Source organism: Pteronotus mesoamericanus, unplaced genomic scaffold, assembly GCF_021234165.1.
Source record: "Pteronotus mesoamericanus isolate MK-2021 breed Mesoamerican mustached bat unplaced genomic scaffold, CSHL_Meso_final scaffold_21, whole genome shotgun sequence".
NCBI lineage: Eukaryota > Metazoa > Chordata > Mammalia > Chiroptera > Mormoopidae > Pteronotus > Pteronotus mesoamericanus.
In genome coordinates, this window is record NW_026555310.1 from 31,649,471 (window position 1) to 31,705,667 (window position 56,197).

General features: G+C 36.7%; 2 protein-coding genes across 2 annotated transcripts; both read left to right on the forward strand.

The window, feature by feature from the left end:
• Positions 1-3,338: 3,338 nt before the first annotated feature.
• LOC129084768 (C-type lectin domain family 6 member A-like) lies at positions 3,339-20,570 on the forward strand. The gene is made up of 6 exons (XM_054590967.1): positions 3,339-3,455; positions 3,978-4,070; positions 5,587-5,685; positions 13,068-13,219; positions 18,988-19,103; positions 20,169-20,570. The coding sequence occupies exons 1-6, from the start codon at positions 3,431-3,433 to the stop codon at positions 20,311-20,313; spliced, it is 630 nt and encodes a 209-aa protein (XP_054446942.1). The 5' UTR covers positions 3,339-3,430; the 3' UTR covers positions 20,314-20,570.
• Positions 20,571-42,764: 22,194 nt separating this feature from the next.
• Positions 42,765-52,996, forward strand: CLEC4D (C-type lectin domain family 4 member D). The gene is made up of 6 exons (XM_054590968.1): positions 42,765-42,920; positions 44,497-44,586; positions 48,632-48,736; positions 49,455-49,606; positions 50,676-50,791; positions 51,079-52,996. Exons 1-6 carry the CDS (start codon positions 42,893-42,895, stop codon positions 51,224-51,226), a joined length of 639 nt encoding a protein of 212 aa, XP_054446943.1. The 5' UTR covers positions 42,765-42,892; the 3' UTR covers positions 51,227-52,996.
• The last annotated feature ends 3,201 nt before the right edge of the window (positions 52,997-56,197 follow it).

The window sequence follows — 56,197 nt, forward strand, 5'->3', positions numbered from 1 at the left end:
CAATGAGATTCCCCATGATATTTAATTTTATTTCAATATTATTGACTGTAGTCCCTATATCTCTGTGACTATTTAATAACAACAAATTTCACCTCTTCACCTTTTTCATAAGTCTCCTAACCCCTCTCTGCTGGCAACCATCAGTTTAATCTCTCTGTTTTTCTGCCAGTACCATGCTGGTTTGATTACTATAGCCTTGTAGTATATTTTGATATGAGGTAGCATGATACCTCCAACTTTGTTTTTCTTTCTCAAGAATGCTGTGGCTATTCAAGGTCTTTGGGGCCCCAGAAAAATGTTTGAATTATTTGTTCCAGTCCTGTGAAACTGCCTTTGTTATTTTGGTAGAAATTACATTGAATTTAAAGATTTCTTTGGGTAGTATAGACATTTTAATGATGTTAATTTTTTCTAGCAATTAATCTGTATCTTCTTTAATTTCTTCATTGTTTTATAATTTTTCAAGTAGGCTTAATTTCCCTCTTTGCTTAAAATTTTTTCTTAGGTATTTTATTTTTTTGAGGCAATTGTAAATGAGATTGCTTTTTTAGTTTCCTTTTCTGGTAGTTCATTATTGATGTATAAAAATGCAACTGAGTTCTGGATATTTATTTTGTATCCTGCTACTTTACCAAATTCATTGATGAATTCTAGTAGTTTCTTGGTGGAATCTTTAGTGTTTTTTACATACAGTATTTTGTCATCTATAAATAATGACAGTTTTACTTCATCATTTCCAATTTGGGTGGCTTTTATTTCCTTTTCTTTTCAGATTGCTGTGGCTAACACTTCCAGTACTATGTTGAATGCGTGGTGAAAGTGAATATTCTGTCTTGTTCCTGATCATAAGGGAAAGACTTTTTGCTTTTCCTCAATGACTATGATGTTGGCTGTGGGTACGTCATATATGGTCTTTATTATATTGAAGTCTGTTCCCTCTACTACCACTTTGCTGAGAGTTATTTTATGGTAAAAATAAATGGGTGCTGGATTTTGACAAATATTTTTTTCTGCGATGGGATTTTTATCCTTCATCTTTTTTATGCGGTGTATCACATTAATTGATTTGTGGATATTGTACCAACTTTGCATCCCAGGAATGAATCTCATTTGTTCATGGTGTATAATCTCTTTACTATATTACTGAATTTAGTTTGCTAATATTTTGTTGAGGATTTTTGTGTCTATGTTCATCAGGGATATAAGACTATACTTTTCTTTTTCTTTGTAGAGTCTTTATCTGGTTTTAGAATTAGGATAATGCTGGTTTTGTAAAATGAGCTTGGGGTCTTCCCTTTGCTTCAATCTTTTATAATAGTTAGAGAAAGGTGGATAGGTATCAGTTCTTCTTTGAATGTTTGGTAAAACTCACCATGAAGCCATCCAGTCCAGAACTTCTGTTTGTTGGGAGTTTTTTGATTACTACTTCAATTTTGTTAGTTGTAACTGGTCAGTTCAGATTTTCTGTTTCTTCTTGATTTAGTTTTGAGAGTTTGTATGGCATATTTCTAGAATTTATCCATTTCTTCCAGATTGTCCACTTTGTTGGCATATTATTGCTTGTACAAACACTAATTTTAAAAGGGTAACCCAATGCTGTTTTTTGGAAAAGGATTTGGTTCAAATTGCTGAATCACAAGTTATGTCCCCTTTAAAAGATTTTAAGCCAAAATAAAAGAATATTTACTTTGGTTCTGTCTAATAGTATGTGATTTTTGTATTAAATCAATGTTAGTTTTTCTGAGTCCCCTGCAAGACTCATGTATCTTAAATTTTTGTTGCACATCTGACCTGAACCTATCCACCAGTTGGCTTTTGTTCCAATTTTCCATTCTTATTATCAATTTTTGCTTTATTTTATTTGATATTTTTTATTTTGGTGTATTGTTCCTTTCTGACTTTGCTACTACCATCCAAAGTTTTGCCTGTAGCAATCTAGAAATGTATATAGAACAAAGGAATGGAAAAAAGCAAAGAGAATGGAGCACAGGGTTGCCAGTGGTCATGATCTTTATGTGATTGGGAGAGCTTATATTGGACATGAGCAAGGACACAAAGAGGTCTTTAAATTGCTTTTCCTGTATATAGCTAAGGAGATGATTTTCTTTTCCTGGACCAACAAGTGACTTAATCCTTGGGTTGTGCTTCGTCATTTTTGAGGGGAACTGGAAACAGATGATAATATTTCATAACCACTTTTCCTTCTCCCCTTAGGAAAGACCTGTTGCATTTCAAACCAATCCTAAGGATAATTTTTGGGGGGTTTTAATTCTGTCCTCATTGTCTATTTCATCATTAGCTACAGCGATCTATTTAAAAAGCTTTGTTGAGTTCACTATTCATTTTTCCATGGTAGGTATTTTTCATGTATTCAAGACTCTCATTTGAGAATGTGGAGATGTTTTTGATGTTAATAAAAAAGGTCTACATTCTGGAGACTTCATGTTAAGAAGGATTCTCAAGCCCCTGAGTAATGACAAGGAATTTATAAAGCCTGCCAGTGATGTTATACTACTTGGAGCTTTCTCTGACCTAATCAGGTAGATTATAAGATATTACTAATTTCTATTCAATACTTGTCTTGATGCCTTAAGAATGTTTAATTACTTTTGCCGATAAATTTCAGAACCTTCCATTTTGCAATCAAATTTCTGAACAATATCCATGGATCTTTAAGTAATTTACTATATTAATATACTATATAAGCCATATCTAGTCAATCAGACTTTTGGTCACTCCTAAAACACTGTTCAACACATGGATTAAGCCTTACATAAATCCAATGTAAAGATTGACTAGGGAGTCCTGGCTGGTGTGGCTCAGTGTATTGAGTGCCAGCCTGTAAACCAAAGGGTTGCTGGTTCAATTCCCAGTCAGGGCACGTGCCTGGATTGTGGGCCAGGTCCCCAGTATGGGGTGTGTGAGACAACCACATATTGATTTTTTTTCCGTCTCTTTGTCACTCCCTTCCCTTTCTCTAAAAATAAATAAATAAAATCTTAAGAAAAAAAGATTGGCTAGGGAGCACTTAAATTAATTAAGGTCTACAAGTACATTTCTTTTAAGGTACATAAAATTTTCTATTTTGCATAGGGTGACTAGGAATTAGAGAAATTTCATGTCAGAAACTGAACAAATAATCTGAACAATCTCATCAAGGTTTTCATGAACTGTTTTGGATATGTTTCTCAATTTCCTTTTTTATTTTCCCTGATATTTAAAAAATAATGACTGGAAACTTTAGTTTAAACCTCAACTTCTTCTTTCGAAATACACTTTTTGTTGGAAGTCTCTTAGCCTCATTATCATGTTTAGCTCTTCGTCTCTGATCTCTGACCTATTTGCATGAGGCCAAGGCTCTGGGTAACATCTTCAGAGAAAGAGAGACACGAGAGACTACAGGGCCTTCTGAACACAGGGAGCCCACATAATGGTGCAAGAAAGGCATCCTCAAGGTACGGATGAACACTTTTCTTAATTCCAGAGGGAAAGGTAGAAGTGTATGATGAGATGATGAGCTATCAGGAAAGAAGGGGTTAGACAATGGAGAGATTGAAGGGATAAAGATTGGACCACCATGGCAGTTATGAGAAGTTAGGAGAAAAAATAATTCCTCAGAGCTAGAAGTTCTTGACAGAATAAGAAACCAAATATTAATACAGTGGTATGGGAAGTAGGAGACAAAAGTGATGTTTTGAGAAAGATGGAGAATCCATGGGTAAATGTAATATTTAGAAGAAAGAAAAAGGAAGTAGAAATTACAGTTGATGGAGGATTGAGATTGAGATTTACCCAGATTGTTTAGGACTTCAGAACTACTACCTGGTCATTTGTTCTGAGGGATGTTCTAAACTCTCTTGTCTTAGGTTTTTAATTAATCTGAAATTCTTCACCTAGTTGCTTCATTGCTCTAGGCTTCTTTGGAGCTTTAGCTTCCTGGCCCTTTTTTAATTGCATTTGTCTTGCCTCTCTGACAGAGAAAGCGGTATGGCGATACCAAGTGAAACTCTGGTTTGTTGCTGTGATTTTTATAGCACTCCTCAGTGCTTGTTTCATTGTGAGTTGTGTGGGTGAGTTCTTCATTAAACTGCCACTCTCTTGATTTTTTTTCCCCTATCATGTTCTAAAGATTCTTTAAGGTGTGTACTCCTTTGCACCATTAATATGTTAGCTGTTACTTGGAATGCCATGCTTTTTTTGATTTCTCTCACTGCTCCTCATCCTCCTTTTATTTCTCCTCTACCTCTTCCTCCTCCTCTCTCTCCCTCTCTTTTCTTCCCTTCCTCCATCTTTTGACAGTTGACTCTGCTTCCGGATATATAGTTCACCTGGTTTTATTAGTACATCCCTGATCATGACCTCATATATTGATGTATGTTAAATGTAGTCATCCTCTAAGACACCATTTTCCACTACATGGTTCACTAGTGATCACATATTCTCTAGTCACAAAAGCCCTCTATTGAAAATGGAACTGTAATTGCTCTTATAATCATAATACCTTAGGATAGAAACTTTTATATTTTTTGTGGGAGTCTTTTCTAATATAAGGAGAAAAAAATATTCAGATGAAATATTGGAGATGTTAGGGAATACTTCTTTACTGTTCCACTTGCTTCCAAATAAATATTTTAAGTATGTTTTGTGAGAAATCACAAAGATCCTTTTCTCTCTAATCTATAATTTTGTTTGTTGTTCATTAATAAGATGATTAAAAATAGTTATTAAGTAGTCTGGAAGGAAGTAAAAATGACTTTGTATGTCAAATGGGCTATGTCTGAAGTGCCCTTGAGAGATAAATAAATCTCTTGGTCTTTACTAAAACACAAATAATTATCACCAAAGTTAGAATCTGCTTCAATTTTCATGGTCAAATGCAAGAAAGAAGAGGGTTTAAGAATAGTTATTTTATTAATGAAGGGGAAGCAGATATTCAGGACCCTGAAGCACAGGCTAAGAGAAAAGAAGAACGGTTTGACAGTGTTGAGCTTCAGCAGCAGAGGGCCAACAGAGAAATGAGTGAAGAATCAATTAAGGACCCAAGAGAGAACAGGCCTTGCTCAACATGCCCACAAGTGAACATAAAAGTTAATATTTGAGACTTTTAAAAAAATCTCTAAATGTTTAAAGGTTTCCCTTGGTTTCTCTTTATTATAGATATTTAGCTGTAGCTATCAACAGTCAGAAATTTTAGAAAATATAAAAATAATCCACATGCTTCTCTCACAGTTATGAAAATTAAGGAGAAGCAGACAGCCAGTGGGTCAATAGATATGTATAGATTATTTTGTGACAATCACTATTCTAGGTGTTTGTGATTAACTGATGTAGAAAAGAGATAGAATCTCTGCCCTAGAATATGGAACTTAGATAAATGTCCATAGAAAAAGAGAAAAAAGTGAAGGCTTATAAACACACAAGAAAAGTGAACACAGACAAGCAGTGATTGAACATGGTCTTTATTGAGTTTGAATGGAGGTAAAAAATGGTGGTAACTGGAGAAAGCCTGCTTGGCACAGGTTTCTAGAGCATAAGGCTTTATACCAAGAGAATGGGTGGATACTAAATCTTCTCCCTCTTCCACAGTGACTTATTTTACATATGGCAAAACTGACAAAAAGCTGTCTGCACTACATACGTATCATTCAAGTCTCACCTGTTTCAGTGAAGGGACAAAGGTGACAGGTAAGGTGTTGCAATTCTTAACCAAACTTTCTCTTTTCTCAAAGAGAGTTCAGGGTTGAGCTCCTTTGGTTTGTTATATTTTTTTATATAGCATTTGCTTAGACAACTTTAAGATATCTCTAAATTTATATGCTTATATCTGGTTCTAGATTTTCCCTCAAAAAAATTCCTCCTCAAAACTTCTTGAGATCAGTAAGTTCTATCAACATAGATCATACAGTTTGCTTAAACTAATCCAGGAAATTCTTCATAAAAGTTTTGATTTTAAGTTATCATCACCCTTATCATTAGGTAAAATTTTTTTTTAATCTAAGTTTCTTAGTTAATAATTCCCATCATCATTCCAAGGATCAGCTAGCTTTATTACTAGTCAATTTGGCTGTTGAAACATGCCTCCGGAAGAGACTGTCCTCACTTTAAAATGTGGTGCTTGTACCTTCATATATGGAGAGTAAAGAAAGTGGAATTCAGAATCATGGTCTACCTCGCACTGTCTAGTGATAAATGCCAAAAAAGGGCAAAATGCATCTTCTAGTGGTCTTTATGGCCTTACTCTTTCCAACTAAGAAATATAAATAGATATTAGACTCTTGGTATTTCAAGAGCTAAATAATTCATTCTTCTGCTTCTGTGAAAAAATCTATGAGAATAGAGAGAGGATGAAAGTTTCTATTTCTATGAGATGTTGGAATTTTTCCTTTTTTTGTATTTGGTAAGAATATGGTGCATGGGGTAGTGAGGAATGATTTCTTTACTCTCTTTGCCATAGGGTTTGTTTTTTTTTTTTGTTACATTGAGGCTTTTGGCCGAACAATTATGGAGCTGGCATTTTTGGGGAGAAAAACAACATAATTGCATCAGTATCATCTTCCTCCCACCATTTGGAGGAACTCTCGTAACAACAACTGGAGTTTTGAAGTCTGCCTCCTGGAAGCAGCGACGGGTACTTCAGCCTTTGCCTTCAGAATGCCCTGAATACTCTGAAATGAATGAGGCCGAGATGGAGATTACGGAAACTAACTGCACATCCATCTGGCATAAGAGACTACAAATTTACTCCTTAAACATATCCAAGTTGATATTAAAATCCTTCAAGTTGTTCAGTACATATAATTCAAGGTACAGATAAACTTATATAAAAATTACTTTATATAATACCATGTCAACAAATGAAAGTGCTCAGAATTTAAGAATATCCTTTCAAACTATTATTACAATGAAAAGTTAGAAGTCCAAACACAAAATTTTCATTTTGATTACAAGTGAAACATAACTGAAATGCACATGTATGCACATGTGTTTTTTCCAATTTGTTTCCCACTCAGTCCCTGTCGGAGTGTTGAGACATTTAAAAGCAAGAGTAAAGTCACAGTTTCTCCAATAAGCTTATGCTCTGCCTACACCTGTGCTCTTTGAACTCTTGCTTGTTAAACCCCCAGAAAGATTTTGAAAAATTATGTACCCCTTTATACAATTTAATTTGACATCTAAAATTTTTCATCATGTATTAGAAGCAAAAGCTTTATTTTCTGGAATATTATAATTATGAACATTTAAAAATAACACTGTTACAGGTGTTTTTAAAGTGTATGTACTGGTGTATTAATACCTTCACAAATTGTAACCCCCACCTCTCATCGTGCATATATAAAAAAGAAGAAAAAACATGTACGATATTATTTAACCATCATGTGTCTTCTTTTTCCTCCTTGAACTAATATTTACACAGCACTTTTTCATCTGCCAAGATATGTAAATAAGAATGTGTCTAATATTTTTATTTCTTATGAAACATAAAGCTTTAATTGTTATAAAATTTCTTTTGGTTAACTCATTACAGTTATTATCAGAATACAACATTTAAAACATTATAAATTTATTAAAATTTTTGATAAATTATACTAATAAAACTGTTGGAAGCCAATCTTTTAATGAGACAAATGGACTTTTTAAAAAATGCAATCAGATGTACCTACTGTTGAAATATATTATTACTAGAATGAGGTAGAATTGAATATCAATTCTATTCTCATTTATCACTTTAGCAACACAATCTAATAAATCTTACTTATCTAAATAAATTCACAGAATATAAAGTGCTCTGTGAGTATGTCATACAATTTTTTTGTTGTTTGCCAAAAAAATTCAATGATCTAGTGTCAAAAATTATTTGTAATAATCTATTCACTGAGAATTTGATTAGGCAATAATTCTTTTTTATTGAATATAAAGAATGATAAATAGAATAATTTACAAAAGCTTTGTTATTTCTCAGCTAATAGTCAAGTGCTTTCTCCACTTTGAAGAATTACACCAAAGAAGGATTTTATAAGTCTTATCAAATGACTATTAATTACACTTCTTTCTATACTTACAAAGCAACTTGATCTGCTCATTCAGAGCACAGTTGGGAAAATAAAACATTATTAATGTCAGTATACATTTTTGACAAATTCTTCTGTTCATCACAGCTTTCAATAGTTTTGCAAGCTTGAGTCTGAAGATTTAGTATATTCAACATATGAAAAGTGTTTGCCATGCATAACAAACAAAGCCAATCCCTACCATCAAAACTGTCAGTGAGCCCTGGCTGATGTGGCTCAGTGGATTGAGTGCCAGCCTGTGAACCAAAGAGTCGCTGGTTTGATTCCCAGTCAGGGCACATGCCTGGGTTGTGGGCCAGGTTCCCAGTAGGAGGCACATTAGAGGCAACTACACATTGATGTTTCCCTCTCTTTCTCTCTCCTTCCCACTTTGTCTAAAATAAATAAATAAAATATTTTAAAAAACCAGCCAAATTAGACTTTTTAAATTAAAATATGTTAATATACACTTAAGGATTATTATGAAAAGCAATCTTTAATAATGAATGGAGTGCATAATTAAGATAAATTTCTAAAAGTGGTCAATAGTAAAATGACATAGATATGGCCTATTTTATTCATATTATAATATTGTAAAAGGAAGAATAATTTATATGTTATTCTCATCATTTAATCACCGCACTGTTGTCCATGTGCATGGGTTCTTTTTCCTTTCTGCTCGATCCCTGCAATGCTTAACCCCTCCACCCCCAGAGCTGCCAGCCTGCTCTCTATCTATGAGTTTGTCTCTGTTTTGCTTGTTAGTTTAGTTTGTTTATTAGATTCCACATATGAGTGAAATCATATGGTATTTGTCTTTCTCTGACTGGCTTATTTCGTTTAACATAGTGTTCTCTAGGTCCATCCATGCTGTTGCAAAGGGTAAAATTTCCTTTTCTTTCCCTTTTTACTGCCAAATAATATTTCACTGTGTAAATGTACCAAAGATGTTTTATCTACTCATCTACTGATGGACACTTGGGCTGCTTCCATAACTTGGTGACTGTAAATAACATTGCAGTGAATATAGGGGTGCTTATGTTCTTCTAAATTAGTGTTTTGTATTTCTTCAGATAAATTCTCAGAAGTGGAATTGCTGGTTCATAAGGCAGTCTCATTTTTAATTTTTTGAGGTATCTCCATACTGCTTTTCACAGTGGCAGCACCGATTTGCATTCCCACTAACAGTACAAAACGTTCCCCTTCCTCCACACCCTTGCCAGCACTTGTTGTTTGTTTATTTATTGATGATAGCCATTTTGACTGGGAAGAGGGGGAGGGGAATATAAGGGGGACAAATAGTAATGGAATAAAAATAAATTTAAAATTATATAACTATGTAATAACATTAAAAGTGAATAAAATAGAGCTACATGTAACAACATGAATGAATCTTAACAATGTGGAATAAAAAATTAAACCAGGAATACTTTTAAAAGATTTAAAATTCAACAAATTAAAACAACTTATTATTTAGATATACAATATATGTGCTAAATTTATATATAAACATATCCAGTCAAAATGTGTCAGTGGGCACACCACAAAGTCAGGGAATCAAGACAGATCAACTTAAGAAACAGAAGCAAAAGAGAAGAGTCTCACAAGTAATGGGAAGACAAAGAAATACCCTCCTCTTGAAGGGAAAGGAGGAATCCCCAGAAAAAGAACTAAATGAAATAGAGGCAAGTAAACTATCAGATATTGAGTTCCAAACAACGGTTCTAAGGAAGCTCAATGAGCTCAGTGAGCTCAGAGAGAATTACAAAAAACTACAGGGAAACTATGAGGAACTTACTGCAAACTGTATCACCATGAAAAAGGACATAGAAACTATCAATAAGAGACAAGAGGAAATGAAGAATACGATTTCTGAATTGAAGGACACAGTGGAAGGTATCAAAAAGCAGACGAGATGAAGCTGAGGACCGAATCAGCGAACTGGAGGACAAGGTAGAAAAAAACTCCCAGAAAGAGCAAGAAAATTAAAAAAAAAAGACTCAAAAAGCATAAAGAGGCATTTAGGGAAATGCAGGACAACCTGAATCGTAATAATATCCGTATAATAGGAATACCAGATGGAGAAAAGGATGAGGAAGGGATAGAGAACCTTGTTGAAAAAGTCATGATGGAAAACTTCCCTAATTTGAGGAGAGAAAAAGTCACACAAGTCCAGGAAGCACAAAGGGTCCCATTCAAGAGGAACCCAATGAGACCCACTTCAAGACACAACATCATGAAAATGGCAAATGTCAAAGACAAACAGAGAATTCTAAAGCAAGCAAGGGAGAAAGAGGTAGTAACACATCAGGGAGCCCCAGTATGGCTAGTGTCTGACTTCTCAACAGAAACCCTGCAAACCAGAAGGGAGTGGCAAGAAATACTCCAAGTCATGAAAAGCAAAGGCCTACAACCAGGACTGCTCTACCCAGCAAGGCTCTCAATTAAAATGGAAGGTGAAATATGGAGTTTCCCAGACAAAAGAAGGCTAAAAGAATATACCTCCACTAAACCAGCACTGCAAAATATGCTAAAGGGACTGCTTTAAGATGAAGAAAAAGTTTTTATGAATACCCAGTTCCTTTCAGAGTTGCCAATACTTGATATTACCAATATTTTTAATACTCATTAATCTGTAACAATGATGTTTTGTTAATTGTTCCTTTAGTATTTGTTGAAACTAAACCTGTTTTAGTATATTTCTTTCCTATTTCTATTATTTTTCTATTAAAAAGCTTTAAATGACTTTTTGGTATTCTTTATCCATTTATTGATTAAAGGTTTGTAGAACTTTCCCCCCAAAAAAAACATAGGGAAAAAAAACCCCCTACTAACTATGTTTTAGATATGTTGCAAACACTTTTCTATTCTATTCCTGTCCTTTAACTTTTTATATGTATATTACTATACAGTTAAATGTTTAATATAGTCATATTGTCAATATTTACTTTATAGCTTCTGGATTTGAATATTTCACTTCAGGTCATGAAAAATATTAGTTCTATTTTCTTCTAAAACTCCTTAGATTCTACATATTGATTTCTATCTCACATGAATATTTCTGGTGTAATTTGTGAAATAGGGCTCTATATTTGTTTTATTTCAAGTAATAGTGGTCCATGCACCTTATTTGTTAAATAAGCCTTATTTTACTCATTGATTTGAAATATCAACTTAATCGTATATTATATTGGTAGATATATATGTTTGTCTCTAGAATGCTTATTATGTTTCATTGATCTACTTGATTATTTCTGTGCTGGTGTCATGTTGGTTTAATTGCTGAGATTTGTAATGGTTTAAAATTTTTTTAATATTATATAATTAACTTTGACATTTAAAAAAATAAATAAAATCAACCTGCATTTAAGAAAGAAAGAAAGAGAGAGATGGAACTCCTACCTTTTGCAACAACATGGATGGAACTGGAGAATATTAAGCTAAGTGAAATAAGCCAGTTGATGAAAGACAAATACCATATGGTCTCACCTATAAGTGGACTCTATTCAACAAAATAAACTAATGAACAAAATAAACCACAGGCACGGAAACATGGAGCAGACTGAAAGTGACCAGAGGGGATGGGGAAAGAGGACAATGGTGGAAAGAAGGGGGAGGGATTAGACAAAGAACATGTATGAATGACCCCTGGACATGGACAACAGAGTGGGAATTGACTGTAGGAGTGGGGTGTAGGGGTGGGATAGGTGGAGGGGTGGGGTAAAGGGGTAAAAATTGAGACAACTATAATAGAATAAACATGATTTATAATTTAAAAAAAAGAAAATCTTGCAGCAAAAAAAGAGTGTCAGTGGATTGATATATAGTTAGCTAGAGATTTTTAAAATTCTAGGAGAGTGGTAAACTGATGTTTCTAAGGGGAAAGGACTGGAAACTGATAATTTTAAAAATTCTTACATGCTTGATGTTGTGTAAAAATTAGTAATAGGAATATTAATCAGCTATTATTCCATGTTAAATACCCTTTAAAGTGCTTTGCACATATTATGTGATTAAGTTTTCTTTGAGTTTGGAACTGTTGTTATTTTTACTTTAAAGATGAAATAACTAAGGCTGAAGGGGGTTATGTAATTTTTTCAAAGGCATACATAAGAAATGGTGGAACCATAATTCTAATGAAGCATAATTCTAATTCTCATAATCACCCTGTGTATAATTGCCATTTCTATTGAAAAACTTGAGGCTGTGGCTTGCCCAAGGTTTTTAAGTAGAACTGGCATTCAAGATTATTAGTGCTTTGTAACTCTGATAAAACTAGATGCATTTAATATAGAAGGGAGGTAAAGAATGAAAAAAAAAGCATGATAGTGATTTTTTGGCAAACAAAAATCCAGAGGAATTCTTCAGGTAAACCTTGGTAAATAGTGAGAACTTAAAGAACGTTTATTTATAAGCAACTTCATGACCTCAAATTATATAATTAAGGAACAGTAAATACATGAATTATGAAGCTCATCCCTAGAAAAACAAACTCAAATTCTTGGTATTTCATATGTACAGGACTTACCTCTTTAATTTTATTTGCCTCATATTGCACTCACTTTTTTTTTTTTTTAACTGATGTTCAAGTACAGTTGTTTCCATTTCCGCTCTGACCACTCTTTCCCACCCCACCCTTCCCTGCCTCTCACCCTTGATCTTACCCGCTCTGGCTTTGTCCATGTGTCCATTATATATGTTCCTTGAGGACCCTTCCCTTATTTTTCCCCATTACTCCCTCTCCCTCCCCTCTGGTTACTGTCAGTTTGTTCTTTATTTCCATGTCTCTGGTTCTATTTTGCATGCTTGTTTGTTTTGTTGATTCGGTCCCACTTATAGGTGAGATGATATGGTATTTGTCTTTCACCACCTGACTTACTTCACCTAGCATAACGCTGTCCAGATCCATTCATGTTGTCGTGAAGGGTAAGAGTTCCTTCTTTCTTTCTGCTGTATAGTATTCCATTGTGTAAATGTACCATAGTTTTTTGATTCACTCTTCTCTTTTATACAACATAGAAAAAGTCTGGGGATGTTGCCCAAGTACTTGGAAATCTTTCGATTCCAGCTGCTACTTCATTCCTAATGAACAGAATTTTTGGAGTAAGAGTGAGCAGAACTGTGTTAAGATGGGGGGTCATTTGGTGGTGATCAACACAAAAGCGGAGCAGGTACATTTGTTTTTTTAATATTTTTGTTTTAAAAAATTAAGTAATGTAATTAACAAAATGTATCATTTTAATTGTTTTTAAATGCACAGTTCAGAAATTAACTATATTCACATTGTTGCAAAAAGATCTCTACAATATTTTCATTTTGCAAAACTGAAACTCTATACCCATTGAACAACTACCCATTTCCCCTTCCATCCAGTCTCTGCAACCACCCTCTACTTTATTGATTATGCTATTACAGTTGTCTCAATTTCTGCCCCTTGCCTCCTTCTACCTGATAACTCTCATTCCCTTCACCAATCCCCAACTCTTAGCTCATGTCCATGGGTCATGCATATAAGTTCTTTGGCTACTCCATTTCCTACACTATTTTTAACATCCCGCTGTCTATTCTCTATGTACCAATTTGTACTTCTTGGTCCCTATACCTTTTCCCCCATTCTCCCCTTCCCCCTCCCAACTGATAACCCTCCAAATAATGTCATATCTATGATTCTGTTTCTGTTCTGCTTTTCTGCTTGTTTGCTTAGTTTTTAATTGATTGCCATTTTAATGTTCATAGTTTTGATTTTCTTTTTCTTAAATAATTCTCTTTAATATTTCATATAATAATGGTTTGGTGACGGAAATTAGGTTTACCTTGTCTGAGAAGAACTTTATCTGCCTTTTAATTCAATTTGCCAGCCCCTTCTTGCCTGCAAAGTTCCTTTTGAGAAGTCAGCTGATAGTCTTATGGGAACTCCTTTGTAGGTAACTCTGCTTTACTCTTTCTGCTTGTAAGATGATCTCTTTATCTTTAACTCTTGGCATTTTAATTATGATGTGTCTTGGTGTGGTACTCTTTGGATCCAGCTTGACTGAGACTTTCTGTGCTCCCTGGACTTGCATGTCTATTTCCTTCACCAAATTAAGGAAGTTTTCTTTCATTATTTTTCCAAATAGATTTTCAATTTCTTGCTCTTCTCCTTCTGGCACTCCTATGATGCGAATGTTGGCCCACTTGAAGTTGTCCCAGAGGCAGCTTATATTATCCTCATTTTTTTGGTATCTTTTTTTCTCTTTCTTGTTCTGATTGGTTGTTTTTTGCTTCCTTATGTTCCAATTAATTGATTTGATTCTCAGCTTCATACACCATACTGTTGTTTCCCTGTAAATTGTCCTTTATCTCCATTAGTGAATCCTTTGTTTCTGACCAGACCCTTTATATGCTGCTGAGGTCCTCACTAAGTTCCTTGAGCATCCATATAAACAGTATTTTGAACTCTGCATCTGATAAATTGCTTATCTCCATTTTGTTCTGTTCTTTTTCTGGAGTTTTGATCTGTTCTTTAATTTAGGCCATTTTTTTTTTGTTTCCTCATTTTGGCAGCCTCCCTGTGTTTGTTTCTATGTGTTTTGTAGAGCTGCTTTAACTTCATGTCTTGTTAATGTGGCCTAATGGAGTAGGTGTCCTGTAGGGTCCAGTGGCACAGCCTCCCCTTTCACCCAGGCCAGTCAGCTGCAAGGATTGGCCATGACCACTGACCACCAGTCTCCACCATCCATGGAGGATCAGCTGTGCAGGGGCAGGGTGGTTGTGCTCTGACAGAGTCTCTGGCTGTCCAATGGGTGTGCTGGCCCTGGGGTTTCCTGGGTGGTGCAGACCAGAGTCAGCCTCCACCTGTGTTTTGCCTAGGGCCACCCTTCCTGATCTATAAAACAATCTAAGAAGGCTGCACTTGTGCTAGGGTTAGAGATTCTCAGGTAAAGCCAAGCTGTGAAACTAAACTGGCTGCTACTAGTGCCTGGCTTGGAGCTCACTGAGGCCAGCTATTGCTTGTTTGATAGAATTTAGGATTTAGAATTTGATGCAACCATTCATATGGAAAAGTAGCATGGGTGGGCCTGTAAGCTGGGTAGGATGAAGTCTCGGGGGACTTCCAAAGCAGGTCAAACAGTATTAGCCAGATTGTTATATATGGCACCAGCCTGCTGGCTCCATAGATATGCAGGTTGAGGGCTTCAGAAAAGGGACAATGTCTTCTGCTTGCCCTGATGCCATACCCTTCTGCCTTTCCTCGTATGCTACTGGTGCCCTTCAAGCTGCCACCGTGGCACTGGAGCTCAGAGGGAGTGAGTCTGAGTAAGTGAGTCCATGTGTAGGTTCTTTAAGAGGAATTGTTTGGGGCTCCAGAAGTTTCTTCCTCTGACTCAATCCCCACTGGTTTTTGGAGCCATAAGTTGTAGGGACTTATATTCTGGCACTGGAACCCTGGTCTGGAGGGCCTGGTGCAGGCCTGCTCACTTCTGAGATATCCCCCTTTAATTTTTATTCACCACACATGGGTGAGAGACCAGCCTGCTCCACGCCTGTGTCCCTCTTACCAGTCTCGATGGATGTGCTTTCTGTAATTCCATAGTTGTCAGACTTCGATTCAAGTCAATTTCATGGTTGTTAGACTTCCATTCAACTCAATTTCCAACATTCCTGAGTGATGGTGGTTCTATATTTTGTTTGTAATTTCGATGTGGTTATATGAGGAGGTGAGCCATGTCTGCCTTTGTCGACATCTTTACCTTTGTTTCTTTCAGTAAGCATTTAACCCCCTTCTCCCTCTCTTCTTCTTGAACTCCAATAATTCACAAATTGTTTCGTTTGATGGTATCCTATAGATCTTACAGACTTTCTCCGGTCCTTTACTTTTTTTTTTCTTTTTGCATGTGTGTTTGGGAAATCTCAATTGATTCATCTTTGAGCTCACTTATTCTTTCATCTGCTTGGTCAAGTCTGATTTTGAAGATTTCTATTGAATCCTTCAGTTCTGTGTTTGAATTCTTCAGCCCTGAAATTTATGTTTGTTTCTTTATGTTCCCATTTCTTTGTTGAATCATTTTGTTCTTGTATTGTTTTTCTGGTATTATTACATTGCTTATATGTGTTCTTGTGTAGCTCTCTGAGCATCTTTAGAACAATTATTTTCAATTATTTGTATGGTATTTCTGGATTTCCATTTCTTTTGAACCAGCTACTGGAGGTTTGCTGTATTCTTTTGATGGAGTCATTTCCCCTCTCCCCTACAATCCTTTGTGATCCCTGTAGCTTTGCATAGGTGTCTATACATTGAAGAAACAGGCATATCCTCCAGACTTTATAAACTGTCTTCAGTAAGGAAAGACTTTCACCTGTGGATGGGTGCACACTAGAGTATGCTGTCACCCCAGGTCTGGTGGGGCAAGACAGCAAATGTGGTGGTGGTGGTGGCTGGAGCTGACAATGTGCACACACTTGGCTGTGGGGGCCAGCTCCAGTTGCCTGCGTAGTGGCAGGGGTGAGTTGCACGTACATGCACACGTAGTGGTGGGGCCAGGACAGACAGTCACTTCCTGCACTCTCAGAGAGGCAAGACAGAACCAGTCCTGTCATCCTTGAAAAAAACCAAACAAACCGGGAACATTAGACACATTTTTCACTTTTCTTTTCCTCCCAAGGGAGAGCTATGAGCTGTAAGTTTTCTCCCAGTTGCTTTGTGCTGTACCCATTAAGTGGGAAAACTCTGGTAGAAAAATGCAACAAACTTCCATTTTGTTTTGATGCAGCTCTCCTTGGGTTTGCACTTGCCTTGTGAGCTGCAACCTCCTAACTGGTTTATTGCTTATCCATAGAGGCCATTAGGTATGCATACTGCTGTTAAATTGGTGTCTCTGTGGGGAAATGAAGGTCTGGGGCTTTCTAGTCCACCATGTTGCTTATGTCAGCAAAACAGATAGTTATTTTTTCCTAAAAAAAATTAGAAATATTTATTTATTTTACATAGTAAAAGATGAGACTAATATCAATCTTTCTATGTTTTCTTTATCCACACTGAGAAAAAAAATCCATGTAAACTTTCCATTTTCTTTTGGTTAAATGAGTGGAATATGTGTAGTGAAACCTGAGTCCACAAAATTAATTTTCATATAGACTTTTCCAAACAAGTAATTAACAATCTTTGTTTCAAAATTTTCTTTTCTCCCATACTCAGATTCCTGAAGAAACGTTGACATTTAACCATACTGTCAACAACCAATCTGCATTGTTTTGTGAAATGAAAGCCAAGTATTCTTAAGGGCAAATGAGCTCTAAAATAGAAAATAACAAATTAGCAGGTCTAATTTACAAACTGAAACATGGTAAATGCAGTATTACAAGTAGCAAGGTTTATATTTTTCAGAAAATTTTATGAAAATTCTTTATAAAATGCACCTTAATTTTCAGAATTTCACTTATTTTTTATCTACCAAACATGCAGTTCTCAATAGATAAAATAAAAAATTCAGATTTAGTAAGAATCAATCCAACTTTTTTCTTTAAGTATACATGTATGTTAATTGTAAAGGATTGTCTAGTAAATATAAACATCTCAAAAAAGTTATCTACATTTATAGAATATTTTTTCTGACAGTGTTTATTTGTATTCTAAAAAACAAAAGTAAAAAAAAAAAAAGCCCACAGAGAATATTGCAAGTAGCACCCGCAGCATTTAAAAAGTATTGGCCAAGTTTTTTACTTTTTAGTATTTTTCAGGATCTTTTATGAAGCACTCTGTTTTCTCTAGGGTTCTCTGTAGCATATTTTTGTACACAAAATGAAGGAATAATTCTTCGTTTGACTCCAGTGTGCACTGAGAAATTCAGAGCCTTAAAGAGAAAACTTAGAAATTGCAATTAAATTGTTTTCTCTCTGTTATTTTCTCTTTCTCCTTTCCTAGCCTCTAAAGTAGATATTACTCATCTAAATTACTAATATACTATTTAGAAACTCCAGGAACACATACACTATGTTTCTAAAAGTATTGAATTTATTTGAAAGCATCACATCAAGTGTGAAACTCAGTTAAAAAACATGTTTTCAGTAGATGTGGATTTTGGGAAAGAATCCAGTGTTGCAACCATTAATAATATATAAAGTAATTTAAAGTAAAAGGTGTTTGCCTTTGATAATAAAGTACTGTGGCATTAATGTATGACACTTGTATCTTCCAGGTAAGGGGTTTAGGCCATGATGGTTTCTTGTCTTTTTAGTTGACTTTAGAATTAGTATTTTAAGAAATTGCCTCTTCTTTTCGAAACTTGTGCTATTCGCTGAAATACAGGCATAGGAAAGATTTTCTCTGCTTAGGTTAGTGTATTCACACAATAGGTACCAAACATGAAACAAAAGGGCCAAATATCTGAGAGACAGTGGCATTTGAGATTACAAATTGTTTGAAATGAAGGAAATCACTAAGATTGTTTTAGTAAAACTCCAAGAAAAATCAATATTGGGCAATGAGTACCAACCTGTTTTATAATAGCTAATTAAAAGTCTGAGCTCTTTGCAAGGAGATACCATTTTAAACTTACCTGCCATCACATTTCCTTAATATACACATGCATGTTTCACTGGAGCAAGAAACTTAGGAACATAATTCCATCATAGTTATACAGTTAAGCAAGAAACTCACCAAACAAATGTATATTATGCTTTGTGAGTATGGTGGTGGGGGAGATCATCTGATAACTGACATAGATTTAGGAAGAATTCTGTATCTTGGTGAAGAAAAAAATAAATTCTGTATGAGAAAGAAATTCATGGGTTATAACTCCCTCCTTCCTATAATGATGTTGGTGTTTTTGGCCTGGTCCCTTGTCCAATAAACTGTAGTAACACTGTTCCTTACACCTCACATTTTCTTTTTAGAGTTATAAAGAACACTTACTCTATTCAATCTGGAAAGTTCAGTCTATGCTTCTTTTTCTTTATGCAGAATTTCATTGTTCAGCAGCTGAATAAATCATTGTCTTATTTTCTGGGACTCTCAGATCCACAAGGGAATGGCAATTGGCAATGGATTGATCAGACACCTTACACAGAAAATGTCAGGTGAGTACAGACTCACATTAATGAACATGGGGCTTTGTTTACATAAAAATGTAGGGAGATTTTGTTGGCAAATACTGATAATTATACTGATAATAACAGATTCTAACAATTATTAAGCTCTTACTAAGTGCATGCATTGTCAAACTTATATTTCATGAAAACTTTTTTAGACCTCATTTTACTGATGAAAAATGGATTAACTTCCCTGAGGTCAAAAACCAGTAAGATGAGAAACAGGGTCTCAACTCCATGTCTAACTCCAAAGATGGTGCTCTTAATCATGACACTTTGCTGCCTCTAAACATATGTAGACACTTCAATTAATAGGATTTGAAATATCTGTGTCAGAACTGTGTTCAATTTTAGTAGGATAATTATATAATAATACTATTTATTTGTGGCTTTGAAAAAAATCCAGAATTTAATTATATATTAACTCATGTAACTCTCACATAATCTTATAAGCTATTTGGGGATCTCATTATGATTACCATTTTTATAGATGATGAACCAAGTACCTGAATAGAATAAATTATTTGCTTAAGATCAAAATGAACCAGCAGCAAAACCAGGTGTCTTAATTCCAAAAACAAAGTTTTACCCTGCAACCCACTCACCCCTACCACAGATTGTATTCCTTGTAGGCAGGGTGATTTCTTATGTGCAGACTCTAGCTATATGAGAATATAGGAATTTAGGAAGGTAATAAGAGTACACAAATTAAGGAGGCAACCTCTTTATTATATGCCATTAAGAGAGGACTTGTTAACAACCCACATCAGGATAAGGGCTCTTTATGGAGGCAGAAGTGAAGATCAGATTTTAAGGAAAAGGTCCAATATTACTCTAGGTCATTAAAATTTTGCCAGAAGAATGTTAGAGGAGCAATTATAAAAGTTTGTGTTTATACTTGGGGTTTTGAGGAAGGCAGTATGAGAAGAGGAGAGCAATCATTGGAATGTTCTTTTACCCTGAACTCCATTCTCTTCACCCCCCAACCCTATACACTTTTTAATCAATCACTGTGCATTCATTGAAGTATTTTTGTCCTTTGTTTTTCTTTAGATTATGGCACCAGGATGAGCCCAATTTTTCCGCAGAGGAATGTGCTTCATTAGTTTTCTGGAATTCTAGAGGATGGGGTTGGAATGATGTTTTCTGTGATTCTAAAAGAAACTCAGTATGTGAGATGAAGAAGATTTATTTTTGAGTGGAATGTTATTCATTGTCACATTTAAAATGGAGACCTATCATAAAATGATAATTTCCTCTTGTAATTTATGTATAATTAATAACATAGAGCTTCATGGAAATATCCAGATGCCTTACTCCCTTCAGTCATCCTTGTTAGAGTTTCCTCTTTCCTGCTAATGATAGGTCAAGCTCTTCTTTCCTTGGTGTTTTTCTTTAGTTCATTATGCATTCTTTACTTTCTTCATACTTTTAAAAAACATTCCTTGTGACAGAGGTGGTACCATTTTGTCTTCAGAAGATTTACAAGGTGTAACTATTGACAATTAAAGCTGTCCTTCCTCAAAATGCCATTGAGAAATTCTTTTGGTCAAACTGGGACTGCAATCATCCGGAGGCCTGACAAGAGCTGAAGGACCTGCTTCCTAGATGTCTCCTCATACGGCTGGCAACTTAGTACTGGCTGTTGTTAGAAGGCCTCAGATCCTCATCCTGGGCAGCTCTCTATAGGGTTTCTCAAGTGTTCTCACAATACAGTGGCTGTAGCAATGTCTTTTATGATCTAGCCTCAGGAATCACACACTTTAACTTCTGGTGCATCCCACTGGTCACACAGACCAAACCTTATATACTAAAAAAAGAGATTACCCAAAGGCGTGAATAGCAGAAGATGAAAATCACTCAGGGCCATCTTGTAGGCTGGCTACCATAATAGGATTTCTTTAAAAAGGTACAAAATATGTGTGCCAAGAAGGAAAATAATTAAAAATTCTCCTACACTAATATGATCAACTGTGTTCATCAAAACACTATAAAAAGGTAAAAAGGAGAATTGAAAGGAGATATTTCAAATACTTATTAACTAACACAGAATTAATACTGAGGCATACAAGCTGGTGACAAATGAATTAGAAAGACATAAAAATGGGCAAAATATCGGGAAAGCATTTCACAGGAGAGGAAATACCTAATCTAATAAACATATTTTATAGAGATGTTCAGCCTCACAATTTGAGAACTGCAAGTCAAGACCACAATAAAGTGGGGCAAAAGTAAGATTACAGTTGTTTATATGGAAAACAATACAAGAATTAATAAAAAATAATACAAGAATAAACTCTGTGTTTTGCACAGTCACAACTATAAACCTATTTTTGCCCTACCCTGTATACAATTTTATACTCATCTTCATGGCAAAAAATGGAACTGGAGAGAATTATGCGGAGTGAAATAAGCCAGGCGGTGAAAGACAAATACTGTATGATCTCACCTATAAGTGGAACCCAATCAATAAAACAAACAAATGAGCAAAATAGAACCAGAGACTTGGAAATAAAAACAAAGAAAACTGACAGTGACCAGACGGAAGGGGGGGTGAGAATAAGAGGGGAAAGAAGAGGAAGGGGCCAGCAGGGAACAGCAGAGAGGGGACTCACGGGCACAGACAGTGGGGGCGGGGCGGGGTGAGCAAGGGGGGAAAGGCAGGACAACTGCAACTGAACAACAGGAAAAAATAAAGGAACAGTAATACCAAGAGTTGGAGGAGATATAGATAAATGGAGCCTCTTTAAAGAGAATGTTTTTTTGTTTTAAAAATTTATTTTTCTTTCTAAACTTTACTTTTATTGTTGATACTATTACAGATGTCCCCATTTCTGTGCCCTCCTTGCGCACACCTCGTCCCTGCCTCCCTTCTCTCTGGCCATCACCGCACTGTTTTCTCTGTCTATGGGTGATGCATATATATTCTTTGGCTAATCCGTATAATATTATATTAGTTTTAGATGTACTACATTGGGATGAGACACTTATATACCTTACAATAAGTCACCTCAATGAGTTTAGTACCCATTTGGCACCATCCCCAGTTATTTTTGACTAGATTCCCTATGCCATACTTTATATTCCCATAACTATTTTGTAACTGGAAATTTGTACTTAATCCATTTTACATTTCTCACCTACCCTCCCCACCTATATGAGAGGAATGGAGAAGGGTGTGGAGGGGTAGTAAATGTAAAGGGGTTCAAATATGTGGTGATGGAAAATGATTTGACTTTGGGTGGTTGGCAAACAGTACAATGTACAGCATGTGTATCACAGAAATGTACACTTGAAACCTATAGAATTTTATTACCCAATGCCACTCCAGTAAATTTAATAAAAGTTACATAGAAATAGCATTAAAGGTGAATAATTGTTCATATTTTGAAGACATAAACTAAATTAGTTTATGTTATATGTAAAGACGGACCCCCCAAAACCCAGAATTTATTTATAAAGTATTGTGTATTTATTCTTAAATGTTTAAACTTCAGTCACCTTCAAATTACTCTCCATTTGATGCAATACATCTATCCAGACGTTTTTTCCACTGCTTAAAACAGTTTTTGAACTCATCAATTTTGATGCCTTATAGTGCTTCTGCCATCTTTTGTTTCACCTTTTCCACATCAGCAAAACGTTTCCCTTTGAGGACTTTTTTCATCCAGGGAAACAACAGAAAAAAAATTGTTCAGGGTGAGATTGGGTGAAAGGGAGTATGGGGCATGGGGGTCATGCCAATTTTGGCCACAAAGCTGCTGAACATTCATCACAGTGTGGGCGGGTGCGCTGGTAAATCACCCGTCATGAAATGGGCAAATGAGTTGAAAGGGTCTTCAAAAAAGATTCACTGAAGCCAAATGCAGCCTCTCACAACAACGCCCGCTGGTGTGCTGATACAGATGGGTTCCTAGAACACTCATCTAGCGAAGGAAGCCTGTACTACAAGGGGCCTGCCCGCCAGAAGATTTTTCTGGGGTTTTTTTCTTGGGAGGTCGCCCCTCGTACATGCTTGTCATTTACATGAACTGACATAGTAATGAAATAGAGTAACTTCATGTGAAATACTAAGCAAACAGTTTTTAACATATTTGGAGAAGCCTTTATCATTCTTTTATTTTTGAATGTACATTTGCTTGCCTTTTTCTCCATATAAAGGAAAAGACTTTTAAATATTTAGGAACTTTAACCTTTAACAGTACTAATTCTTTAGAAGTGAATTTTACATTTGAAGTTTTCCTCTTTTAGAATGACTAATGTTTAATTTCTCTGAATAAATCCAGGTTTCTTGAATAAAATCTTCATTGAAACAGATATAAAAGCTTTCTAGTATATTTGACTATGGGAGCACACATGCAGTGTTTCTAAAGGAATAACCTCAAAATGGAAGTGAGAATTTATCTTCTTTTCAGTTTCAGATAGGCAAGTAGAAGTAAAACAAAGAATGGAAGGTTAGGAATTGATGTGGATTCCCAGAGTGATGTTCTATAAAGTAAGTAAACTAGTGAGAGAACTGTGAAGTTAGATTATTTTAGTAATAAGATAGAGAATAGAGCACAATAATAGGTAGGAAAATGTAAAATTGGAAATATCACTCAGGCATGAGCAATTGAAATGATGAGAAAAACATACACCATGGTTCAAGAAGGCAAAGTAGGAAAACCCTAAACTCACTTCCTCCCACGGGCACACTGAATCTACACCTACATACAGAGCAATTTTCTCCAGAAGAAGCCCCAAAGCTGGCTAAGTAACTCCTACACATCAGATGACACTCATAACAACATAGAAAGGAGAGGTTGAGACACAGTTTTGTCATAAACCCACCCACAATCGGAAGGATCCATGCTTCTTCCTGAGGAATGAAAGGGCTTGAATCCCGCATCTGGCACCACAGTGTAGAAGTCCTGCACCTGAGAGATAGGCCTCTAACACATCCAGTTTGGAAAGACAACAAGGCTTGCATCCACAGGGCCCCCAAGTCTATAGAGAACCAGTAAATGGTTCTCATTGGGCTCAAGCAGGCTCACTACGGCTAACCCCTCAGGCATAGCATAGAGGTAGCAAAATGAAAGAGGTCCTTTCTTCCTCTCTTGCTATCTCTTTTTTGTGATTTTACAAATGTTTTGTAGGGGTATGCTTTCTTTTCTTTATCATTTGTGTTTGTATTATAAGTTTTTGCTTTGTGATTACCATATGGCTTTCATAATAAATCTCACACTCAAAACAATTTATTTTAAGCTAAGAACTTCCAGTGCATAGAAAGGTCTACACATTTACTTGTCTCCCAACAATTTGTTTTTGATGTTTCAATGTACATCATTTTATATTGTCTATCCATTAAGAAAATATAGTAACTATAGTTATTTTTAACCCTTTACCTTTTAATCTGTATGTTAGAGTTCAAAGTGGCTTACATACCACTATTGCAGTATTAGAGTGTTTTGAATTTGAGTATATATTTACCTTTACCAGTGAGTTTTAGAGTTTCATATGTTTCATGTGACTAATTAGCATCCTTTTGTTTCAGTTGGAAGAACTTTAAATATTTTTTAAAAGATTTTATTTATTTATTTTTTGAGAGAGGGGAAGAGAGGGAGAAAGAGAAATATTGATGTGCAGGAGTTGCCTTGATTGGTTGCCTCCCACATGTCCCCAACTGGGGACCTGGGCTGCAACCCAGTCATGTGACCTAAGAACCAAACCAATGACCCTTTGGTTCATAGGCCCGGCCAGCACTCAATCCACTGAATCATACCAGCCAAGGCAGAAGAACTTTTTTTTTATTGTTTCTTATAAGGCAGGTCTAGCAGTGATAAATTTCCTCAGCTTTTATCTGCCCAGGAAAGTCTTTATGTCTTCTCCATCTGGTGAGAAAAGTTTTCTTGGTTAACAGTTATTTTCTTTAAGCAATTTGAATATATTAGCCCATTTTTTTCCGGTCTGTGAAGTTTATGCTAAAAAATCTGCTAATGTCCTTATCTGGATTCCCTATTATGTGACGTCTTTTTGTTTTTCTCTTACTGTTTTCGAACTTTCTCTCTGCCCTTGATTTCTGAGAGCTCAATTATAATGTGCCTCAGTGACTGTCTTTGGATTGAATATGCTTGGGGATGTCTCGGCTTTTTGTACCCAGGTGTCCATTTCTTTCCCCAGATTTAGAAAATTTTCAATCATTTTCTTTGATATGTTTTAATCAGGATGTAATTTAATTACTTATTTATTCAGCAATTATTTCTTTAAATACGTTTTCTATACTTTTCTCTTTTCCTCTTGGGATGCCGATCATGGAAATATTGCTTCTCTTGATGGTGTCCCTAATTCAGAGAGGCTTTCTTCACTTTTTTATTTTAAATTCTTTTTCTCCTCTGACTGAATAATATCAAGAAAACTGTTGCCAGATAAGTTCTCCTGCCTGATTGAGCCCCCATGTTGAAACTTTCTATTGCATTGTTTATTTCATTCTTTCTATTCTTCACCTCTAAAATTTTGGGATCTGTGTTGGTGAGACTGTAGTTATTTCTTGGTAACAAAGGCTGCAAACTTCTATGGCAGTGAGGTTTGCTGGGGTTTCCCTACCCTCCTGTTCCCCATGGGGTAAGATACCTCTGAGGAGATTCCTTCTGGTGCTGAGCTTTTCTGAAACAGGAGATGAAATGATGCTTCCTTCACTTTTCTCCACAGCCAGCCATTGGTTTTTGAGCCCCACAGGGTTTCTGCTGCTTTTTCACTGTAGTCCAGAGATTCTCCACTTATTTTTGCCAGTTTGTAGTTGTTTATAGTTTTTGTTGTTTTGTGGGAAGGCAGTGTTGGGACCTCATAGCCCTCCGTTTTGCTAATATCACCGTTCCAATTTCTATTCTGAAGTCATCTATACGTATGCATCAATGGTATCGACCCTGTAACACACTATGTCCCAATTCTAAACTTACTAGTGTTCAAATGTTCATGGTTCAAAAGAAGTATACTGGGTAATTAGCATCTCCTATAATTATAATCTCTGTTTTAGTATCTTTAATTTTAATATAAAAGTTTTCCAAACTATAAAAGAAAAACATGTTCAAAAGATAATATAGCAAAGCATATAATACTAAAATAAATTATTTCTGCATTTTACACTATTAATCAAATACCTAATATTTAAATTTTGAGAGGCAGTAAGGCTTTTTCACTTCACTGCTTTGCTATTTCTGTGATATTTAAAATATATTTATTTTCTAATATGATTTCAAATAAGAAGATAATAAGAGTGTGGTAGGGCAACCCAAGCTGACTACTTATGCGAATTGGGAACATGTTAATTTAGAGAACTTGAAATTTTTTAAATGTTAAAAAACCCTCAGACTTTAGTGCACCCCCCTCCCCCCAAAAAGGATCATTACTAACATCAGCTCCATTTTACTTTTTCAAGGTCAAGTGCTAAAGAGAAATAGATTTGAGGATAGATATTTTATTAATCATGGGAGATGTATAGAAATTGGATTGAGTTGAGTTTCCACAAATCAGAAGAAAATAAATAAAAGGAGTAAAAAAATAAAGTGAGGAACCAAGAGAGATTAGTTCATGTACTAACCAAAGGTAGTTTTCATTGTAAGACATCTAAGATATCTCAAAGCATTAAAAATTTCTTCATTTATTTTATTCCTTATATATTTTTATTGTTACTAGTAGCCAGATAACGTCAGACACTTCTAAAAGACCTATGAGGTTTTTCTTTTTAGGAATAATGAAATACAGAGAAGCAGACAGGCAGTGAGCCAACTATTTTTATTGAATAATTACTATTTTCTTGGTACTAGGGAAACAGTGAGACCCTACCAGTTCCTGCTCTAAACTGTAGCTCTTACATTTTAATGGGATGAACATTAAAAAATATGTAAATCTCTAAGTTAAACATAAACCTAAGGGAGCTCTGAGGTAGTGTAACTGAAAAATGGGCCCATTGTGGGGGTGTCACAGGTGGGCACAAGTAACCAGGTTCTTGGTGATTGTGGACAAAAAATTCAAACACACAGCGTTTATAGCCGAAAGCGAGAGAAAGCAGATTTATTCAACCCCACAGAACGTGGGAGCAGGCCAACTCTGAGCAGAGAAGAGCAGGGCAGAGCCTAGCAGCAGCCCTGAACTCAGGGCCTAGAGGGCTTTTATTCCTTAGGGTGGGTCTTCCATGATTTCCTTGATTGGCTACCGGGAAGGGGGTCCCACAATGCTAATTTAATATAATGCTATTATAATGAAGCAGGGGTCCAGTAGCATCTGCACAGGTGCATTCCTGATTCATTAGGAATCAATGCTTTTCCAGAAAGCAGAACTACCAATCTTAGAGCAAGGTCTCCGCCCTTTATCTATGTTCTTATCTTAGCCCTGGGTCACCTCTGGAGTTTCCTCCTTCCTGACTATCTCCTGCCTTGGGGTGGGGGGCGGAGGGCGGTGCCCAGATGCCTGTACTGAAACAATGGGCCCCTCTTCCCCGGGGTCCCTCGGTTGTAGGTTCTATGCCCGCTGCCCTTGAAATTATGTGTCTCAACGGCAGAGTTTGGTGAAAAGGAAAGGAACTATTTATGCAAAAGTTATACAGGTTTTGATTAATGGCTAAATGTCATCCTTAAATCTCAAAATCCCTTTAAAAACACCCACCAAGTACACAGTCCTGCCTTCCCCGCTTTGCCCAGCCAGGCCAGTCAGGCCAGTCGCAGGACCGTCCTTCAGAAGAAAAAAAGACCAGAAGTCCGGGGCTCGGCTCGGCAGGCCTCTCGCGGTTCCCAGCACCATCCGCTGTGCCGCTGCGATCTCCAGCTCTTAATCCAAAACCATGTGGCACCTTCTCATGGCCCACCAGCAAGAGTCGCTTCTCCTCTTTTCTTCCACGTGGTCTTCACATTGTTCCCCAGCGTCTGTGTCCCTTCGTCTCTCCCTCAGGCCCTGTCTCCCCTCTCCCAGTTACATTCTGTGTTAAAAGTTTTTTAAACCTTCCAAGTTAGCCTTGTTGTGATGCAAAATAACCCTCTTTGCATATGAGGTCTGAAGCTATCCTGTTATTGACATGTAAAATGACTCTCAATGGCCCTGCTCCACTTCAGGTAGGAAGCTGGCTTGTTACTGATACACAAAGTGACTCTCGATGGCTCTGCTCCGGGTCTCCCATCCCCCATGGCGGCCGGTCTTAGTGCAGGGAGAATATCATATTTTTCTTGGACCCCCCAAGTTCTGGACCCTATTACAAATCCGTTTTGGAGGGCGAGTTGGCTGTGCCCCGTTACAGTAGCAAAGTTTTTTTTCTTTAGGTTAGGCACAGAGAAAAGTGAATATATTTAAGAGGATTAGAGAGTTGGCATTAGGTCATCAGAATCCTGGTTGCATTAAGAGTGTGGAAGAAAAGGCGTTACATTCTAAACCTGACAAACTCAGGGGAGGCCTGCATGGTAGTCTTATAAACTCAGAGACCTCAAGTAACCACAAATGATGGTCTAATATTAAAACACTAACTAAAAGCAGTTCACAATGGGTAGTCACGTCCTGGGACAGTGTCTTTTCCTAGCAAAGGCCATTCTTTACTGTGTATGAGACTGTCTGCTGTCTTTTTGCATCTGACATAACATACCTTTGGAATGGCAAGATGATTTCCTTTTTCCCGATCCCTCAGGACACAACCTCCCACCAGTCCTTCATTGTTATCCTGTTCTCCAGAATCCCCGTCTCTATGTGCTATAAATGTTTATTGTTAACGGGTACACCCACCAATGTAAGAGCAGTATGTGTCTCTCCATTTTCCTTTTTATCCAATTCCAGCAATTTCCCTGCTTTGCTTTCTCCCGCCTCCCTGATCTGTCATCAGTGGATTTCATGTAACCCCCTTATGCCTCTTCCTTTGATGTAACGTATAAAATAGGGTGTTAAACTGCCATTCTCTGGAACATTTCTCAATCCATTGAGATTTTGCTTCTTGGCGATTGTCAGTTTGGCCGAAATAAACTCACAAAAATTCTCTACAGGTTTGAATGTTTCTTATGTTGACAAGACACATAAGAGAAAATAAATGTGGGAAAAACAGGAGTAAAATAATCTGTGAGAGGGTTGTGTTCTGGCGGTTTGTGAAAACATGACTCTAGCCTGTTAAAGACATAATAAATTGTAGGGGAACTTATCCCCCTTCCTCTTTTCCAGTGACTCATGAAATTTCTTCACAATGGAAAATTGACAGGGGGTTTTTATGACATATTTGTTAAATGCAGTCCTACTGAAAGATACCACTTCCATGAATAATCAGACTTCTTGTTCTAATGTTCAAATTCCTGTTCAGTTTGACCTCCATTCTCAGTGCCTAAAGAGTAGGTCCTGCTGTTTCTCCTGAAAGTTATAAATATGCACTTCAAACTTTTTTGTTTGTAAAATAAGGTCCTAGGTTTTACCAAAAAACAAAACAAAACAAAACAAAAAACCCCCCAAAAGCAAAACTGTCTCTTCTAATGCTATTCTAGTAAATAGCTTTTAGATGCCCAAACCACACTAATATGTCTAGATGCCCAAACTAGAATTCTAAGAATCATTCTCAACAATTTTCCTTTCTTTACCCCCTGTTTTATGCTGGTTTCAGTCCAACAATAGTGATGCTATTGGCTAGAAAGAAGCCCCCGAGGGCACTCACCTGGGCCTGCAGCGAGCCCGACCCCCCAGACATCTTCACTTTAAAAACAATAAAAATAAATAAATAAATAAATAAATAATAAAAACCAACGTGGCTGGACCTGCCCTTGTGGTTCTATTGTGATTGCAAGACATCTTCAGCAAAACACCATCAAAAATCTTTGAGAAAAAATAAATAAGGTTTATTATTCACAAGTCCTGAAGGGTACATGGCATGCTTAGGCCACGTGGTGAGACCATGGCTAGAGAGAGGGGGAGCACAGATCTGGGGTTCTTCTTTAATGGGAGTTGAGGGTGGGCAGGATAAAGGTTTGTGGGTTTATTCTTTATTGGTGAATTTGAAACATAAAGCATCAGCGTGGGATTAAAGTACAAGTAGGGAAAAACAAGTGACCAAGGTCAAAGGGTCAGTTATCAAAGCCAACCAGAGATCTCTAAAACAAAGGAAATTTGGGTAAAGGGGTTGTCTGGCTCTTCATATAGTCAAGAGGCTGGCAATATTAATTTAAAAATACCCATCTTTGAAGTGGATGTCTTAGCAATCAACAATTGAAGTCAGGCACTCGTGTCACAGGTGGGCACAGGTAACCAGGTTCTTGGTGGTTGTGGACAAAAAATTGAACTGAACACACAGAGTTTATAGCAGAAAGCAAGAAAAAGCAGATTTATTAAGCCACACAGAACATGGGAGCAGGCCAACTGAGCAGAGCGGAGCAGAGAAGAACAGAACCTCACAGCCTAACAGCAGCAGCCCTGAACTCAGGGGCTAGAGGGCTTTTATTCCTTAGAGTGGGTCTCTCCCATGATTTCCTTGACTGGCTATTGGGAAGGGGGTCCCACAATGCTAATTTATTATGATGCTGTTATAATGAAGCAGGGGTCCGGTAGCATCTTCTGCACAGGTGCATTCCTGATTCACTAAGATTCAATGCTTTTCCAAAATGCAGAAACTACCCGTCTTAGAACAGGGTTTCTGCCCTTTATCCATGTTCTTATCTTAGCTCTGGGGCACCTCTGGAGCTTCCTCCTTCCTGACTATCGCCTGTCTCACTTGCATTTCAATTAAAAAAAAAAAAAAGCCCAATTGTCAGCTGTTTTACATTGCACCTTCTCATCTACTCTTATCAAATCTTACTTGCTAAAGTTTAAAGGTAATGATTAGTGACTTGGATCTCATTTCTGAATTATGGAGAACTTATGAAATATATAAGGGAATCGGGGAAGAAATCCAGAAGCTAGCTTTATTACTGGCAAAGCTATACTAAAAATATGGATTTGATTTGTATCCAAAAAAGTTCTGATATTACTCTCCCAACTCCAAGTCTAAAATGGAATCCCCTTTCAGGGAGAAGTGTGTAGGCTACATGTACAAAAAAATAGATCTCCTACTCACCTTCCTGAAGAGAGCCTAGAGAAAAAGAAACACTTGAATACTGCCCTTTGATTGATTAGTTCTCTCCAGTGGAAATAATGAAAGCATTGGATCCTATCTCAAGAGTCTAAGATTCTGTGAGAAATTAAAATAAACAAAGATATAAAGGAAATATTAGTGGAAATTTCTTTTTATGGATCGAAAAAATTATAAAGAGGAGAGAACAATTTTTACTATGCTCAATGCCTTCTTTTTAAATAAAATGTATTAAGGTATAACTTTACATAAAATAAATTATACCTGTCTTAGTTCAGGCTGCTGCAACCACGTACCAAGGACTGGGTGGTCTACAGACAATAAAAATTTATTTCCCACAGTTCTAGAGGCTGGAAATCCAAGGATAGGGTTACACATGGTTAGGTTCTGGTGAGGGCCCTCTGCCACGTGGAAGACTAATATCTTTTCATTGTATGCTCACATGGTATGAAGAAGGTAAGAGCTTTCTGGGGGCCTCTATTATGAGGGCACTAATCCTACTTATGAAAGCTCCACTCTCATTACCTAAACACCTCCCATCACATTTGGGGTTAACATTTCAACATCTGACTTTTGGAAAGGACACAAAATTTCACTTCATTGCAGAATCCATTTTAAATGTACATTTTAATGTATTTTGGTGATTTTTTTATACCCATGTAAGTCCTAACACAATCATAATAAAACATTTCCACTACATCAAAAATGTAGTTTTTTTCTTAGCAATCCTGCTCCCACCCCAGTTCCAAGCAACCATTGACCTGTTGTGAATATAGGTTAGATTTTATTTTCCGGGATGTCACATAAATTATACAATGTGCACTTCTTGGGTCTATGGATACTGTTTTTGAGACTCGTTCATATTATTGTTTCTATCAGTCGTCAATTTGGTGCCATGACTGAGACTGTCTCACCTGGTGTGGTGTGACAGGATTCGAGAGAAGCACGCCCACGGCCTCCCTCAGGCCCAGACCTGAGCTAGTTACCAGCAGGAGCCCTCTGGGCCCCACTGGCTCCTTGCTTTGCATTGGGTGAATTTGGATGAGTTTTCCTTGGAATTCCAGACCTTCCTATTTTAATGTAAGGAGTTGACTTTATTTGAGCTGTTATTTTTTTTTAATTATTATTATTATTATTTTTTTGAGATTAAGGGTTGAGAGAACCTAGGACAAGGGTCAGAGTTGAGGTAACTAAGGACAGGAGGAAAAAACGAGTGACTGGTTTTTAATTTTATCTTAAATGGAATTGCTTTCTGAGGGTCTGAACGAAACATGTTGCTGGGTAAATAAGAGCCTCAACTCTTGTTATCGTAAGAGAGCTGAGCTAACTCAGAAGGTGACAGCCTCTTGGAGTTCAGCCCGCAGCGGCACGCTTCAACCCGCTACACTGTATCTCTAGAAATATTTTCAGATTCAAATATCAAAATAAAACTAAAATTAACATAGGAAATCGTGCCTCCAAGGACAGAAGCTCCCAGTCCCCGCTAATACTCTTACAGATTTTCAATTAATAGAAAGCCTTTACTTGCAGGTACTTACAGAAATAAAAAGATTTAACTAGAAGTAATATCAACTTAAGATGGCCGAAACGGAACTCTTTTGACATCCAAATTAATTTTTATGCATGCAAAATTGGAAAAACCTGGCTCTAAAAATAAACTGAGTGAATGTGAAGCTCGTCTTGATTGGAAATTAGAATCTTCCAAAAGGAGCATAAGTAAATTACACTCAGAATAGAAAACCAGAAAGACCAGTCTCAGGCAGAGGGGAACCAGAGATTGTATGTTTCTTGGACTAGAACAGAACTAAGGAATCTGCCTAAAAATTTCTACGACTTTCTCCAGAACCCTGCTGAATTTACAAAGGAATTTAATTGAATTGTTAGAACATTTGATCCTGGCCATTTTGACCTAATCCAATGAACATACATAATAGGTTCTAGGGAAAAAACAACAGAATTACTAAATAAGGTCTGCTGGGAAATTCCTGTAAAAGAGTATGTTTTTATTGTAAAAAGCCAAGTCACCTTAAGTAAGGTTGCAGAAAACCGAAATGGGATTTAGAAAGAGAAAAGAAACTGAAGCAAGCATAGCGTTGCTCCAGAGAGTGAGAGGGCATTTCTCCTTCTCTTTACTAATAGTGATGGGGGACTGAAATGTTAGAAATTTTTAGTTTCAAATAATAGCTAACAAGCTTAGTAATCAATGTGTGCGAACAGCTATTGTTTCAGGAACTGAAGGTATGATCCACCCTGACTCCAGGAGACTGCAAGCAGTTCCACCTTTGTGCCTCTGGAGGACTGCAGGCAATCAGTATGGTATCTGAGCCATTGTACTCCAGGGTGAGATGTCCACAGCCCAGGACACAGATAAAGACTCCTGTCCAGGATGCAGATGAAGACCACCGCCCAGGACACAGCCCAGGACAGAGGTGAAAGAATGTTGCAGCTCTTATCTGATTAACTTTTTCCCTAATTCCAAACCCCTTACCTACACTTTTCTTCTCCTTATAAAAAGGGTTGCTTTACATTGGAATTTAAGATGGTTTATTAGACAAACTTGCCATCTTCTCAAATCACTGACCATCTGAATAAAGTGCCCATAAATAATCAATCCCTGTCTCTGTCTATTGGGTCTGGTAGGTGACAGGCAACACAAACACTGGCTGTTCTGGTTTCAATAGTTTAGGGAAAATTGAGATTACCATAAAAGGGGAAATTATAAAGGCCCTTGTAAATACTGGGGCTACTTTATTTGTTCTTAATCATACCCAACTAAGTTGTCTTATCCTTAGGAGTAAAGCTTCTGTACAAATGGCAGGAATATTTAATCAGCCAATGTATTTTTAAAAATCAAAACATGTTCCCTTTCAACTAGGATATGTTATAGGACAATATATATTTTTGCTTATTAAATCTGTCCCAAAACACCTGATAGGGCAAGATTTTCCTGAAATAATTATGCCCACATATCCTTTTTCCAGAAGGGTGATATGTATTTAAAATAACTGAGCCACTCATGGACGTGGACAACAGTGTGGTGATTGCCTGGAGGAGGAAGTGGGGGGGGAGGTGGGCGAGGGTCTAGGGAGGGTAAGTGGTAGTGGATGGAGACTTGACTTGGGGCGGTGAACGCACAATACAGTGTACAGGCAATGTGTTGTAGAATTACGCAGCTGAAACCTGTGTAATTTGGTTAACCAGTGTCACCCTGTACATCAACTAAAAAAAAAAAAAAACACTAAATGAATCAGATACTGAACCAATTGGGAAAATTATGATTTTAAAGAAACCCTCCACAAGAGGAAATTAATCTTGAAACTGACTGAATATTTGCTAACCCCCTTTTCTTCATAATTAACTTCCGTGACAGCCTCATGGACAGCTTAATAGCGACCTTCACTTCCCTTTTAGGGGTGGCTGCTTTCTCCCTATTAGGCTTCTTAAAGCACCAGGGCTGCTGGGAACATGAAAGGCAGGACAACAGGTTCTTAGCCTGATTAGCAAAGAGCAGAGTTAAAAGACAAGTTTTTACCCAAGGTGACAGTTGTGCTCAGTGTTCCCTGCACAGAGAGATAAAGGGCGAGGGAATCTCCAGTAAGCCTAGCTAAGACCAGAGGTCATGGAGTGAGGGCCATATTTAGTGGTGCGCTGAATGCCTGCAGGTGGGTCACTGGGTGCCCACTGGCAAGGACACTAGGTGCCCACAGGATGGCCAAAAAAAGCCCAGAGGCTTACGGGAATGCTTCTAGTTCTTGGCTTGTTATGTGACTCTTTCCATAGAAGGAAAACTAGTCCATTGTACTTCAAGAGACTCCTTTCGGGGTGCCTACTCACCTACTGGGGGAAATTTGACCCTGAATACCTCAAGAAAAAAAGCAAATCTTCTTTTGTGCACAGCCTGGCTCCAATATAAATTGGGTGACAGAGAGGTTTGGCCAGTTAATGGCACCATTAATTTATAGAAATTAATACTATCTTGCAGCTAGACCTGTTTTGCCATTCCTGAGGAATGGAGTCCATGTATCCAAGACTTTATGGCCCTAAGAGACAACCTTAAGCTATGTAGTATCTGTAAACAAACAAATGAAAAGTATCCAGATGGAAAGAAACATTCCAAACTTGGGTGGCTAGATTTGTCAGTCCTTTGCCAACATTTGGGTGGCAACTCAATCTGTGAGGTATTAAAAATGACTGTCCTTGTTTTACAAAGGGCAAAGTCTTTCTAGGGCCAGATATGTGTCTCCAGAAACAATTCAAAGCCCACCAAATCCTCTTACTTTCCCCAAAATCTTTATATTTATCTCAAAAGAGTTATAGGTAATTGGCTTTATGAGACCAAAGTCCTTCAAGGAGGAGCTTGCATTTATTTCCCTGTACCTTTGAGAGGTAAATACCTGCTCTTGTTCAAGAATTCTGATCTGGGCCATCTTCTAAAATGCAAAGTTTCTGGGAGATAATTCTTGGTTTTTTTATTGTTCAAATACATTTGTCTCCATTTTCCTGCCACCACTTTCCCCTGCCACACCCACACTTCCCCACCTTGGCTTTGTCCATGGATCCTTTATCCATGTTCTTTGATTTGACCCTTTCCCTTCTTTTCCCCATTATCCCCCTTAATTCTTATTAAAAAGAAAAAACATTAGCCTTCTGGGCAGATTAATTTAGCTTACTTAAACTGTTAAACATTGATTGCTAGACAAGTCTTAAGCTCACCTACTTTTGGTTTTTTATAATAGAGAAGCTAGAAAATATATTTGGATCTGTTAATGAATGTTTTATACTTTATTAGAAATATGCCTCTTAAAAGTGTATGTTTGCCCATGGAAGAGCCTATGTTTCTGGAAGTTATGAAGTATATTTGTCAATCTAAAAAAATGTTAATTGTTTATTTTTTAGTTGTCACTAAAAGTTAAGGTGTCTAAGAGTTAAGTAATCAAGTTGGAAAGGAATTCTATGGTTTTGATAATAGAAGGTCTAAGGTATGGATATATTTTCCAAAGGAAAAGGAAGACAGTGAGTTGTTCTAAAGCTGGTTATTTCTTTATGAGTTAGGAAGAGGTAAATTAAAAAGGACTAGAAAAGTTATAGAGCATTTGTGAAGAGAACTATTGAGAAGAAATTATATAGTTAGGCTGAATAATAAATTTAATGAAGTAAATGAATTCAAATTTCAAAAATAAGGTGATATAGACTTGGATTTGGTTTCTTTTCATTCAGTTAAAAAGAGAATGGCTTTCCTTTTGCTTTATATTTTTCTCCCTACCTGATCATTCCACAAGTTGGAAACTCTTAATGAATGAGCATTATTATTTTCATGACAATATGCTTGTTTGCATGAATCCAACAAGAATTTGCTTTCTTTATAATACAACACATAAAATCAGTTTCCAATTGTGGTTTTATTAACCAAGACTTTTACTGGATTGCCATGTTTAAGAGAGACATACCAAGACACTGTATGTCACCAGAAATATTTAAGAAATTAAGGTTGACTTTGGAAGCTGATAAAAAGCCCTTTGGAAAAATAGCCTGGTACCTTGCTTATTTACATTGTTCATGGAAGTCTTCTCAGGTAAGGAAGGAAAGTTGTTTTCCTGCGAGATGGCAAAGAAAGAACCTGAAGACATTTTTGGGGTCTCAAGAACTAGAGGAGTTCACCCAAACCTATAGGTACTTCAGGCAAAGCTTGTGGGCAACCATGTTTTCTTCACCCTGACAGTCTAATTAAAGCTCAGTTTGGAAATTCCTTATGAGATTCCAGCAAATCAGATTTAAGGGAGTCTATATGATCAATTACTGTTTTTTTGTTGGGTTTATGAAAATAATCAGGTCAAATTAAAATTAGACCGAGTGCAGTAAATAAATTGATTTTAAGTTGGCTCTTTAATGAAAATGAGGGTGATTTTAGGGGGATAAATTGTGCTTCAATAGAATCTATAAAGCACAGTTATGTATATTAGACTCTACTTCAGTTAATAGTCTTCAAAATTTTATTTTTCACCTATGAACTGAACTGGATTGTGAATTTTTCTAGTTTCCTTAAATATTTGGCTACAACCCTCCAAACTAACATTTTGTTTTTTTCCCATCCTTTGACTTGAAATTATTGAGATTCATAATGCAATTTGTCTCCACCAGAATACAAACCCTACTCACACTCCAGGAATATTGTCCCTTATCAATTCTAGACAACATTGCAATTTCCCTGCATGTCTAGGCCTCAATATGTCTCTGATAGTGAGCAAGGATCAATCAGCTCTGAAAGAAAACTTTGCCTCTCTTCACCAGGATGCCCTTTTCCCTTAGAAAATTCAGAGTCAAGAATTTTTGGTGGGGGGGATTAGGAGGCAGTTAAAAAGACAAGAGCAGAGTAGGAACAATAGGCCAAGTGTGGAAGGTCACCAGCATGGAAAGCACTGGGTGCCTAACAGCAGACAATTGTAGGGTAGGATGTTTTCTCTTCTGGCATCTTGCTGGACTTAAGGATTAGATCCCATCATCTTTCGTATCATTGGTCATGCAGTTCAGACCCTCCCTTGACCTTTCCTCCTCTTGTGTGTCTCTAGTCATGGGACAGACCCTCTTAGAGGATAAACAAGGAAACTGAAGAATAGCTTCATACAACTCCAATATGAGCCCTTGCACAACCACTCACTTAAGCATTAAGCCTTCATAAAAATGAGGCTCTGACTTGCATTAAATGATCTTGGAAGCAAAGCCTTAGGTATGTTGACCACAGACAGAAGTTTTGGACAAACCAGAGAAAACATCTAGCCCTCAGCTGTGTTTCAGCTCCAGGCTCAGAAGAGCAGCAAGTTCAGGCAGGGCACTGCGATGGCTAGCATCAGAACCAGCTGCAATGACTAAGGACCCCTGCCCAGGTGCCAACCAATGAGTAGAGACCACAATCCTGAAAAAACACACATGGAAATCTGATGAATATTCTATGGAGATCCTCCCCTGGGACCTTCTCTAAGATCCCTGCCCTTAGAGTAGATAAAACTCTCAGTACAAAGGACCCAGTGTATGCTCCCTCTTTCTCTGGAGCACACTTGCACCTTCCCCTCTTTTACTTCCCCCAGGAGCTTTACCTTTGCCTTTCTTTCTCCTAAGCTCCAAGGGCCTTCGTTTGACCCTGGAACTTTTTTCCTGAGCCCACAGAGCCCAGCTGGCTCCCTTCTTCCATGGTTTACTTCTTTTACATCTGTGACTTAGTTTCCGCCCCCCCTCACCTAAGGACATTTTTTTCATTGCTTTTTAGAGAGACAGAAAGAGGGAAACATCAATGCAAGAGAAAAGCATTAATTGCTTGTCTCCTTTACACGCCCAGACCAGGGACTGAATCTGCAATCCAAGTGTGTGCCCCAACCAGGAATCAAACCTGCAAAATTCTGTTAATGGAACAATGCTCCAACCAACTGAGCCACACTATCCACGGCATCTGTGACCTTCTAAATAAACCTTTGTTTATGTTTGAGTCTTGGTTCTAAATTCTTTCTTAGCCAGAACTCAAGTACCAAGGTTGCCAAAGCAACCTTGCAAAATGCTACTTGAAGTACAGTAGCATTTTGGTGCCATTTTACCATTAATAACTTTTTAAAAAATTGATGATGAGTAGTAGTCCTTTGTATGAATATAACACAATTTGCTTATCCACCAGTAGATATTTGGTTTGTTTCCAGAGTTCACTTACTATGAATAAATCTGCTATAAATGTTATGTGCAAGTCTTTTTTGTGAGTATATGTTTTCATTTATCATGAGTAAATTCTTAGAAATAAAATTGCTGAGTCATATGGGATGTCTATGTACACCTATATAAAAATGTGTCAATTTCTATTGAGAAGTCTGTGGTCTTTCTTTGGAGTTTTGACCCAGCAATTCCACTGCTGGGATTATACCCTAAAAATCAATTCAAAAGAACCTATACACCCCAATGTTCATAGCAGCACAATTTGCAATAGCCAACTATTGGAAGCAACCTAAGTGCCCATCAATAAATGAGTGGATCAAAAATCTGTGGCACATTTACACAATGGAATATTACACAGCAGAAAGAAAGAAGGAACTCCTGCCCTTCGCAATAGCATGGGTGGAACTGGAGAGCATTATTCTAAGTGAAATAAGCCGGGGGGTGAAAGACAAATACCATATGATCTCACCTATAGTGGAAACTAATCAACAAAACAAACAAGTGCAAAGAATATAACCAGCGACACTGAAAGAAAAAACGAACTGACACTAACCAGAGGTGAAGCGGGAGGAGGGTAATTGAGAGAAGAAGGGGAAGGGTCGTCAAGGAGCAACTATAAAGGACTCATGGACAAAGGACAGGTGAGGAAGGATTGAGGGTGGGAAATGGGGGTAGGTGGGGCAAGCGAAAGTGGTAGTGGTAAAATGGAGACAAAGGTATTTGAACAATAACAAAATTTTTTAAAAGTGAAACATCTGAAAATATTTTGTTTTAAAAAAATAAAGATTTCCTCACTACTTGTTTTTGTTTTTAAAGCAATTTTATTATGATGTACCTTGATTGTGTGTGTGTGTTTGTGTGTTGATGTTCATCCTATTTGGGGATTAATACAAATCTTGAATCTGTGGGTTTATAATTTTCATCCAATTTGGAGAAATTTTAGTCATTAAAAAATGTTTTCTTGACCCATTTAGGGTAACTTCATCTTCTATATATAAACCCAGTCAGTAGCCTGGAAGTATGGATGCTGCCTATACTACATGAAGGAAATTCTTTGTTTAATGCCCTGAACTACAGGACATTTAATGTCAGACATTTAATGTCTGTCTTCCAGGATGCATCCGCAGCACTAATGGAAAGAAAGTCATATCTGTGCTTGGCCTAGACATAGTCATTTGTAAATGTTTCTGGTTTACTCTGGCTTTACCTCTGAGAAACATTTTACCCCAGATTACTGTTCTTGATACAACAAAGAGGAAGCTGCGGGTCTCTGGTGACTCATTGGGTTGTTGCTATGGTTGTCATCCTGTTTGTCTGCTGCTTTCATCATCACTGTAGTTGGTGTACAACTTCTTTCTCGGCCCCTTTCACAGACTTTTTTTGTGTAGTCTAGTCATAATTTCCATAATAGACATGTTTCCATTTCTTGTTGTCTGTGGTTTTTTAAAAAAATTGAATTTATTGGGGTGACATTGGTCTGTAAAACCACACAGGCTTCGAGTATACAATGTAATAAAACATCATCTGCACACTGTGTTGTGCACATATCACCCTGACCAAAGTCTCTTTCCCCGGCTTTGCTCACCTCCACTTATCCCCACTCTCCTTTCTCTTTGGCTATTACCACACTGCTGTCTGTGTTTATGTGTTATGCAGTCTATATATGGGTTTTTTTTTCCTTAATCTCTTCACTTTTTTCATCCAGTTATCCAAAGCCCCTCTTCTCTGACAGCTGTCTGTTACATGTGTCTATGTCTCTGTTTCTGTTTTGTTCATCAGCTTGTTTTGTTCATTAGATTTTACATGTAAGTGAGATCATATGACATTTGTCTTTTTCTGACTGGCTTATTTCACTTAGCATAATAATCTCCAGGTCCATCCATGCTGTCGCAAAAGGTAAGATTTCCTTTCTATTATGGCTGAGTAGTATTCATTTGTGTAAATGTACCACAGCTTCTTCATTCACGCATCTACTGATGGGCAGTTGGGCTGTTTCCAGCTCTTGGCAATTGTAAATGACGCTGCAATGAACATAGGGGTATACATGTCCTTTCAAATTAGTGATTCAGGTTTTTTGGAATATATTGGCAGAAGTGGGATTTCTGGGACAAAATTTTTTGAGGAAACTCCATACTGTTTACCACGGCAGCTGCACAGTCTGCTTTGCCACTTTACCTTTTACCACCTTTTATCAGTGATAATGATTGTGATTTTACCAAAGTATTTTACATTTCTTTTTTCCTTTGTTTTAATAAGTCTGCAATTCTCTCATCTAGGAAGATCTTAGGGTTTAACCAACAGCTCTATTACTTTTCCCTCAACTCCAAAGGAAATGCTAATAGAGCTTTTGTTCATTTTCACATTGTGCTTTTGTAATCTTAACTATAACTTGGACATAACTTCTCAACTATCTTACAGAACATATTAAAAAAGAGTTTCTCTCATGTTTTCAAAATTATTCTTGTTTTCTAGGAACACAAAATGTGCTAAATATAGTTTATTTTTTTCTTGCTGTAAGCAAGATTTACATATACCCATGAGTCCTAGGTCCTTTTAATAAACAATAGATATTACATTAGACAAGATCTAGGTTACAGTGTTGTGTATGAGCGTTTGTGGGCAATTGTTGCTGGTGTGGTAATACTTTTGGTTGTAACTGTGTTGGAAATGACATGTATTGTCAAATTTATACTTTTACTTTCTCTCACTCCCAATTTAACATAATAAAGTAGTATTTTATTCAAGATCATTATATGTGTTTATGTATATTTAAAGTAGTATTGTAGTTTATGAACATAGAGAAAAGGACATATTCTGGAAGCTAAAATTTAATAAGGATCTCTGGGCTGTTAGCTACTTGTCTTTGTCCTCTTGGACTGCTATAACCAAATACCGAAGACTGGATGGCTTAAACAACAGACATTTATTTCTCACGGTTCTGGAGGCTGGAAAGTCTGAAATCAAGGTACCAGCTTCTCAATGGTGGGGGACAAAAATATTCAGTCCATGACAGTACAGTAAATGAAGTCAGGGACCCTGATGGTGTCTTCATCACAGAATATCATACTTTCATTGCATTAAAAACCTATTTTCTCTCATCTGTGAAAATTTTAAGATTTAATCAACAGCTCCACCACCTCTTTCTCAACTCCAGAACAAAGGTTTTCATGTCTTTAAGTACAAAGTACGTACATTGTGTACATTAAAAGCTTTTGCTCATTGGTCACATTGTCTTTTACCATTTTGCACACAACTTATTCAGAACAGAGATCTAGGGCAGAGCTTACCTAAAGCATATAGTGCCATTTAAAATATTATATTCAGGAAAAGAGAAAAATGAGAGCATTAATTTTTTTTCACTTGTAAACTTGTATTTTAGATTCTTTTTTGGAGTAAATAAGGCTCTTCATCTGTTTACAAGGTTATTTCTGGACTGTAAAAATTCCATGTTTTTGCACTGTATTCCCCCATTCAAGCTTGGCTGCTACAATCAGAAAGAAGGTGTGAGGACCCTCTTTTCTTACATCTGCACTGGGACCTTATCAGCAGACAGTAATTGCTCTAAGTCTGTCAAATAGATGCATTAAATTTTTATTAGGTATAATGATTATTCTGTTAGGGTATAGCTAATTTTTTTGTTTAAGTGAATAAAAATAAATACAATAATTTTAAATAAATATAATAATAAATACAATAATAATAAATAACTTTACATGACACACTGATTAGTGACCTCAAGTTACTTATGGAAGTTTCTACTGTTTTTTGGGTATTGCTTTCTCAATTTCCTTTTTTCTTTTCTCCATCTCCCACAGTGAATCAAAGGAAACCTCAGTCTTTAAACAGACTTCCTCTTTTGAGTTAAGTCTTTTATATTGGGAACTTTACAGTCCCACCAGAATAGTAAGACTGATGTTTATTCTCAAGTATTCCTGAATATATTCTTTTATCCACAGAAATAGAGCCTGGGAAAAAATACAAGAGACATCTGTTCCTCCCAAACACTGGACAACAAAAGAGTTAACACACAATGGGGCAAGAAGAACTTCAAAATGAACGTGAGTACTTCTCTCTTTTCTCTTTTAAAGATGCAGATAAAATTATGACTAAGATTTTAAAATAAAATTGATAGTTGTAGTTTTTAAGACTGAATTGATGATATAGGGAGGAGAAGTGGAAGAAAATGAGAATGACTTTGATGAAGAGAAAAGCTATCGATAGATTCAAATACACTGGGCAACAGAAACTTCTTTGTAAAGCATAAATTGGTCCAAGAGAAGAGGTAAAGTGTATTAGAGAAAAATAAGATAGAAAGAAAAAGTAAATTGGCAAGTTTCTTTAAAGGGAAGAGAAAGAAGAAAGACGCAGAAAACACATTGACTAAAGCTCACGGTGTCCCTGAGGCTCTAACTTTATCCCATTTTATGTTTTACTGAGGTGACACAAATGGATTTGTAGTATGAGAACATTAAATAATATTTTGAGAAATATATAGAACATATGCAGAAATATATAATCTTAACATTAATGTTTTACTTTAACTCATCAACCCACCATGGCAAACTTCGGTGGAACCACAGTGAACAATAGGGGTCCTGAGAAAAACTTTTTCATTTGACAATATGTCTTGGAGATTTTTTAGTGCAATACATACTCATATGCATGATTGTTTTAATTGTGATATAGAATTCATCATGTGGATTCACCATAATTTAAAATCTCTATTATTGACAATACATATACAAGTATTAGCTTTCAGTGTTTTATTTTATTTCCAAGGTACTCTAATGAATACCTTTTTATATAAATAAATTCAGTTATATCTATAGGATAAGTCTCTAGAAATGAAATCATGGCACTTTGTATATGATTGTCTAATACTATGCTGTACATCTGAAAATAATACAAAATAATATTGAATGTAAACTATAATTAAAAATTGCAACTAAAAATAAAAAAGAAATTGTTGTGGAAAATGTAATGCATTTAAAAAGTGATAAATGCTGCTAACTTGATCTGTGTAAATGGCTTTCTAATTTATAGTTCAGCAGCAGCATTTATTTCCTTTCTCACCTAGAGTGTTGTATTTTTAATTTACTTTTTAAATTTTGATTTGTGAAAAATCATATAATATTTTAGTTTACATTTCTCTGAGCATATTTTTATTGGTTTAATGGCAATTTATAATTTCAACAAATTAAATTTTCATCAAATTTTATGTACAAATTTTTGCTGTTTTCTAATTGATTAAAAAATTGTTTATACAGTTTAGAGATTAATATTGTGACATGATTTTTCTTCCAGACATTCCTTTTGCTTTAACATTGTTTTTTATGTAGAAGTTTTAACTTTTATGTACCCAAATTTTCAATTTTTTATGATTTTTGAGTTTCATGTCATCCTTATAAAAAGCCTTTCTTATTCAAAAAAAGTTGAAATATTTCTTATTTGTTTATTTATTTGTTAGTAAGCTCTAAAATTGATTTTTTTCTAGAGAAAATCTTTAAGTTCTCCTCTACATCTAAAATGTTTTGTATAATCTCATACTTAGCTTACTCCTTGGTAGATTTAGTTTCCTTAGTTCTTGGTGCTGAAAAGAAAATAAGCTATTTATCTTTCTTTTTATCCTTTTAGAAAGAGGCCAGCATTTCCAGCAAATTCCTTGGGTCATTGCTATTGTTTTCATCTCACTTCTCAGTGCCTGCTTTATTGCAAGTTGTTTGGGTAAGTTGTTAACAAAAGTAGAGCTGTCCTTGAATTATTTTCCCAAAAAATTTCATAAAGTTGCTCTAAACTTTTTGTTACCTTGATTTTCCCCAACATATCAACCTATAATGCCTTCAGGGTCTTTGATTTAAAATTCAGAGCTACATACTGGATCTGCTATTCTTTGGTGATGCTGCCTCGTATCAGGAATAAAGGATGGAATTTTGGCCTTTTTCTGTACATGTCAAAGTTGGTGACTGTAGTAAATCACCCCTCATTTTGGACTAGGATTACAAAGGGCTGCCTCAAAGGAGTAAAGAGTAACCAGCAAATGCAAACTTTCATATGCATTGCAGTCTAGCTTTAAAAAGGAAAATAGTTGGAAGACTTGTTCTTTCTGATATCAACATCTCATATAAGGTTATTATAATTAAAGTAATATAATATAGGTACAAGTATAGGCAAACAGACTATAGGAAAATAATAGAGAGCTTAGTTATAGATTCCGCATGTACAAACTCTTTATATAAAACAGAAGGGGATACTGTAGGGTTGTACGGAAAGGATAGTTCTGTTCAATAAATGGTGTAGAGACTATTAATTACATATATTTAAAAAATGAAATTTGTCTCCAGTCTTATATCATGTGCAAAAACCAACCATGTGCAAGGTGGATTATTGGCCAAAATGTGAAGAGCAAATCAATAGCACTTTTTAGAAAATAAATGAAGATTTTCATGACTTTGATTAGGGAATAATTTCTTAAACAAGTTACAAAATGGGCTAGTCAACAAGAAAATATGGGCAAATTACACTACATTGAAGTAAAAATTACTGTACAACAAAAATATCACTGACTGAAAACAGAAAGCAATAAGAGAAGATGTTTGTAATGCAAATAATTAATAAAGCATTACTGTACAGAATATATAAACAACTTCAGATCAAAAAGAACAATATTGACAACAGAAAAACAGGCAAAGTTTCAAGTAGGCATTATGGAAAAGAAAAATGAAGTATCCAATAAACATAAAATGGAATAAAAATAGCCTCTTCAATAAATGGTGTTGGGAAATCTAGGCAAGTACATGCAAAAAAATGAAACTAGACCACCAACTTACACGATACACAAAAATAAACTCAAGATGGATAAAAGACTTAAATATAAGTCGGAACACCATAAAAGTCCTAGAGGAAAACATAGGCAGGAAAATTTCAGATATTCCATGCAGCAATATTTTCACTGATATGTCCCCTAGAACAAGGGACTTAAAGGAAAGAATAAACAAATGGTACTTCATCAAACTAAAAAGCTTTTGCACTGCTAAAGAAAACATCAGCAAAATGGAAAGAGAACCAACCATATGGGAACACATACTTGTCAATGATACTTTGGACAAGGGTTTGATTTCCAAAATATATAAAGAACTCACAGGACTCCACATCAGGAAGACAAATAATCCAATTTAAAAATGGGCAAACGCCCTGAAGAGACGCTTCTCCAAGGAGGACATACAGAGGGTCCATAGACACATGAAAAAATGCTCAACATCACTAGGCATTTGTGAGATAGTGAAATGAGACGTCACTTCACACTGGTCAGAATGATCACCACTAATAAATCAACAAATGAGTGCTGGCGAGGATATGGAGTAAAGGTAACCCTAGTACACTGTTTGTGGAAATGCAGACTGGTGCAGCCACTGTGAGAAACAGTATAGAATTTCTTCAAAAAGCTAGAGATGGAACTGCCTTTTGACCCAGGGATCTCACTGCTGGGACTATACCCTAAGAATCTAGAATCACCAATTGAAAAGAACCTATGCACCCCAAGGTTCCTAACAGCGTTATTTGCAATAGGCGAGAGATCGAATACAGTCTAAGTGCCCATCAGTAAATGAGTGGATAAAAAACTGCAGTACAATTACACAGTGGAATACTATGCAGCAGAAAGAAAGAAGGAACCCCTACCTTTTGAGACAGCATGGGTGGAACTAGAAAGTGTTATGTTAAGTGAAATAAGCCAGGTGGTGAAAGACAAATACCACATGATCTCACCTAATTGACAAAACAAACAAATGAACAAAATAGAACCAGAGACTTGGAAATAAAGAACAAATGGATAGTGGGAGAAGGGGAGTAATGGGGGAAAGAAGGAGAAAGAGCAAGCAAAGGAACACAAATAGAGGACTCATGGACACATAGGAAGCGGGGGACTGACTGTGGGAATGGGAGGGCACGGGGCGGGGTGGGCAATGGGGAAAAGGTGGGACAACTGTAACTGAACAACAATACATAAAAAGACATAAAAAACAAAAATATTTTAAAAAGCCAACTATTAGTTTTTAGGGAGATGCAAATTAAATTTACAGTAAGATGCCATTGCAAACATGACAGTATGGCAATAATTAAAAAGTCTGGCACTGCCTTTTGGCCAGAAGCTCCATGTTCCAAAATGATTAATAGAAAGAGAAAGGGGACTGGCACTACTGTATGTTCTCCAGGCCTTTCAGAAGACACGGAGCTCTTCCTTTGACCTCATACATGCATATCTACAAGAAAGATGATACAGATATCAAAGGAAAGGGCACTGTCCAAAAACAAATGCCCCACAAATGCTCCCATGGCAAAACTGGAAGCGTCTACAACGTCACCCAGTATGCAGTGGGCATCGTTGTAAACAAACAAGTTAAAGGTGAGATTCTTGCCAAGATAATTAATGTACATGTTGAGCATATTAAAGCATTCTAAGAACCAAGATAGCTTCCTAAAAATGTGTGAAAGAAAACGATGAGAAAAAGAAGGAAGCCAAAGAGAAAGTTACCTGGGTTCAGCTGGTGCCAGCCTGCCCCACCCAGAGAAGCACAATTTGCGAGAACCAAGGGAAAGGAGCCTGAGATGCTGGAACTCATTCCCTATAAATTAATGGCGTAAGTGTAGAAAAAAAAAAAAAGACCTCTTAACTCTTAAAGAAAAAGTCTGGCACTATCAAATATTGATAATGATATGGAGCAACTGGACCTCCAATGAATTGCTCCTGGGAGAAGTGTAAATTTGTAGAGCACACTCATTTTGAAAAAGTTTGCCACTATCACAATTGACAGGATGTATATAGTATTACCAGCAATTCCACTCCTAGGAATAGATCCTGCGGAAGTGAATGCTTATGTGGTCCAGAATGATGCATGATCAAAAATGCTCAGAGGAGCATAACTTGCAATACGCCAACACTGGAAGCAATGCAAATATCGACCAGAAGAATAGATAAATACCTGTTATTGTGTAAGGACAATAGATCACTTCACAGCAATGAAAATGGATGAATTATAGTTGCATGTAACAACGTAGATAAATTTCACACAACACTGAGCAGAAAACAGAAACAAAAGAATGCATATTATATGACTCCATTTATATAAAATTTGAAAGCAGGCAAATCTGATATATTGTTTAAGGATATGCTATTAAGAGGTAAACTGGTAAAGCCAAGTACAAAGTGATTACCTTAAAAGCCATGTCATGGTTACCTTTAAAAGACAGGAAGTAGGTTGCATTTGAGATGTAAAGGCTGCCTCGTGTGCTCTCAATGTTGTGTTTCTTGAGCTGGGTAGTTACCTGGAGTGTTCACTTTACAATCTGTTGATACCTTGTACATTTATATTTTCACTTCTTTACATGTGGTTACATTTCAAAATAAAAATATCCTAAAGGTAAATAAGTGTATAAGTATCATACAATTTTGTAGAAATATTCCAGTATTCACCAAAAATCTCCAGTCTGACACAAATTTTGATAGAAAAATATGCTTAAAAATCATATGCACGTAAAGGTTTAAAAAACTATCTCCATGAAGCACAAAGTGGACAATATGATAACAAAAATATTAATTTCAGCAATTTCAACCAATTCACCTGGAGCTGCAACAAAGGAGCTGTATAGGAAGAAAAGAGAATGTGAGGCCCTTAACTATTAGGATAAGAGAAAGTTTAAAACAGTCAGGTCCCATTGGCCAAATTAAGTGGTTATGTAGAGAAATGAAATAAACTTTGTTCCTCCTTGACAGTGACTCGTAACAGCTTTCTACGTTGTGAGAAAAGCATGAGAATGTTCAAGTTACCAGGGAACAACATGAAGCTGACATGCAAAGAAGAAAAATCAGAACTGAAAGGTACAGGTACCAGAGAAGCATAAGAGAATTTCTCTTTTCCACTTCCATTAAACTTTATAATATGATTTAAAGTATATCTGTAGTAAAGCAAGAGAGAGTAAAATAACGTAATATGAGAATCTGGCACAAGAGTGAACATCAGTAATTGAGATGGAACTATTTCTCCTGACTGTAATCATTCAAGTATCTGGAGAATATAATGGCACATTTATGGGTCATCTTTGGCATCCAAAACTTAATGTTAATTTAATTTCATTTCTTTTGATTCAGACATATCGTAAGGACTTTTTCCTCCTACACTTGTCTTTATCTCTTTATTATTCTGGAATTGATAAAGTCTCATTTGGGTGAATGGGGAAATGTTTGAGAGTTTTAGCAGGTTCTTTGCTCCTTTCAGATAAAATGTCCTGTAAAAGGCTTTCTATGGAAACACTTTAAATGTGAACATAAATAGATGTAGGGATGTTGAAAAATGATCATCTCTTCTAAGAGAATATGTTGTAACTTTCTTATAGTCATTACATGATTCCAATGCTTTTGTTTAGAAGATATTTAGAAATGTAATTAAGAATAATTTTAAAGAGGGAAAAATGACTTTGGTAATCTTGGTCTTACTCCCCATAAATGATACCTGGATACTAGATAGTAGAATAGTTATGCGACCTATTACAGATGAATACTTCTTTGTAACTAATTTTCACTTCAATATTCTCATTAGGGGTCACCTGGAATTGTTGTCCTGTTGGCTGGGGAGCCTTCCAGTCCAACTGCTATTTTCCTTTTCATGATAGCAATACATGGGCAGAGAGTGAAAGGATCTGTGCAGAGCTGGGGGCTCACCTGGCCACCATCAACACAGAAGCTGAGCAGGTGTGTTGGGCGGCTCCCATCTGTTTCCCTGCTGGTTTGAATCTCTTTCCAGAGGAAGAGGACTTCTGCTCTGCTCTGCTCTGCCTCTGTGCCTTTGTTTCACCTGTTCCATCTTCCTGGAAAGCCTTTACTTCCTCTCTTATTTTCTTCATATGACCAACTTCTTCAGGTCTTTGCAGATTTCATCCATGCATTATTTCTTACAGAAAACTACCTTGACTCAGCCTCCCTACTCCACCCTCCCTACTCTACATCGGAGGGGCTTCTGTGGTACTCTGCACTGTGTGGTCATGGCACTTACTCCAGTGTCCTACAGTTGTTTGCTTAATACTCCATCTCTTCCAACGATGCCTACTTTGTAGGGGCTGGGAGGCGCCTTACTCATTTTTGCACCTCCAGTACCCTGCACAGTTCTAGCACTCTGGCTAGGTCTTAATAATTAGTTGGTAAGTGAATAAATGAATGGTTTAATTGAGACTGAAATAGCTACAGGATAAAGCATACGAAAAATAATTCAGATGCATGGTTATAATTATAAATAAGAAAATCTTAACATAAAAACTGAAATTTATTTCCTCATGTAATATATTCCATATATATCTACTATGACTCACAGTCCACTCTTTTTTGGTCAGCAGGGTTTTCTGGAGGATTCTGTTTTTATGGCCTTGCAATCTATAAGCTGACTCTTTGAATAAAATGGGATTTAATGAAATAACGCAACAATTAAAGAAGGCAATTTTAAAAACAGAAGTTCCAGATAATCTGATTTTATGAAGCATTTGCTCAGTGGTTTGCAAGTATCATCTTAGTTCATCTTCACAATAACTCTATGAAGTAGTGGAGTTGTCTGTTTTGAAGATAAGAAAACTGGGGTTTGGTGGGATGAAAAGGCTTGCTAACATTACCCAGTAAACGGCAGAGGCAGGATATGAAAACAGATGCATCTGATACCAACATTCTTGAGATTAACTAGTAATCTATTCAACCTCTTTCCTTTTTTTCCTAACATAACATCTATTACCTGATAAATGCAAATACACTTATAAGAATTTAATTTTTTATGCAGAGCTTTATTATCCAGTATTTGGAGAGACAATTTTCATATTTCCTGGGACTTTCACGTGAGAATCCTCAAGGCTCATGGCAATGGGTGGATAGGACGCCATTTAACCCACGTATGGTGTGAGTATATTGACTGGGGTGAAAGAACTTCATAGGCAAAGGTGGGAAGGAGGTAGCAAGCATAATTCATTTTGGGTTGGAGGACACCAATGTAAAAGTGCTACTCAGCATCATTGAATAACCTTTATGCCAGCATACAATTATACTTATATTGGACAGTGCAACTCTAAATTTTGACATTTAGGGGCATTTTCTCTGCATTGTACCCTGACACCCATCCCGTGTGTGTATGTGTGTGTGTGTGTGTGTATGGTATGTATTATATATACATTTTTTTTCCATTTCAGATTATGGCATAAGGGTGGACCCAACAACCAACAGAAAGAAAATTGTGTTGTCCTTGTTAATGACCAAAACAAATGGGCCTGGAATAATATTTCTTGTAACTCCAAGGCAAGTAGGATTTGTCAGAAATCTGGAAGAGTACTCGCCTGAAAGTTATGAAGGGGCTCTTGTGGTGAGGACAGAAAAAAGAACCCATTAGACCAAGAGAATGTACGTGCCTCATTGGAGCAGAGAAAACTTGCTAGATCACAGAACGTTTTCAATCATGATGGCCTTATTTATTTTGTTCAGTTCATTCAGGATAATGTGTTTTTATGTGGTGTTTCCGTGGAAAGAATCATCTCTTCTATAAAAATCATCTTTCATTAACTTTGCTTTCTTGATAGTATTTCAAAGAATTTACTTTTCAGTTGGTGTGCATTTATCACACATTTAAAAGAATGATTTAAATGGTACAATGTCTTAGTTATTTCTTCCTGTTAACTCTTAAAATGTAGTGGGGTATTCACATTGTAAGTTGTAACAATGTCAAATAACTACACTGTGCACCTGAAATGAATATAACCAATATAAGATTGCACACCAACCACACTTAAATGTAAAATGAATTCAAAGGCAGGATATTCCAACTAGTAATGGTACACAACTTTTTAACTCAAATGTCACAAATGCTTTAAATTTTTTTAAATATATTTTAATTGTTTGATGCTTCAGTTTTAGACATTTTAATAGTATCAGTCATAAAATTGACATTTCATGAGAAAAATGTTTTCTGAACCACAACAGTATAGTTCAAACTGACAGTGACCAGAGGGGAGGGGGAAGAAAGATAATGGGGGAAAGAAGAGGACTGGGCCAGCAAAGGAACGCGAAAAAAGACTCACGGGCACAGACAATGGCAGGGGACTGACTGTGGGAGGGAGGGGGATGGGGTAAGGGTGAGCAATGGGGAAAAAAGGTGGGACAATAGTAACTGAACAACAATAAATTAAAAAAAATATAGTCCTGAATTATGGCATTGCCCAGGTAGAAAGAAAATGTCCATTGACCTTTAAAAAATTCATTTCTTACTCTATCCTAAATGTCTTACCAAAGCAGGGAGTCTCAAGTTGACTGACTTATTAATTATTTTTTTTGAGTGGAAAAGTCACCTGAACCAAACTCCTTCAATTCTATAGCTGAGGAAATGAAAACCTTGGGAAGCCCAAGAGCTCACCGTTGCATTGCTAGTTCATGAGAGAGCCAGGCATATGACTCAGACCTAAGAGGTGAAATGCACTGTCTTTGTTATTACAGGAAACCTACTGCAGGTGACTTGGCCTCTTGGCTAACAGATAGATAGAAATTCCTAATTATTTGAAGTAACATTGTATTGATGATTCTATATTTTTAATTTGAATAATATTTTCAACTCATGTAAATTGTTAGCATGTTTCTTTGGAGCTATAAAACTATAGTTCAAACTAATAAGGAAGTCATTGTTTTAATAACTGAAACTTATGCTTTTATGATATATGTAGAACTAATTATGGAGCAGTCATATCCAGCATCAACAAAATATAGTTGTTTTTCTTGAAATTCTGAAAATGCTGGTGTTTCCTGGATCTAAGCTAAAAAATGTCAAGCAAGAGCCCTTTGACCTAACTTTCTTAACACTATTTTTAAAACAGTATTTTGCAAATTGGTGATCTTCTGAGTCTGAATATCAGTGCTTGATTGATTGATTCCACCCGTGTACGTATGGGTCTGTATTTAAAGCTGATCCTTTCCACTAGTGCTAAGTGACTTTGTTTGCCATATTTACTGTTACAAAGTCTACAAAAACCTGTTGAAATAACTTTATGTAAATACTCATAGGCTTCGTATAATTAACATTATTCATTTTTATTTATATAAAATTGTGTACTGGTAGAGCTTAAGTTGTCAATAAAATGTGACCCCTTGTGATTTTATACATCTGGACGAATGTCATTTTTCATTAGCTCCATGCTGCCACCAGGGGCCGGGCGAACATCTTCTTACCTGGTTTATTGTGTGGCCTTCGGATTGGTATTCCTGTGACAACCCTTCGTCTCTTTCAGCCTGTTTTCAATACTCATGGCATCTCTCTTATTCTTCAAAATTTTTTTAAGACAGCTGATAGTAACTTCATAAAAATAAATGCGAATTAGTGTAGTACACTGTGGTAGTCCTAGAAATTTGAAACACTTAAAAAGTGTAAATACTGTCTTTATCTTTGAAGACATAATGTGGTAAATCTTTTAAAAGACAAACATTATAAAGTAAATTATAAAGTAAAAACATTAATAAAAGTATAAAGTAAATCTCTTTTCCACCCTAAACTCCAGCCCCTAAATCCTTCTTCAGAGTAACTACATGATCAGTTTTTGATATTTCTATGTTTTTGTGTAATGTAACATATATAAATATATAACCCATATTTTTTTACACTAATGGAAATGTTATATACATAAGTTAAACACCTTGCATTTTTTTACTTAACATATAACTTGGAAACTTGTTCCTTATAAATAAATAGTGTTTTATTGTACTGATGTATCATAATTTGAAATAACCTTAAAGATGACAAAAAAATTTCTTTTGTAATACAAATCAACAAAATATGGTTGTGGAACATACCTCAGAACAATCCCAGGTCAGAGTTCCAAGAAGATTATATTCGCAATGAATATATGGGACTGAGAATGCATTTGAATGCATTGAAAGTGATGCATAATTCTGGAGAGTTAAGAGATGAATTATTAGTCAGTACACAGAAAACTAATTAAATATAAAAATGATGCCAAGGGGCTTCCAGTCAAGATGATGGTGTATGCAGACATGGCTCACTTTTTTTGTACAACTATATCAAAATTACAACTAAAAGATAGAATACCCATCACTCAGCACTGTCAGAAATTGAGTTGAATGGAAGTCTAACACTACAGATTTAAAGAAACCACATGCATCCAGACTGGTAGAAGGGGCGCAGACATGGAACGAGCTGTTCCTTATACACGTGTGGTGAATAAAATTTTGGGAGGGAAATCTTGGGAGCAAGGAGTCCCAGCCCCACACCAGGCTTTTCAGTCCAGGGTTCCAGTGCCAGGATGATAAGTCCCCACAACTTCTGGCTCTAAAAACCAGCAGGGATTGAGTCAGTGGAAGAAACCTCTGGAGCCCCAAGCAGTTCCTCTGAAAGAACCCGCAAATGGCTCTCCTATTCAGCCTTACTCCCTCTGAGCTCCAGCACCAGGGTGGCAGCTTGAAAGGCACCAGTGGCATACAGGGAGAAACCTAAATGTCTGGCATCAACACAAACAAGCCATTGTTCATTTTTTAAACTCTCCCTCCACAGAGCAGGCAAGCTGGTGCCATTTCTGAGGCTCCATCAACCTGGCTAAAACTGTTTGACCCACTTTGAAGACCCCCAGAGACTCTGTCCCATCCAGTTTATGGGCCCACCCAAGCTGTTTTTCCATATGAATGGCTGTTCTTGGCTCATGCTTCACATCTTCCTAAATTCTATCAAACAAGCAGCAGCAGGCCTCAGTGAGCCCCAGGCACAGCACTAATAGGCAGCTTGGCTTCACCTGGGAATCTCCAAGCCCATCACAAATAGCAGCCTTCTCAGATTGCTTTACAGCTCAGGAAGGATGGCCCTGGGCAAAACACAGGTGGAGGCTGACCTTGGCTTGCACCACTTGGGAAACCCCACAGCCAAAGCAAGCAGTGGATAGCTATAGACTATGTCAGAGCACCACCACCCTGCCCTTGCACAGCTGATCCTCCGTGGAGGACAGAAGTTGGTGGTAAGTCATCACAGCCAATCCTTGCAGCTGACTGGCCTGGGCAAATCCCTCATTGATCTGCAAAAAGCTACTAAGGCTCAACTCTAAGGGGAGGGTGTAATCAGCCCACACAAATGGCATACCTAGAGTACCCAGCTTGGGTGATAGGGGAGGCTGTGCTACTGGGCTCTATAGGACTCCTACTGCATTAGGCCACACTGCCAAGACAGGGAGCCAAAGCAGCTCTATTTAATACATAGAAACAAACACAGAGAGGCTGCCAAAATAGGAGACAAAGAAACATGGCTCGGATGAAAGATCAGATCAAAACTCTAGAAAAAGAGCTAAACAAAATGGAGATAAGCAATCTATAAGACACAGAGTTCAAAAAACTGTTTATAAGGATGCTAAAGGAACTTAGTGAGGACCTCAACAGCATGAAAAAGATCTAGTAAGAAATGAAGTATACACTAATTGAAATAAAAAACAATTTACATAGAAACAGCACTAGAGTGAATGAAGCCAAGAATCAAATCAAGAATTTGGAACATAAGGAAACAAAAAACAACCAATCACAACATCAAGAAGAGAAAATAATAATTAAAAAAATGAGGATAGTATAAGCAACCTCTGTGACAACTTTAAGAGGCCCAACATTCGTATCATAGGGGGTTCTAGAAGGAGAAGTGAAAGAACAAGAAATTGGAAATCTATTTGAAAATATAGTGAAAGAAAACTTCCCTAATGTAGTGAAGTAAATAGGCATGAAAGTCCAGGAAGCACAGAGAATCCCCATTATGATGGATGCAATGAGGCCCACTCCAAGACTCATGATAATTAAAATGCCTAAGGTTAAAGGTGAAGTGAGGATCTTAAAAGCAGCAAGAGAAAAGCAGTTCATTATCTACAGGGGAGTTCCCATAAGACTGTCAGCTGATTTCTCAAAAGAGACTTTGCAGGCTACAAGGGATTGGCAAGAAATATTCAGTCATGAAAATCAGGGAGGTCCAGCCAAGATTGCTCTACACACAGCAAAGTTATCATTTAGAATACAAGGGTAGATAAGAGCTTCCCAGACAGAAAAACTAAAGGAGTTCATTATCACCAAACCATTATTATATGAAATATTAAAGGGACTTATTTAAGAAAGAAGATCAAAACTTCAGACACCCATGCTCTTCAAATGATCTCAGGCTTCCACAGTTTGGGCCAGTCTGACACTTCACCAGGATGGCCTCTGGAATCCAATAAATCCTCCACACTCTTACTACCTTTCCTGCCCCCACCCTTCCCCTTATACAGATTCAACCCACCCAGGGCCTAAATCCCT

Excerpts from the sequence above, each read along its gene's own strand:
- LOC129084768 (XM_054590967.1), top strand. The coding sequence starts at position 3,431 with ATGGTGCAAGAAAGGCATCCTCAAG. Across the intron at positions 3,456-3,977 it reads GCAAGAAAGGCATCCTCAAG|AGAAAGCGGTATGGCGATAC; the intron begins GTACGGATGAAC and ends CCTCTCTGACAG. Across the intron at positions 4,071-5,586 it reads TTTCATTGTGAGTTGTGTGG|TGACTTATTTTACATATGGC; the intron begins GTGAGTTCTTCA and ends CCTCTTCCACAG.
- CLEC4D (XM_054590968.1), top strand. The coding sequence starts at position 42,893 with ATGGGGCAAGAAGAACTTCAAAATGAAC. Across the intron at positions 42,921-44,496 it reads AGAAGAACTTCAAAATGAAC|AAAGAGGCCAGCATTTCCAG; the intron begins GTGAGTACTTCT and ends TTATCCTTTTAG. Across the intron at positions 50,792-51,078 it reads CCATTTAACCCACGTATGGT|ATTATGGCATAAGGGTGGAC; the intron begins GTGAGTATATTG and ends TTTCCATTTCAG.